This window comes from Ranitomeya imitator, chromosome 1 (genome assembly GCF_032444005.1).
Source record: "Ranitomeya imitator isolate aRanImi1 chromosome 1, aRanImi1.pri, whole genome shotgun sequence".
Classification (NCBI taxonomy): domain Eukaryota; kingdom Metazoa; phylum Chordata; class Amphibia; order Anura; family Dendrobatidae; genus Ranitomeya; species Ranitomeya imitator.
Window position 1 is genome coordinate 547424320 of NC_091282.1, and position 72089 is coordinate 547496408.

Here is a 72089-nt window from a genome sequence, read left to right on the forward strand (position 1 = left end):
ATTGGACGAGCCAGGAAGAAAAAGGCTTCTACTTAGGTGAGTATAATGTGCTCTATGCGTCCCTCCATCCCTCCCTAGTCCATCCCTCACTCTCTCGTCCATCCCTCCCTCCTCTATCTCATCCCTCCCTCCTCTATCTCATTCATCTGTCCCTCCCTCCCTCATCTATCTCATTCATCTGTCCCTCCCTCCCTCTCATCCGTCCGTCCCTCCATCTCTCGTTCGTCCATCCGTCCCTCCCTCGTCCGTCCTTCCCTCTCTCATCCATCCATCCTACTCGTACATCCTCCCTCTCATCCATCCCTCCCTCTCATCTGTCTCTCCCTCTCTTGTCCGTCTCCCCCTCCCTCTCTTGTCCGTCTCTCCTGTCCATCCCTCCCTCTCGTCCGTCCCTCCCTCTCTCGTTTCTCCGTCCCTCCCTCTCGTTTGTCCATCCCTCCCTCTCTCATCTGTCCCTCCCTTTCTCGTCAGTCCCTCCTTCTCTCATCCAAATCTCCCTCTTGTTTGTTCATCCCTCTCTCTCGTCTGTCCCTCCCTCTCTCGTCTGTCCCTCTCTTGTTCGTCCTCTCTTGTCCATTCCTCCCTCTCTCGTCTGTCCCTCCCTCTTGTTTATCCATCCCTCCCTCTCTCATCTGTCCCTCCCTCTTGTCTCTTTCCCTCTCGTCTGTCTCTCCCTCCCTCCCTCTCGTCCATCCCTCCCTCCCTCTCGTCCATCCCTCCCTCTCGTCCATCCCTCCCTCTCGTCCCTCCCTCCCTCTCGTCCCTCCCTCCCTCTCGTCCATCTCTCCCTCTCTCTCATCCGTTTCCTCTTTTCCGTCTCTCCCTCGTTCCCTCTCGTCCATCTCTCCCTCTCTCGTCTGTGTCTCCCTCTTTCCCTCTCGTCCGTCTCTTTCCCTCTTTCGTCTCTGTCCCTCCCTCTCTTGTCAAAATCTTTCACTCTCGTCCGTCTCTCCCTCCCTCTCTCGTCCGTCCATCCCTCGTCCGTCTGTAACGCCCTCATCCATATGTCCCTTTCTTGGTGCCAGCTCTGGCTGTGAGGTTAGATAATAAAGCACAAGTGGCTGTCAAGTTTGGTAGAGCCGCAGGTAAACAAAGTGTGTGTAGGGAATTAAATTAAATTCAGGAGGAGCGAAACACAAAACTAAATGTATAGGGGTGTTGTATATCACAATACAGCAAGAGATTAGCTTAAAAAAATTGGATTTCGGGGTCAGACAACCTGTTTACGTTTTAAGAAATATGCTGCATTAAGGGAAAATCTTTCACTAAGTGCTGATAATTTTGACGAGTATTGATTCTGGAGTCAGACAAAATGAAGAGATCCTGAAAGAGTAAAGAAGACCAATTAGACATGCATAGGTATACACTTTCCAGCGGAGATCCCGTCTTTTATACCTTGTGAGCCATAGTAACAATTGGATGATGCTCTGGAGCCACAGTCAAATTAAAAAAATGTTTATCACACAAAATGCTCCCATTTTAATTTTCTAGTTAACATTGAACTTTGATATTTAACACACTGCTATTATAACATTAGTATTGGGGATAGGGTGTCATTAAGTAAGTACATATTGAGTGAGCTATCACGGAGGGGATAATTGCAGTTGCATGTGACTTTTATTTCCAAAAATTTTTATTAGGATTTTAACTCTTAACTGGGAAGGATAGGATAGGAGGGGACGGAGGGAAGGGGGTGGGGTATGGAGGTAAGGAAAATAAGCCCCTATAGCAATAGGGGAAACAGGCGATTACATAGTAAGTTAATGTATACATAATGAAGATAAAATAACTCAGTAGGTTGTTAAGTGACATAGGTGATACTTTGTACAGGTTCGCTACAAGAATATCTAAAGCTATATTGGTTAATCAGTATATAATAAAATGCAAAGGCCTATTTTGAACCTAAGCTTACAGTAAGTTATAAGGTAGCTTACTATGTCCGGGAGCACCTTCGGGTGACCCTGCGACAATGTGGGCAGCAAAATATCTGGCTCATTGTCAAAGCTAATCTTTGGGAAGAGGTATATCTATAGCTCCTAATAGTAGAAAAAGGTGTCGCTATGTGTAAAGCAGAACTATAAATCAGGTAGGACTATTGTGGGTTCTGTAGGATTTCAGACCATGCTGCCGCAGGAAGGACATGCCCTCTAAAGGGGTTGTGATGTGTACAGTTCCGGACAAGAGTTTTATTAAAAGAGTAGAGGATGGCGACCATGAATAGGCGAAATGAGACCTCCGGAGCTCCCGCGTAACTGGTGAAAAATCCCGTCGCTTTTTTAAAGTGTCTTTGGACAAGTCTCTATAGAATGTTAGGTGACCATATGGGGAAAGCAGAAAATTTTTTTCGGAGGAGAGTTCAAACAGTTTACCTCTAACCCAAGCTGGGAAAAAGGAGACAATGATGTCTCTTGGCACGTCAGGCGGGAGCGACACAGGTCTCTTAATTCGGTAGGCATTTTCGATAATGTTAGGTTCGTTGTTGTTAGGAATAAATTTGGATATCATTTTTTGAATATAGCTTTTTAGATGGGGGGGTTTAACAGACTCCGGAACTCCCCTGATTTTTACATTGTTTCTCCGCTTATGGTCCTCTAGACTCGTCAGGTTACGCTTTAGTGAGGCAATTTCTTTTTGTAGATTTTCTAGCAGAACTGCGGAAACAGGGGAAGTTGGCGAACTTTCCGAAAAGGGGAGATCCATACCCTCAGGTGAGTATTCTTCCATGCTACTGATTGAGGAATATACAGAGGAAGCGTACGAGTCACATGTAGGTGAAGAGTAGCTACATTGGGATGACCTTGAGGATGACTCGGATGAGGAGGAACTAAGACTTTCTGCAATGGAAGTCAGTGCGTCTCTCACATAGGACTCAGATGCCTTCTCCGTGCGTGATGATCTTGTATTTAATGTGTTGAGAGAGAGAATATATATTTATCCAATATTAGTGATCCTTCTTCCATTTTTTTATTAATGATGCCGCAGAAGTTTTTAAGCATATTGTCCATTGCTAGTTCAGTGGGGGGTCCCTCTGCATCTACCGTTCCCTCTGTACCAAGAAAAGGGCATGAAACTTCTGAGGTGGAGCTTCCCTCCCCCTTGTTGTCATAACTGCCATCTCCCTGTTGTGGGGTAGCCTGTGAGTGGCGATTTTCCTGTGGCGCTCCCTCCAGTTCAATTAGTGTCACCACAGGACCTGTGGTCTGATGTTTTCCTCTCATATGGGGTCTGCGCTGCGGTGTAAATGTGGGAGCATCAATTCTTAATGTGTGGCTTGAAGTTTGACTTGTCACAGACACATTAGTAGCTGTTATCTGGGGACCAGGGCAGGGCACAAGTTCTGGGGCACTATACTTTAGTGCTCGGCTGACAGCCTGCTTCCTTGTGTCCCTGTATGTTGAGTGTGGAGTAGTGGGTGGGGTTTCCTCCCTGCCTCTGCTCCCCCTGCCCTCCGGCATGAATGCAGCTGCTGCTATGATTTTAGATGTAGTGCCGGTCTTGGGGGCTGGGGCAGAGGGTCTAGGAGACCTTATGGAAGGTGTCGCTCGTGATGAGAGCTCACCTGAGGTTCTCCCTGCAGCTGTGGCCGTCCTCTTCTCTTTGGAAGCGTTGCCGCAGCTAGTTGTGGGCGGAGTTATGAGCGGGGCTTCGGCCCCGCCTCCTCTCCCCGTCCCTCTCAGCGCTCGTATTGCTTCAGTTCCGGGTTTGATCCCGGAAGTCGTGTCAGCTCTAGAGCGGTAATCGGAGGGTCTCGGGGGTCCCGCAGCACGAGTTGTTTGTGGCGCGGGCTCACCTGCTGTCCCCTCCATCCTCGGGCTGCAGCTCTGTCCTCGGGGAGCGGCACCGTCGCATATCGTGGGCGGAGTAATGGGCGGGTCTATGGGTGGGGTCATCTCCCCTCTCCTGCTTCTCGGCCTCGCCAGTTCAGGCGAGACCGCGGTTTTGGGCCCACAAATGTCGGCAGCTCCGGTTCTTGTGGGGATGCCCGTGGGTCCTGCGGATTTCGGTGCGGGAGTCGCTGTGGACGGGGGGTTGTCCAAGTATCCTCCTGTGGCTGGAAATGGTCCGGAACTTGAAAGCACAGATGAGTGCAGCTTCCCGCCTGCGGCAAGGCCACGGCCGCGATCCATATGTCCTTGTGCTGCTTGGGGCTTCTTCAAAGTCGTTTTCCTCATATTGTGTCCTGGCCTTGAACGCTTTAAATACAGTTTTGAGCTGTTTCCTCCCAAAATGTATGATAATTGCCGCTAATAGGGATTTAGCAGGAGCTCCTGTGACACAGGTCTGCTCCCAGTCCCTAGCAAGCCACGCCCCATCGTTGCATGTGACTTTTAGTCTGCTCTTAAGGGGGCTACAACTTACCTCTGACAAATGCTAGTTGAGGGAGATAAGGATTTGGTCTGTCTGATTTTGTAAAGCAGATCTTTTTGTTCTCTGAGATGTCACCCCCAAACATGTCTGGCAGTGGTTCTATCATAGAGAACTCCGGAGTATTCGGTAAAGTGAGCACTCCTTTGTATGTGAGAGTTGGGTAAGATAGCTGTCAACTGTGGTGTAACTTGAAACTCATGTGAAAGCTCCAACGGGGCCCCCAAATGTTTTAAATCTTTAATAGCAATAGTATTTTTCTATAGGCCAAAGGGACTTTTAGGGCCCCCTAGGCTCCAGGGCCCGGGTGTGATTGCAACCCCTGCACCTGTTGTAGTTACACCCCTGGCTGTCTACATACATATCCTCTAAAAACAATACACTAAAGCATATCTAATTAAAAAACACCACAACCCATGTGGTATGAAAACTGGACGGGAATCCAATGAGGACCACCGTAATATCAAACTACCCTATTATTTCTGATAACTATAGACATAATAATCATTATTTTTCACCTGAACTGATACTGCCTATCGCGGAGGTTGGCACCGTAATAGGTACGGAGTGGCGCCCCGCTCCTCGACTACACTCCCTTTTATGCACTGATAAAGTGAGCTAAACAGCAGAAAATGAGTGACAGCCTAAGGCCCCTTTAACACATGAGTTTCTTGCCATCAATCGCAATCCATTGAATTTTGAAAAAAATGGATCCAGCTACTGATGCCGCCAGATCCGTTTTTTTCTCATAGACTTGTATTAGCGACAGATGGCCTCACGTTTTATTCGTCGTTCGCTGGATCCGTCGAAAATTGTCAGGCAGCCAGAGACAACGGACAAAGTAACTTTATTTTGTGTCCGTCTTTTGCTAGAATGGAAGCCTATGGCAACGGATTCCGTTTTTTTAACTGAGAATCCAGATCCGCTAGTCAGATCCGTCCAAGAAAGCATCCGTCGCATCGGTTTTTCACAATCTGCGACGGATTCGTCGAGCCAACGGATTGTGACTGACGGCACAAAACTGATGTGTGAAAGGAGGCTAATCTAGTACATACTGTAGATATTCCTGACAGATAAATATGTAACTAAATATAAAGATTAAAAAAATCATTAATTGCAGAAACTGCCTTGACACGTTTCCCCGTCCATTAGGTTCATCAAGAGGCTCAGTTGATGGAAAATGCTCATGGCTGTAAATTCATGATGAGAGGATCAGAGGCTGAAATATTTAGTTACATGAACAAATAAAAGTGACTATGTAAGACAGCTGTCTTTAATGCAGGTAACGAGTTGATTAGGAGCGTCTAACTGGTCTGTAGGAGCAAAAACTCTTGGTTGGTAAGGGGATGAGATACTTATTTCTCACAGCAAAATGCAAATAAATTTATATCATTTATACAAAGTGATTTTTGGATATAATTTTTGATATTCTGTCTCTCAATGTTAAAATTAACCTACCTTTAAAATTATAGACTGTTCTGTCCTCACTAAATGAGGCAGGCTCATATGTAGCTATACAGGCAGCTAAACCGCTATACCGGAGTCCAATAAGGAGACTGTGGTTGAGTCTGTGCTTTTATTGAACGTAGTAGTATATTGACGCGGTGAAACTGTAAACAATCATATACATACAATCAGTGCATGGTATAGCAGAAATACATACTACACATGTTGTACATTATGCATGAACATTTACAAAGCTAGTAACTGAACTAGGAGTACAACTGACTAAGCTAGGCTAATATTAGAGCAGAAATTACCTACAGAAAGCATAAAGACATACCGGCAATGCAATCGCAAGGGGGATTAAATGAAAACGTCTTTCCTTGAAAGCAGAATGAAGGAAATGAAAGAAAATGGAGGGAGATGGAGGCTGAGCTACCATAATACATTGCAAAGGAGGAGGAGAATAAGACATGGAAAATAGAAAAAAACAGAAAATAGAACTGTGAACATGACTCTGACGACTAGAGGGAGCTAAACCACTACAGACAAATAAAGATATGAATAAATCAGTTCCTGTACACTCATACTACTGAGAAAACGGCAAATTATGCAAAAAGATAATCAGAGGTAACAAATTAGATGGCAGAGACAGAACACGACTGTTCATGTCTTCGTCAGTAGGCAAGCATACACTATATACTGTGTATATATATATATATATATATATATATATATCACTGGGAATGGTCTTCCAACAATCTTGAAGGAGTTCCCAGAGATACTTAGCACTTGTTGGCACTTTTGCCTTCACTCTGCAGTCCAGCTCACCCCAAACCATCTCGATTGGGTTCAGGTCTGGTGACTGTGGAGGCCAGGTCATCTGGCGTAGCACCCCGTCACTCACCTTCTTGGTCAAATAGCCCTTACACAGTCTGGAGGTGTGTTTGGGGCCATTGTCCTGTTAAAAAATAAATGATGGTTTAACTAAACGCAAACCGGATGGAATAGCATGCCGCTGCAAGATGCTGTGGTAGCCATGCTGGTTCAGTATGACTTCAATTTTGAATAAATCCCCAACAGTGTCACCAGCAAAACACCCACACTATCACACCTCCTCCTCCATGCTTCACGGTGAGAACCAGGCATGTAGAGTCCATCCGTTCACCTTTTTTGCGTCGCACAAAGACACGGTGGTTGGAGCCAAAGATCACAAATTTGGTCATCAGACCAAAGCACAGATTTCCACTGATCTAATGTCCATTCCTTGTGTTCTTTAGCCCAAACAAGTCTCTTCTGCTTGTTGCCTGTCCTTAGCAGTGGTTTCCTAGCAGCTATGATACCATGAAGACCTTCTGCACAAAGTCTCCTCTTAACAGTTGTCGAGATGTGTCTGCTGCTAGAACTCTGTGTGGCATTGACCTGGTCTCTAAACTGAGCTGCTGTTTACCTGCGATTTCTGAGGCTGGTGACTCGGATAAACATCCTCAGAAGCAGAGGTGACTCTTGGTCTTCCTTCCCTGGGGCGGTCCTCATGTGAGCCAGTTTCTTTGTAGCGCTTGATGGTTTTTGCCACTTGGGGACACTTTCAAAGTTTTCCCATTTTTTGGACTGACTGACCTCCATTTCTTAAAGTAATGGATGGCCACTCATTTTTCTTTACTTAGCTGAATTTTTCTTGCCATAATACAAATTCTAACAGTCTATTCAGTAGGACTATCAGCTGTGTATCCACCAGACTTCTGCACAACACAACTGATGGTCCCAACCCCATTTATAAGGCAAGAAATCCCACTTATTAAACCTGACAGGGCACACCTGTGAGGTGAAAACCATTCCCGGTGACTACCTCTTGAAGCTCATCGAGAGAATTCCAAGAGTGTGCAAAGCAGTCATCAAAGCAAAAGGTGGCTACTTTGAAGAACCTAGAATATAAGACATAATTTCAGTTGTTTCACACTTTTTTGTTAAGTATATAATTCCACATGTGTTAATTCATAGTTTTGATGGCTTCAGTGTGAATGTACAATTTTCATAGTCATGAAAATACTTAAAAATCTTTAAATGAGAAGGTGTGTCCAAACTTTTGGTCTGTACTGTATATATACACACTACCGTTCAAAAGTTTAGAGTCACTTAGAAATTTACTTGTTTTTGAGTGAAAAGCACAGTTTTATCCAATGAAGCTAACATTAAATGATTCAGAAATACACGCTATACATTGTTAATGTGGTAAATGACTATTCTAGCTGCAAACGCCTGGTTTGTAATGCAACATCTTCATAGGTGTATAGAGTTCAATTCCAACAACCTTCACTCCAGTGTTCTTACGGTACTTTGTGGTTGCTGTGTAAGAAGGCTAATGGATTGTTAGAATACCCTTGAAAACCCTTGCGCAAGTATGTTGGCACAGCTGAAAACAGTTTGGCTGATTAGAAAACCTATAAACCGAACCTTTCTTTGAGCTAGTTGAGAATCTGGAGCATTAAATTTGTTGGTTCCATTAAAGGGAGTCAGTCACCCCCAAAATCGTATATGAGCTGCGGCCACCGGCATCAGGGGCTTATCTACAGCATTCTGTAATGCTGTAGATAAGCCCCCGATGTAACCTGAAAGTTGAGAAATAAAGGTTATATTATACTCACCCAGGGGCGGTCCCGCTGTGGTCCAGTACGATGGGCGTCGCGGTCCAGTCCAGCGCCTCCTATCTTCATCAGATGACATCCTCTTGTCATCTTGCCACGGCTGTGGCGCAGGCGCACTTTGTCTGCCCTGTTGAGGGCAGAGCAAAGTACTGCAGCGCGCAGGCACCGGGCCTCTCTGACCTTTCCAGGAACATGCACACTGCTGTACTTTGCTCTGCCCTCAAGTACGCCTGCGCCAGAGCCGCGGCAAGAAGACAACGTCATCATATGAAGATAGGAGATGCTGGACCGGACCGCGACGCGCATCGGACCCAGACCGCAGCGGGACCACCCCTGGGTGAGTATAATATAACCTTTATTTCTTATCTTTCAGGTTACATCGGGGGCTTATCTACATTAAAGGGAACCTGTCACCCCGTTTTTTGAGATTGAGCTATAAATACTGTTAAATAGGGCCTGCGCTGTGTGTTCCTATAGTGTATGTAGTGTACCCCGATTCCCCATGTATGCTGAGAAATAACTTACCAAAGTCGCCGTTTTCGCCTGTCAATCAGGCTGGTCAGGTCGGGAGGGCGTGGTGACATCGGTGGTTCTTCCTCAGCTTTACGTTGGTGGCGTAGTGGCGTAGTGGTGAACAAGCAGCGCGCGATCTGCGCTGTAATCCCTTGCATCGGTGGGGGCGGCCATCTTCCTGGGGCCGCGCGTGCGCAGATCGAGTGCTCTGCTGCACGGGGCTTCAGGAAAATGGCCGCGGGATGCCGCGCGTGCGCATTAGAGATCGCGGCGGCCATTTTCCCAAAGCCGAGTTTGCATCTCGGCTTTGGGAAAATGGCCGCCGCGATCTCTAATGCGCACGCGCGGCATCCCGCGGCCATTTTCCTGAAGCCCCGAGCAGCAGAGCACTCGATCTGCGCACGCGCGGCCCCAGGAAGATGGCCGCCCCCACCGATGCAAGGGATTACAGCGCAGATCGCGCGCTGCTTGTTCACCACTACGCCACTACGCCACCAACGTAAAGCTGAGGAAGAACCACCGATGTCACCACGCCCTCCCGACCTGACCAGCCTGATTGACAGGCGAAAACGGCGACTTTGGTAAGTTATTTCTCAGCATACATAGGGAATCGGGGTACACTACATACACTATAGGAACACACAGCGCAGGCCCTATTTAACAGTATTTATAGCTCAATCTCAAAAAACGGGGTGACAGGTTCCCTTTAAAGAATGCTGTAGATAAGCCCCTGATGCCGGTGGCCGCACCTCACATACAATTTTGGGAGTGACAGACTCCCTTTAAACTCTCAAAATGGCCAGAAAAAAATAACTCATGTGAAACTTGACACTCTAGTCTTGTTCTTAGAAATGAAGGCTATTCCATGCGAGAAATTGACAAGAAACTGAAGATTTCCTACAACAGTGTGTACTACTCCCTTCAGAGGAGAGCACAAACAAGCTCTAACCAGAGTAGAAAGAAGTGTGAGGCCCCAATGCACAACTGAGCAACAAGCCAAGTACATTAGTCTGTAGTTTGAGAAATCGACGCCTCACAGATCCTTGACTGGCAGCTTTTTTAAATAGTACACGCAAAATGCCAGTGTCAACATCTACAGTGAAGAGGTGATTCCGGGATGCTGGCCTTCAGGGCAGTGGCAAAGAAAAATCCATATCTGAGACTGGCTAATAAAAGGAAAAGATTAATATGGACAAAAGAACACAGACTTTGAACAGAGGAAGTTTAGAAAAAAGTGTTATGGACAGACAAATCCAAGTTTCAGGTGTTTGGATCACACAGAAGAACATTTGTGAGACGCAGAACAACTGAAAAGATGATGGAAGAGTGCCTGATGCCATCTGTCAAGCATGGTGGAGGTAATGTGATGGTCTGGGGTTGCTTTGGTGCTGGTAAAGTTGGGAGATTTGTACAAGGTAAAAGGGATATTGAGTAAGGAAGGCTATCACTCCATTTTGCAGTGCCATGCCATACACTGTGGACAGCGCTTGATTGGAGCCAATTTCATCCTACAACAGGACAATGACCCAAAGCACACCTCCAAATTATGCAAGAACTATTTAGGGAAGAAGCAGGCAGCTGGTGTTCTATCTGTAATGGAGTGGCCAGTGCAGTCACCAGATCTCAACCCCATTGAGCTGTTGTGGGAGCAGCTTGATCGTATGGTACGCAAAAAGTGCCCATCAAGTCAAACCAACTTGTGGGAGGAGCTTCTGGAAGCATGGGGTGACATTTCTCCAGATTACCTCAGCAAATTAACTGCTAGAATGCCAAAGGTCTGAAATGCTGGAATTGCTGCTCTGAAATGCTGGAATTGCTGCAAAGGGAGCATTCTTTGACAAAAGCAAAGTTTGAAGGAGAAAAGTATTATTTCAAATAAAAATCTTTTTTTCGAACCTCGTCAATGTCTGAACTAGATGTTCAATTCATATGGCAACTTATTTGATTATTAAAAGTATGAGTTTTCATGGAAAACACAAAATTGTCTGGGTGACCCTAAACTTTGGAACGGTAGTGTACACACAATATTCACCTCTCCTCCTCGTTCCCCCGCTGATTCCGGCTCTGCTCTGCTCTCAGCCGCTGCACCGCCGACTGCCTGGCACACAGCATCGTACATGATGAAGTGATGTCACTGCGCACACGTGTCAGAGGGGAATGATGGGGAAGCGTCACCTGTCGATACAGTTGAATGTGGCAAGGGAGGAGGCGGCGTTGGCACTATATTAACCCCTTCCCGACTGGTGACACAGCGTATGCATCATGAAAGCCGCGTTCCTGCAGATCGGGTGAAAGGGTTAACTCAAACTTCACCCAACCTGCAGGGACAAGGGGAGTGGTACTTCAGCCCGGGGGTGGCTTTACCCCCACGTGGCTACGATCGCTCTGATTGGCTGTTAAAAGTGAAACAGCCAATCAGAGAAATTTGTAATATTTCACCTATGAAACTTGGTGAAATATTACAATCCAGCCATGGCCAATGCTGCAGTAGCATCGGTCACGGCTGGAGACCCCGATCTGCCCCCGCCACTGACTGACAGCGGCGATCAGTCGCCGCTGTCAATGTTTTCTACCCCTCTGTCCTGTCCTTCGCGCCCGTCCTCTCCCCTCCGCCCGATCCCACCCCCGCCCCCCCCCATACTTACTGAGTCCAGGTGTCCCTCCGTCTTCTCCTATGGGTGCCGCCATCTTCCAAAATGGTGGGCGCATGCCGGCCGGCAGATTCATTCCAGGTACATTTTGATCACTGTGATAGGTACTATCACAGTGATCAAAATAATAAAAATAGTAAATAAACCCCCCTTTATTACCCTCATAGGTAGAGAACATAATAAAATAAAAAATATATTTATTTTATTTTTCCACTAGGGTTAGGGTTGCAATTAGGGTTAGGGTTGCAATTAGGGTTAGGGTTAGAATTAGGGGTAGGATTAGAATTAGGGTTGCAATTAGAGTTAGGGTTGCAATTAGGGTTAGAATTAGGATTAGAATTAGGGCTAGAATTAGGCTATGTGCACACGGTGCGGATTCGCAGCATGTCAATTCTTTGTGCAGATTCCGCAGCATTCTACACCTGTTCCTGTATAGGAAATCCTGGAAATCCGCAGGTAAAAATCCGCAACATAGACTCATAGCCTTAGTGTTAGGATTGGAATTAGAGTTAGGGTTCGACTTAGGGTTAAGATTAGGGTTAGGGGTGTGTTGGGGTTAGGGTTAGGCTTGTGGTTAGGGTTGGGATTAGGGGTGTTTTGGGGTTAGAGTTGGGATTAGGGTTAGGGGTGTGTTGGAGTTAGAATTGAGGGGTTTCCACTGTTTAGGCACATCAGGGGGTCTCCAAACGCGACATGGGGCCACCATTGATTTTTGCCAATCTTGCGTTCAAAAAGTCAAATGGTTCTCCCTCCCTTCCGAGCCCCGACGTGTGCCCAAACAGTGGTTTACTCCCACATATGGGGTACCAGCATACTCAGGACAAACTGGACAACAACGTTTGGGGTCCAATTGCTCCTGTTACTCTTGTGAAAATAAAAAATTGTGGGCTAAATCATCATTTTTGAGGAAAGAAAAATTATTCTTTATTTTCACGGCTCTGTGTTATAAACTTCTATGAAGCACTTGGGGGTTCAAAGTGCTCACCACACATCTAGGGGTCACTTGTGGGTGGTTTCTACTGTTTAGGCACATCAGGAGCTCTGCAAAGGCAATGTGACACCCGCAGAGCATTCCATCAAAGTCTGCATTTCAAAACGTCACTACTTCCCTTCCGAGCCCCGACGTGTGCCCAAAACAGTGGTTTACCCCCACATGTAGGGTATCAGCGTACTCAGGACAAAATGGACAATAACTTTTGGGGTCCAATTTCTCCTGTTACCCTTGGGAAAATAAAATGATTTTTTATTTTCACGGTTCTGCGTTATAAACTTCTGTGAAGCACTTGGGGGTTCAAAGTGGTCCCTGCACATCTAGATTAGTTCCTTGGGAGGTCTAGTTTACAAAATGGGATCACTTGTGGGGGAGTTCCACTGTTTAGGCACATCAGGGGCCCTCCAAGCGTGACATAGTGTCCGCTAACGATTGGATCTAGTTTTCCATTCAAAAAGTCAAATGGCGCGCCTTCCCTTCCAAGCTCTGCCGTGTGCCCAAACAGTGGTTTACCCCCACATATGAGGTATCAGTGTACTCAGGAGAAATTGCCCAATTTTTAGAATCCATTTTATCCTGCTGCCTACGTGAAAATGAAAATATTGAGGCTAAAAGAAAATTTTTGTGAAAAAAAAGTACTTTTTCATATTTATGGATCAATTTGTGAAGCAACTGAGGGTTTAAAGTGCTCACTAGGCATCTAGATAAGTTCCTTGGGGGGTCTAGTTTCCAAAATGGGGTCACTTGTGGGGGAGCTCCAATGCTTAGGCACACGGGGGCTCTCCAAACGCGACATGGTGTCCGCTAAAGATTGGAGATAATTTTTCATCACCCCCCCTCCCCACATATGAGGTATCAGTGTACTCAGGACAAATTGGACAACAACTTTCGTGGTTCAGTTTCTCCTTTTACCATTGGGAAAATAAATAAAATTGTTGCTAAAAGATAATTTTTGTGACTAAAAAGTTAAATGTTCATTTTTTCCTTCCATGTTGCTTCTGCTGCTGTGAAGCACCTGAAGGGTTAATAAACTTCTTGAATGTGGTTTTGAGCACCTTGAGGGGTGCAGTTTTTAGAATGGTGTCACTTTTGGGTATTTTCAGCCATATAGACCCCTCAAACTGACTTCAAATGTGAGGTGGTCCCTAAAAAAATGGTTTTGTAAATTTAGTTGTAAAAATGAGAAATCGCTGGTCAAATTTTAACCCTTATAACTTCCTAGCAAAAAAAATTTTGTTTCCAAAATTGTGCTGATGTAAAGTAGACATGTGGGAAATGTTATTTATTAACTATTTTGTGTCACATAACTCTCTGGTTTAACAGAATAAAAATTCAAAATTTGAAAATTGCAAAATTTTCGCCAAATTTCGTTTTTTTTCACAAATAAACACAAAAATTATCAACCTAAATTTACCACTAACATGAAGCCCAATATGTCACGAAAAAACAATCTCAGAACCGCTAGGATCCGTTGAAGCGTTCCTGAGTTATTACCTCATAAAGTGACAGGGCAGTACGGTGGCGCAGTGGATAGCACAGCAGCACAGCAGTTCAAACCCCACCAAGGACAACATCTGCAAAGAGTTTGTATGTTCTCTCCGTGTTTGCGTGGGTTTCCTCCGGGCACTCTGGTTTCCTCCCACATTCCAAAGACATACTGATAGGGAATTTTGATTGTGAGCCCCAACGGGGACAGAGATGATGATGTGTGCAAACTGTAAAGCGCTGCGGAATATGTTAGCGCTATATAAAAATAAAGATTATTATTATTAAGGGACACTGGTCAGAATAGGCTGTCATGAAGGGGTTAAACTTGATGGGCCCCATAGCGGCACACCATTGGATGGGGGCCCAAAAGGGCGCAGGGACCTTAGGCAGCTGCCTATTCTGCCTGCCCCTAACCTCGACTGAGTGCATAAGTAAATATTAAATGACCACTGTAATAATATTAAATGACCACTGCTTATTATTTTTTCACATACACTCATGTGAGACCGCATTCGCCATTTACATGATGTATTATTTGTGCCCATTTCCCCTGTAACTGTCATGTCAGCCCAGTTGCAGGCCTGTTCAGTCTCAGGTCCGCTCCCTGCGATCATGCGCGCTGGGACAGGAGGAAGCAATGCTCGGCTTCCTATAGTAATTAGCCGTCCGTGCCGTCACATCCCTACCACGCTATATACTGCAGTCCGCCCTCATCTGGCCGCGCCGACACACAGGCTGATGACTGGCGGACCGCACCGCACACTATAGAAAGGCGTCGCGGACACCACTGCTTACAAAACTTCATTTCCCATGATGACTTGCGCTAGACTGCGAGCCAATGGCAGCTTCACCCGCAAACCCACATGCCTTTTCCCGTGCATCCTACCGTGCTAGTACTGGTGACGTCACTAACTGACTAGCTGAAAAGCCAACTGAATGCTAATAACTGGATTGACAAGGGAAACAGCCAATAGATGTGCACTAGTGAAGGCATAACTGCGGCGCGGCGGCCAATGAGAGGCGTGGTTTCTAGGAGACGCTCCCGCGGCGGTTTGTGTGAGCAGGCGAGGCTGGAGCTGGCTGATGATGGTGTGTATATGTGTGCACGCAGCTGGTACATGTCTGTCTGTGGCCACAGGAGGTCCTGGGAGGGAGGGGGATAGCACAGTGCCTGCAGGGGCCGTGTTATGGGGTGGGAGGCTGTGGGCACTGCGCAGGGTGTATTCAGCCGAGAGGCCTCTGACCTGCTGCTCCCATGGGTTATACTATTCCTGCCTGTGTCAGCCATTCCGTTCTGGGGAGGTGGTCTAAGCAATATGACTGCCCTGTGGTGGCTATCCCCTGCTATAGGTGTACGGTGAAGGTTTGCCATGCAGGTGACTGGGAAAGATGGGTGACAACCTGTCATCACTACAGTTACCGCCTGATTGGTTGTCACCAGCTGATAGACACGTCTGTCAGGAGCGCCACTGTCCGCCCTCCTCGGAAGCATTACATAGGGGGTCACATTACGGAGGCTGGGACACGTCTATCAGGAGCGCCACTGTCCGCCCTCCTCGGAAGCATTACATAGGGGGCACATTACGGAGGCTGGGACACGTCTATCAGGAGCGCCACTGTCCGCCCTCCTCGGAAGCATTACATAGGGGGCACATTACGGAGGCTGGGACACGTCTATCAGGAGCGCCACTGTCCGCCCTCCTCGGAAGCATTACATAGGGGGTCACATTACGGAGGCTGGGACACGTCTATCAGGAGCGCCACTGTCCGCCCTCCTCGGAAGCATTACATAGGGGGTCACATTACTGAGGCTGGGACACGTCTATCAGGAGCGCCACTGTCCGCCCTCCTCGGAAGCATTACATAGGGGGCACATTACGGAGGCTGGGACACGTCTATCAGGAGCGCGACTGTCCGCCCTCCTCGGAAGCATTACATAGGGGGTCACATTACTGAGGCTGGGACACGTCTATCAGGAGCGCCACTGTCCGCCCTCCTCGGAAGCATTACATAGGGGGCACATTACGGAGGCTGGGACACGTCTATCAGGAGCGCCACTGTCCGCCCTCCTCGGAAGCATTACATAGGGGGTCACATTACTGAGGCTGGGACACGTCTATCAGGAGCGCCACTGTCCGCCCTCCTCGGAAGCATTACATAGGGGGTCACATTACTGAGGCTGGGACACGTCTATCAGGAGCGCCACTGTCCGCCCTCCTCGGAAGCATTACATAGGGGGCACATTACGGAGGCTGGGACACGTCTATCAGGAGCGCCACTGTCCGCCCTCCTCGGAAGCATTACATAGGGGGTCACATTACTGAGGCTGGGACACGTCTATCAGGAGCGCCACTGTCCGCCCTCGGAATTATTACATATGGGGGGGCACATTACTGAGGCTGGGACACGTCTGTCAGGAGCGCCACTGTCCACCCTCGGAATTATTACATATGGGGGGGCACATTACTGAGGCTGGGACACGTCTGTCAGGAGCGCTACTGTCCGCCCTCGGAAATATTACATATGGGGGGGCACATTACTGAGGCTGGGACACGTCTATCAGGAGCGCCACTGTCCGCCCTCCTCGGAAGCATTACATAGGGGGCACATTACTGAGGCTGGGACACGTCTGTCAGGAGCGCCACTGTCCGCCCTCAGAATTATTACATATGGGGGGGCACATTACTGAGGCTGGGACACGTCTGTCAGGAGCGCTACTGTCCGCCCTCCTCGGAATTATTACATAGGGGGCACATTACTGAGGCTGGGACACGTCTATCAGGAGCGCCACTGTCCGCCCTCCTCGGAAGCATTACATAGGGGGCACATTACTGAGGCTGGGACACGTCTGTCAGGAGCGCCACTGTCCGCCCTCAGAATTATTACATATGGGGGGGCACATTACTGAGGCTGGGACACGTCTGTCAGGAGCGCTACTGTCCGCCCTCCTCGGAATTATTACATAGGGGGGCACATTACTGAGGCTGGGACACGTCTATCAGGAGCGCTACTGTCCGCCCTCGGAATTATTACATAGGGGGGGGACACCTTACTGAGGCTGGGACACGTCTATCAGGAGCGCTACTGTCCGCCCTCGGAATTATTACATAGGGGGGCACATTACTGAGGCTGGGACACGTCTATCAGGAGCGCTACTGTCCGCCCTCGGAATTATTACATAGGGGGCACATTACTGAGGCTGGGACACGTCTATCAGGAGCGCTACTGTCCGCCCTCGGAATTATTACGTAGGGGGCACATTACTGAGGCTGGGACACGTCTATCAGGAGCGCTACTGTCCGCCCTCGGAATTATTACATAGGGGGGGAGGACACCTTACTGAGGCTAGGACACGTCTGGCAGGAGCGCCACTGTCCGCCCTCGGAATTATTACATAGGGGGGGACACACCTTGCTGAAGCTGGGACACGTCTGTCAGGAGCGCCACTGTCCGCCCTCGGAATTATTACATGGGGGGGGGGGGGGGCACATTACTGAGGCAGGGACACGTCTGTCAGGAGCGCCACTGTCCGCCCTCGGAATTATTACATGGGGGGGGCACATTACTGAGGCAGGGACACGTCTGTCAGGAGCACCACTGTCCGCCCTCGGAATTATTACATGGGGGGGGGGGACACCTTACTGAGGCTGGGACACGTCTGTCAGGAGCGCTACTGTCCGCCCTCGGAATTATTACATAGGGGGGCACATTACTGAGGCTGGGACACGTCTGTCAGGAGCGCCACTGTCCGCCCTCGGAATTATTACATAGGGGTGGGACACCTTACTGAGGCTGGGACACGTCTGTCAGGAGCGCTACTGTCCGCCCTCGGAATTATTACATAGGGGGGCACGTTACTGAGGCTGGGACACGTCTGCCAGGAGCGCTACTGTCCGCCCTCCTCGGAAGCATTACATAGGGGGGCACATTACTGAGGCTGGGACATGTCTGTCAGGAGCGCTACTGTCCGCCCTCGGAATTATTACATAGGGGGCACATTACTGAGGCTGGGACACGTCTATCAGGAGCGCTACTGTCCGCCCTCGGAATTATTACATAGGGGGGGACACACCTTACTGAGGCTGGGACACGTCTGGCAGGAGCGCCACTGTCCGCCCTCGGAATTATTACATAGGGGGCACATTACTGAGGCTGGGACACGTCTGTCAGGAGCCCTACTGTCCGCCCTCGGAATTATTACATAGGGGGCACATTACTGAGGCTGGGACACGTCTGTCAGGAGCACCACTGTCCGCCCTAGGAATTATTACATAGGGGACACCTTACTGAGGCTGGGACACGTCTGTCAGAAGCGCTACTGTCCGCCCTCCTCGGAATTATTACATAGGGGGGCACATTACTGAGGCTGGGGCACGTCTGTCAGGAGCGCTACTGTCCGCCCTCCTCGGAATTATTACATAGGGGGCACATTACTGAGGCTGGGACACGTCTGTCAGGAGCGCTACTGTCCGCCCTCCTCGGAATTATTACATAGGGGGTCACATTACTGAGGCTGGGACACGTCTATCAGGAGCGCCACTGTCCGCCCTCGGAATTATTACATATGGGGGGGCACATTACTGAGGCTGGGACACGTCTATCAGGAGCGCCACTGTCCGCCCTCGGAATTATTACATATGGGGGGGCACATTACTGAGGCTGGGACACGTCTGTCAGGAGCGCTACTGTCCGCCCTCGGAATTATTACATATGGGGGGGCACATTACTGAGGCTGGGACACGTCTATCAGGAGCGCCACTGTCCGCCCTCCTCGGAAGCATTACATAGGGGGCACATTACTGAGGCTGGGACACGTCTATCAGGAGCGCCACTGTCCGCCCTCCTCGGAAGCATTACATAGGGGGCACATTACTGAGGCTGGGACACGTCTATCAGGAGCGCCACTGTCCGCCCTCCTCGGAAGCATTACATAGGGGGCACATTACTGAGGCTGGGACACGTCTGTCAGGAGCGCCACTGTCCGCCCTCGGAATTATTACATAGGGGGGGGACACCTTACTGAGGCTGGGACACGTCTATCAGGAGCGCTACTGTCCGCCCTCGGAATTATTACATAGGGGGGCACATTACTGAGGCTGGGACACGTCTATCAGGAGCGCTACTGTCCGCCCTCGGAATTATTACATAGGGGGCACATTACTGAGGCTGGGACACGTCTATCAGGAGCGCTACTGTCCGCCCTCGGAATTATTACATAGGGGGCACATTACTGAGGCTGGGACACGTCTATCAGGAGCGCTACTGTCCGCCCTCGGAATTATTACATAGGGGGGGAGGACACCTTACTGAGGCTAGGACACGTCTGGCAGGAGCGCCACTGTCCGCCCTCGGAATTATTACATAGGGGGGGACACACCTTGCTGAAGCTGGGACACGTCTGTCAGGAGCGCCACTGTCCGCCCTCGGAATTATTACATGGGGGGGGGGGGCACATTACTGAGGCAGGGACACGTCTGTCAGGAGCGCCACTGTCCGCCCTCGGAATTATTACATGGGGGGGGCACATTACTGAGGCAGGGACACGTCTGTCAGGAGCACCACTGTCCGCCCTCGGAATTATTACATGGGGGGGGACACCTTACTGAGGCTGGGACACGTCTGTCAGGAGCGCTACTGTCCGCCCTCGGAATTATTACATAGGGGGGCACATTACTGAGGCTGGGACACGTCTGTCAGGAGCGCCACTGTCCGCCCTCGGAATTATTACATAGGGGTGGGACACCTTACTGAGGCTGGGACACGTCTGTCAGGAGCGCTACTGTCCGCCCTCGGAATTATTACATAGGGGGGCACGTTACTGAGGCTGGGACACGTCTGCCAGGAGCGCTACTGTCCGCCCTCCTCGGAAGCATTACATAGGGGGGCACATTACTGAGGCTGGGACATGTCTGTCAGGAGCGCTACTGTCCGCCCTCGGAATTATTACATAGGGGGCACATTACTGAGGCTGGGACACATCTATCAGGAGCGCTACTGTCCGCCCTCGGAATTATTACATAGGGGGGGACACACCTTACTGAGGCTGGGACACGTCTGGCAGGAGCGCCACTGTCCGCCCTCGGAATTATTACATAGGGGGCACATTACTGAGGCTGGGACACGTCTGTCAGGAGCCCTACTGTCCGCCCTCGGAATTATTACATAGGGGGCACATTACTGAGGCTGGGACACGTCTGTCAGGAGCACCACTGTCCGCCCTAGGAATTATTACATAGGGGACACCTTACTGAGGCTGGGACACGTCTGTCAGAAGCGCTACTGTCCGCCCTCCTCGGAATTATTACATAGGGGGGCACATTACTGAGGCTGGGGCACGTCTGTCAGGAGCGCTACTGTCCGCCCTCCTCGGAATTATTACATAGGGGGCACATTACTGAGGCTGGGACACGTCTGTCAGGAGCGCTACTGTCCGCCCTCCTCGGAATTATTACATAGGGGGTCACATTACTGAGGCTGGGACACGTCTATCAGGAGCGCCACTGTCCGCCCTCGGAATTATTACATATGGGGGGGCACATTACTGAGGCTGGGACACGTCTATCAGGAGCGCCACTGTCCGCCCTCGGAATTATTACATATGGGGGGGCACATTACTGAGGCTGGGACACGTCTGTCAGGAGCGCTACTGTCCGCCCTCGGAATTATTACATATGGGGGGGCACATTACTGAGGCTGGGACACGTCTATCAGGAGCGCCACTGTCCGCCCTCCTCGGAAGCATTACATAGGGGGCACATTACTGAGGCTGGGACACGTCTATCAGGAGCGCCACTGTCCGCCCTCCTCGGAAGCATTACATAGGGGGCACATTACTGAGGCTGGGACACGTCTATCAGGAGCGCCACTGTCCGCCCTCCTCGGAAGCATTACATAGGGGGCACATTACTGAGGCTGGGACACGTCTATCAGGAGCGCCACTGTCCGCCCTCCTCGGAAGCATTACATAGGGGGCACATTACTGAGGCTGGGACACGTCTGTCAGGAGCGCCACTGTCCGCCCTCAGAATTATTACATATGGGGGGGCACATTACTGAGGCTGGGACACGTCTGTCAGGAGCGCTACTGTCCGCCCTCCTCGGAATTATTACATAGGGGGGCACATTACTGAGGCTGGGACACGTCTATCAGGAGCGCTACTGTCCGCCCTCGGAATTATTACATAGGGGGGGGACACCTTACTGAGGCTGGGACACGTCTATCAGGAGCGCTACTGTCCGCCCTCGGAATTATTACATAGGGGGGCACATTACTGAGGCTGGGACACGTCTATCAGGAGCGCTACTGTCCGCCCTCGGAATTATTACATAGGGGGCACATTACTGAGGCTGGGACACGTCTATCAGGAGCGCTACTGTCCGCCCTCGGAATTATTACATAGGGGGCACATTACTGAGGCTGGGACACGTCTATCAGGAGCGCTACTGTCCGCCCTCGGAATTATTACATAGGGGGGGAGGACACCTTACTGAGGCTAGGACACGTCTGGCAGGAGCGCCACTGTCCGCCCTCGGAATTATTACATAGGGGGGGACACACCTTGCTGAAGCTGGGACACGTCTGTCAGGAGCGCCACTGTCCGCCCTCGGAATTATTACATGGGGGGGGGGGGGGCACATTACTGAGGCAGGGACACGTCTGTCAGGAGCGCCACTGTCCGCCCTCGGAATTATTACATGGGGGGGCACATTACTGAGGCAGGGACACGTCTGTCAGGAGCACCACTGTCCGCCCTCGGAATTATTACATGGGGGGGGACACCTTACTGAGGCTGGGACACGTCTGTCAGGAGCGCTACTGTCCGCCCTCGGAATTATTACATAGGGGGGCACATTACTGAGGCTGGGACACGTCTGTCAGGAGCGCCACTGTCCGCCCTCGGAATTATTACATAGGGGTGGGACACCTTACTGAGGCTGGGACACGTCTGTCAGGAGCGCTACTGTCCGCCCTCGGAATTATTACATAGGGGGGCACGTTACTGAGGCTGGGACACGTCTGCCAGGAGCGCTACTGTCCGCCCTCCTCGGAAGCATTACATAGGGGGGCACATTACTGAGGCTGGGACATGTCTGTCAGGAGCGCTACTGTCCGCCCTCGGAATTATTACATAGGGGGCACATTACTGAGGCTGGGACACGTCTATCAGGAGCGCTACTGTCCGCCCTCGGAATTATTACATAGGGGGGGACACACCTTACTGAGGCTGGGACACGTCTGGCAGGAGCGCCACTGTCCGCCCTCGGAATTATTACATAGGGGGCACATTACTGAGGCTGGGACACGTCTGTCAGGAGCCCTACTGTCCGCCCTCGGAATTATTACATAGGGGGCACATTACTGAGGCTGGGACACGTCTGTCAGGAGCACCACTGTCCGCCCTAGGAATTATTACATAGGGGACACCTTACTGAGGCTGGGACACGTCTGTCAGGAGCGCTACTTGTCCGCCCTCCTCGGAATTATTACATAGGGGGGCACATTACTGAGGCTGGGGCACGTCTGTCAGGAGCGCTACTGTCCGCCCTCCTCGGAATTATTACATAGGGGGCACATTACTGAGGCTGGGACACGTCTGTCAGGAGCGCTACTGTCCGCCCTCCTCGGAATTATTACATTACTGAGGCTGGGATACGTCTGTCAGAAGCGCCACTGTCTGCCCTCGGAATTATTACATAGGGGGGGACACACCTTACTGAGGCTGGGACACGTCTGGCAGGAGCGCCACTGTCCGCCCTCGAAATTATTACATAGGGGGGGACACACCTTACTGAGGCTGGGACACGTCTGGCAGGAGCGCCACTGTCCGCCCTCGGAATTATTACATAGGGGGCACATTACTGAGGCTGGGACACGTCTGTCAGGAGCCCTACTGTCCGCCCTCGGAATTATTACATAGGGGGCACATTACTGAGGCTGGGACACGTCTGTCAGGAGCACCACTGTCCGCCCTAGGAATTATTACATAGGGGACACATTACTGAGGCTGGGACACATCTGTCAGAAGCCCAACTGTCTGCCCTCCTTGGAATTATTACATAGGGGGCACATTACTGAGGCTGGGACACGTCTGTCAGGAGCGCTACTGTCCGCCCTCCTCGGAATTATTACATTACTGAGGCTGGGACACGTCTGTCAGGAGCGCTACTGTCCGCCCTCGGAATTATTACATTGGGGGCACATTACTGAGGCTGGGACACGTTTGTCAGGAACCCTACTGTCCGCCCTCCTTGGAATTATTACATAGGGGGGCACATTACTGAGGCTGGGACATGTCTATCAGGAGCGCTACTGTCCGCCCTCCTCGGAATTATTACATAGGGGGCACATTACTGAGGCTGGGACACGTCTGTCAGGAGCGCTACTGTCCACGCTCCTCGGAATTATTACATTACTGAGGCTGGGACACGTCTGTCAGGAGCACCACTGTCCGCCCTCAGAATTATTACATAGGGGGCACATTACTGAGGCTTGGACACGTCTGTCAGGAGCCCTACTGTCCGCCCTCGGAATTATTACATAGGGGGCACATTACTGAGGCTGGGACACGTCTGTCAGGAGCGCTACTGTCCGCCCTTCTCGGAAGCATAACATAGGGGGGGCACATTTGTCAGGAGCGCTACTGTCCACCCTCCTCGGAAGTTTTACATAGGGGACACATTACTGAGGCTGGGACACCTCTGTCAGGAGCGCTACTGTCCGCCCTCCTCGGAATTATTTCATAGGGGGGCACATTACTGAGGCTGGGACACGTCTGCCAGGAGCGCTACTGTCCGCCCTCCTCGGAATTATTACATAGGGGGCACATTACTGAGGCTGGGACACGTCTATCAGGAGCGCTACTGTCCGCCCTCGGAATTATTACATAGGGGGGCACATTACTGAGGCTGGGACACGTCTATCAGGAGCGCTACTGTCCGCCCTCGGAATTATTACATAGGGGGGGGGGGAAGGACACCTTACTGAGGCTGGGACACGTCTGGCAGGAGCGCCACTGTCCGCCCTCGGAATTATTACATAGGGGGGGACACACCTTACTGAGGCTGGGACACGTCTGTCAGGAGCGCCACTGTCCGCCCTCGGAATTATTACAATGGGGGGGCACATTACTGAGGCAGGGACACGTCTGTCAGGAGCGCTACTGTCCGCCCTCGGAATTATTACATAGGGGGGGGGGGACACCTTACTGAGGCTGGGACACGTCTGTCAGGAGCGCTACTGTGCGCCCTCGGAATTATTACATAGGGGACACATTACTGAGGCTGGGACACGTCTGTCAGGAGCGCCACTGTCCGCCCTCGGAATTATTACATAGGGGACACATTACTGAGGCTGGGACACGTCTGTCAGGAGCGCTACTGTCCGCCCTCGGAATTATTACATAGGGGGCAAATTACTGAGGCTGGGACACGTCTGTCAGGAGCGCTACTGTCCGCCCTCCTCGGAATTATTACATAGGGGGCACATTACTGAGGCTGGGACACGTCTATCAGGAGCGCCACTGTCCGCCCTCGGAATTATTACATATGGGGGGGCACATTACTGAGGCTGGGACACGTCTGTCAGGAGCGCTACTGTCCGCCCTCGGAATTATTACATATGGGGGGGCACATTACTAAGGCTGGGACACGTCTATCAGGAGCGCCACTGTCCGCCCTCCTCGGAAGCATTACATAGGGGGCACATTACTGAGGCTGGGACACGTCTATCAGGAGCGCCACTGTCCGCCCTCCTCGGAAGCATTACATAGGGGGCACATTACTGAGGCTGGGACACGTCTATCAGGAGCGCCACTGTCCGCCCTCCTCGGAAGCATTACATAGGGGGCACATTACTGAGGCTGGGACACGTCTATCAGGAGCGCCACTGTCCGCCCTCCTCGGAAGCATTACATAGGGGGCACATTACTGAGGCTGGGACACGTCTGTCAGGAGCGCCACTGTCCGCCCTCAGAATTATTACATATGGGGGGGCACATTACTGAGGCTGGGACACGTCTGTCAGGAGCGCTACTGTCCGCCCTCCTCGGAATTATTACATAGGGGGGCACATTACTGAGGCTGGGACACGTCTATCAGGAGCGCTACTGTCCGCCCTCGGAATTATTACATAGGGGGGGGACACCTTACTGAGGCTGGGACACGTCTATCAGGAGCGCTACTGTCCGCCCTCGGAATTATTACATAGGGGGGCACATTACTGAGGCTGGGACACGTCTATCAGGAGCGCTACTGTCCGCCCTCGGAATTATTACATAGGGGGCACATTACTGAGGCTGGGACACGTCTATCAGGAGCGCTACTGTCCGCCCTCGGAATTATTACATAGGGGGCACATTACTGAGGCTGGGACACGTCTATCAGGAGCGCTACTGTCCGCCCTCGGAATTATTACATAGGGGGGGAGGACACCTTACTGAGGCTAGGACACGTCTGGCAGGAGCGCCACTGTCCGCCCTCGGAATTATTACATAGGGGGGGACACACCTTGCTGAAGCTGGGACACGTCTGTCAGGAGCGCCACTGTCCGCCCTCGGAATTATTACATGGGGGGGGGGGGGGGCACATTACTGAGGCAGGGACACGTCTGTCAGGAGCGCCACTGTCCGCCCTCGGAATTATTACATGGGGGGGGCACATTACTGAGGCAGGGACACGTCTGTCAGGAGCACCACTGTCCGCCCTCGGAATTATTACATGGGGGGGGACACCTTACTGAGGCTGGGACACGTCTGTCAGGAGCGCTACTGTCCGCCCTCGGAATTATTACATAGGGGGGCACATTACTGAGGCTGGGACACGTCTGTCAGGAGCGCCACTGTCCGCCCTCGGAATTATTACATAGGGGTGGGACACCTTACTGAGGCTGGGACACGTCTGTCAGGAGCGCTACTGTCCGCCCTCGGAATTATTACATAGGGGGGCACGTTACTGAGGCTGGGACACGTCTGCCAGGAGCGCTACTGTCCGCCCTCCTCGGAAGCATTACATAGGGGGGCACATTACTGAGGCTGGGACATGTCTGTCAGGAGCGCTACTGTCCGCCCTCGGAATTATTACATAGGGGGCACATTACTGAGGCTGGGACACGTCTATCAGGAGCGCTACTGTCCGCCCTCGGAATTATTACATAGGGGGGGACACACCTTACTGAGGCTGGGACACGTCTGGCAGGAGCGCCACTGTCCGCCCTCGGAATTATTACATAGGGGGCACATTACTGAGGCTGGGACACGTCTGTCAGGAGCCCTACTGTCCGCCCTCGGAATTATTACATAGGGGGCACATTACTGAGGCTGGGACACGTCTGTCAGGAGCACCACTGTCCGCCCTAGGAATTATTACATAGGGGACACCTTACTGAGGCTGGGACACGTCTGTCAGGAGCGCTACTGTCCGCCCTCCTCGGAATTATTACATAGGGGGGCACATTACTGAGGCTGGGGCACGTCTGTCAGGAGCGCTACTGTCCGCCCTCCTCGGAATTATTACATAGGGGGCACATTACTGAGGCTGGGACACGTCTGTCAGGAGCGCTACTGTCCGCCCTCCTCGGAATTATTACATAGGGGGCACATTACTGAGGCTGGGACACGTCTGTCAGGAGCGCTACTGTCCGCCCTCCTCGGAATTATTACATTACTGAGGCTGGGATACGTCTGTCAGAAGCGCCACTGTCTGCCCTCGGAATTATTACATAGGGGGGGACACACCTTACTGAGGCTGGGACACGTCTGGCAGGAGCGCCACTGTCCGCCCTCGAAATTATTACATAGGGGGGGACACACCTTACTGAGGCTGGGACACGTCTGGCAGGAGCGCCACTGTCCGCCCTCGGAATTATTACATAGGGGGCACATTACTGAGGCTGGGACACGTCTGTCAGGAGCCCTACTGTCCGCCCTCGGAATTATTACATAGGGGGCACATTACTGAGGCTGGGACACGTCTGTCAGGAGCACCACTGTCCGCCCTAGGAATTATTACATAGGGGACACATTACTGAGGCTGGGACACATCTGTCAGAAGCCCAACTGTCTGCCCTCCTTGGAATTATTACATAGGGGGCACATTACTGAGGCTGGGACACGTCTGTCAGGAGCGCTACTGTCCGCCCTCCTCGGAATTATTACATTACTGAGGCTGGGACACGTCTGTCAGGAGCGCTACTGTCCGCCCTCGGAATTATTACATTGGGGGCACATTACTGAGGCTGGGACACGTTTGTCAGGAACCCTACTGTCCGCCCTCCTTGGAATTATTACATAGGGGGGCACATTACTGAGGCTGGGACATGTCTATCAGGAACGCTACTGTCCGCCCTCCTCGGAATTATTACATAGGGGGCACATTACTGAGGCTGGGACACGTCTGTCAGGAGCGCTACTGTCCACGCTCCTCGGAATTATTACATTACTGAGGCTGGGACACGTCTGTCAGGAGCACCACTGTCCGCCCTCAGAATTATTACATAGGGGGCACATTACTGAGGCTGGGACACGTCTGTCAGGAGCGCTACTGTCCGCCCTTCTCGGAAGTTTTACATAGGGGACACATTACTGAGGCTGGGACACCTCTGTCAGGAGCGCTACTGTCCGCCCTCCTCGGAATTATTTCATAGGGGGGCACATTACTGAGGCTGGGACACGTCTGCCAGGAGCGCTACTGTCCGCCCTCCTCGGAATTATTACATAGGGGGCACATTACTGAGGCTGGGACACGTCTATCAGGAGCGCTACTGTCCGCCCTCGGAATTATTACATAGGGGGGCACATTACTGAGGCTGGGACACGTCTATCAGGAGCGCTACTGTCCGCCCTCGGAATTATTACATAGGGGGGGGGGAAGGACACCTTACTGAGGCTGGGACACGTCTGGCAGGAGCGCCACTGTCCGCCCTCGGAATTATTACATAGGGGGGGACACACCTTACTGAGGCTGGGACACGTCTGTCAGGAGCGCCACTGTCCGCCCTCGGAATTATTACAATGGGGGGGCACATTACTGAGGCAGGGACACGTCTGTCAGGAGCGCTACTGTCCGCCCTCGGAATTATTACATGGGGGGGGGGGGACACCTTACTGAGGCTGGGACACGTCTGTCAGGAGCGCTACTGTGCGCCCTCGGAATTATTACATAGGGGACACATTACTGAGGCTGGGACACGTCTGTCAGGAGCGCCACTGTCCGCCCTCGGAATTATTACATAGGGGACACATTACTGAGGCTGGGACACGTCTGTCAGGAGCGCTACTGTCCGCCCTCGGAATTATTACATAGGGGGCAAATTACTGAGGCTGGGACACGTCTGTCAGGAGCGCTACTGTCCGCCCTCGGAATTATTACATAGGGGGCACATTACTGAGGCTGGGACACGTCTGTCAGGAGCGCTACTGTCCGCCCTCCTCGGAATTATTACATTACTGAGGCTGGGACACGTCTGTCAGAAGCGCCACTGTCCGCCCTCGGAATTATTACATAGGGGGCACATTACTGAGGCTGGGACACGTCTGTCAGGAGCGCTACTGTCTGCCCTTTTTAGAATTATTACATAGGGGGGAACACTATTGGAGATCATACCGCTGTGGGAAGGATGGGTCAGTGATTGAGAGCCGTGACCACATTTCTGTCCCATAATCTAGCGAGACCCCACCGAGTGAGCGCTACTGTCCGCCCTCCTCGGAATTATTACATAGGGGGGCACATTACTGAGGCTGGGGCACGTCTGTCAGGAGCGCCACTGTCCGCCCTCGGAATTATTACATAGGGGACACATTACTGAGGCTGGGACACGTCTGTCAGGAGCGCTACTGTCCGCCCTCGGAATTATTACATAGGGGGCAAATTACTGAGGCTGGGACACGTCTGTCAGGAGCGCTACTGTCCGCCCTCCTCGGAATTATTACATAGGGGGGCACATTACTGAGGCTGGGGCACGTCTGTCAGGAGCGCTACTGTCCGCCCTCGGAATTATTACTTAGGGGGCACATTACTGAGGCTGGGACACGTCTGTCAGGAGCGCTACTGTCCGCCCTCCTCGGAATTATTACATTACTGAGGCTGGGACACGTCTGTCAGATGCGCCACTGTCCGCCCTCGGAATTATTACATAGGGGGCACATTACTGAGGCTGGGACACGTCTGTCAGGAGCGCTACTGTCTGCCCTTTTTGGAATTATTACATAGGGGGGAACACTATTGGAGATCATACCGCTGTGGGAAGGATGGGTCAGTGATTGAGAGCCGTGACCACATTTCTGTCCCATAATCTAGCGAGACCCCACCGAGTGATCGCGTGCTGGGATCCAACCTAGTATACAGGGTCCCCGGCTTGTTTGACCAATACTTGGTACACTGTCAGGGCATGCCGATTACTGGCATATTCATCCGTCCATTAGAAATGACAAACACTGCCCTGGGATTTCAGAAAGTAATGTTGGCTGTAAAAGAAGTGTTTAGTCCCACACATGCAGCTTTACCTTAAACTATACAATAAAAAACAATAAATCCGGGTTTCTGAGGGTCCGTGTACACTATAAAGATTGTTGCCTCCCTGAATTTTTGCCCAAGTAAACATGAACATAAAATAACCATTATGTTTTATACTCCCACAATAGCACCTATGTGAAGCAAAGAGATGCAATGACCAATGGAAGGCAAAAAAAAAACCCAGTCAAATTTCTCCTCGCCTTCATGAATAATGGCATAATTTGTTTGCCAAGTGTGCTCCACACCATGACACAATGCTCTGGTCACACCTGAAGCATGGCGTCCCATGTATCCCACTGATGACCTCTTTATTATGGACCTTAGCCCTTGTTATGTGCCTTGATTTGTAAGAAACTTTTTTCTTTTCTTTCTTCTAGGCGGACTTTTTAAAAGGCCTACCCGTGTACAATGAGAGCAACTTTAGCAGGTTTCATGCAGACTCTGTGTGTAAAGCCTCAGTAAGTAACTTTCCCAAGCACCCGTGGTGCTCATAATTGTACTACTGTTTAGTTTGGCGCTGTTTTATACTGTGCTTGTCTGTATTATCTACAATATTGGGATTTCTGTAGTGTGTGTGCTTTATCTCTACTAGATTAAAGGGAACTTGATGTGAGGATTTACCCCTCTAGTAGGATAATAGTGCTGTATTGTCAAGCTTAGTCTGGACCACTTATGTGTTGTTTTTGGCATGTGGGGCCGTTACTGTTATCTGCCACTAATTGGAGATTTTGCATCACCAAAAATCCCTTTGGACCTAAAGGCCCCTTCACATTAAGCGACGCTGCAGCGATACCGACAACGATCCGGATCGCTGCAGCGTCGTTGTTTGGTCGCTGGAGAGCTGTCACACAGACAGCTCTCCAGCGACCAACGATGCCGGTAACCAGGGTAAACATCGGGTAACTAAGCGCAGGGCCGCGCTTAGTAACCCGATGTTTACCCTGGTTACCATCCTAAAAGTAAAAAAAACAAACACTACATACTTACCTAACGCTGTCTGTCCTCCAGCGCTGTGCTCTGCTCTCCTCCTGCACTGTCTGTGAGCACAGCGGCCGGAAAGCAGAGCGGTGACGTCACCGCTCTGCTTTCCGGCTGACCGACGCTCACAGCCAGTACAGGAGGAGAGCAGAGCACAGCGCTGGAGGACAGACAGCGTTAGGTAAGTATGTAGTGTTTGTTTTTTTTACTTTTAGGATGGTAACAGAGGGTAAACATCGGGTTACTAAGCGCGGTCCTGCGCTTAGTTACCACGATGTTTACCCTGGTTACCAGTGAAGACATCGCTGGATCGGTGTCACACACGCCGATCCAGCGATGTCAGCAGGAGTCCAGCGACGAAATAAAGTTCTGGACTTTATTCAGCGACCAACGATCTCCCAGCAGGGGCCTGATCGTTGGTCGCTGTCACACATAACGATTTCATTAACGATATCGTTGCTACGTCACAAAAAGCAACGATATCGTTAACAATATCGTTGTGTGAAGGTACCTTAAGTGTGGCATTTAGTTTTTAAACTTGTTCCATATAGGCATGCCACTTTTAACATATGTATAAGACTATTTAAAATATTATTGTGGGACAGATCTAAATACATTCTGTATACTTACCCAATGATTTTTTTCTTTTCCCCTGTATGATTTTTTTTTTTTTTTGTGTGTGTGTTCGCTTATTGTCCAAATAAAAATATTGTTTTTCTTTATTTTTTTGTTAATGGGAGTCCTCTTTGCAGGCTGTGATTTTGACTTTCACTCCATACTATGTGTAGGACCTTGTTTGGGTTTTCGGATCACGGGTCGGAGGGCGTCCACAGTGCCTCCATATGCCTCATTATAGGGAATCTTCTGCCAGAGATTCCGTATGAACCACGTATTTTAGAGATTTACACGGAAACCACGGTGTAAGCGCTTAGCGTAAAGTGCAGGATAAATGTGCGCGAAGCTTTACTGCTGTCTTTGAGAGGCAGAATGAACAAATCAACAGCAGGTGAAGAATTTGTCTTATTTATTTTTTACGCCGTTCCTCGTGCGGCATAATTGATTAGTATTGATGAGCGAGTATACTTGTTACTCGAGATTTCCAAAGCACGCTCAGGTGTCCTCCGACTATTTGTAAGTGCTTAGAGATTTAGTTTTCATCGCCGCAGCTGAATGATTTACAGCTACTAGCCAGCATAAGTACATGTGGGGGTTGCCTGGTTGCTAGGGAATCCCCACATGTAATCAAGCTGGCTAACAGATGTAAATCATTCAGCTGCGGCAATAAAAACTAAATCTCTGAGCCCTAAAAAATACTTGGAGGACCTCCGAGCGTGCTCGAGAAATCTCGAGTAACGTGTATTTTCGCTCATCACTAGTGATTAGGTGACTTTATTCTTCAGGTCGGTGCCCATTTTACTTTTTTGCGCATCACCATATTTTGAGAGCTCTTATTTTTCCAAATTTCGTCCGACGGTCATATATGGGTATTGTTTTTTGCAGGACCAGTTGACGTTTTTATTATACCATTTTCGGGCACATGACAATTTGTCTTTCTCAATGTGGTAGAATTGATAAGGCAGCTTTTTTTTTCATGTCAGTACAATTACAGTGATACCCCATTTATCCATTTATATTGTTTGTTTCCTTGCACTCTTACACAATAAAAACGATTTTATAGAAAAGTTAGTGTTGGGAGTGGTGCGGGCATATATATTATCCACACATACATATATATGCATGTGTGTATATGTATGTATGTATGTATGTATATGTATATATATATATATATATATATATATATATATATATATATATATATATATATATATATATATATATATATATTCAAAAGTCCTGCATAGGCATGAAGAAAACTGTTTCATACTTCTGCATCTCTACAGTGAAACTGGTGGGACATGTGTTTTTGTAATCCCTCATTGTATGCCATACTCATTTTTGAATGTCCCAAGTGTATAAATTGTTATGGTATGCGCATTTTTGATATTTTTTTTTTACAGCATAAGGCCGGGATCACACATGCGAGAAACACGTCTGTGTCTCGCATGTGAAATCCAAGCTCTGGCGCCGGCACTTCGGAGCGGAGCGTGCAGCTCCATGTGTTGCTATGCAGCCGCACGCTCCGCTCCACAGTGCCGGCGCCAGAGCTTGGATTTCACATGCGAGACTCGGACGTGTTTCTCGCATGTGTGATCCCGGCCTAACCATACCTACACCAGTACAGTGTGTAGAATGGTGAACAGGTTTGTAAGTTCACTAACTTCCAATGCAAGTTCACACAGACTTAAATTTTACTTTTTAAGATTTATTATTTTTTATTTAATTCAGAGTGTTGAGCAGAAGGCAGCATTTTCTTATTAAGGATGTCTATGTATTTTTTTGCATTAACCATACCCTCCATAATATGAAGCCTTCCAACACCATTGGCTGCCATACAGCCCCAGACCATTACTTTTCATAGAATGTTTCACAGAGGAGCTCAAACACTCTGGCTTGTACTCTTCATGTGGGAACCTTCTCACATAAGACTTGCCATCATTTCCTAAAATGCAAAAACTGCTTTCATCACTAAATAGCACTTTTTCCCACTCCTCCTTCCTCCATTTCAATGCCCACAGTTTTCGCCTTTGTCTTTGTATGGCTGTCATCAATGGCTTCTTTCGGGCCTTGCACCCTCTCAATCCTGCTTCCAAACATCTCTTCCTAACAGTTGATGTTGCTACCTCAATATTGCACTTTTCTTGCCATTCTCGCAGAAGCTGAGGAGAGGTGAGTTTTCAATTGGCAAGGGATGTTCTTATCAGTACTCTATCCTCCTTTTAGTTGACTTTCTGGGCCGACCAGATCTGGGCCTGTCCTGGGTGATTCCAAGCTGCTTATGTTTCTGCAAAATTCTTACGACTGTACTCTGATTACAGCCGACCTTCCTTGCGATCTGCGGGCCAGTATAACCCTCTTCATGTAGCACCACAACTCGCACACGATCCTCCGCTGTCAAAAATCTGAAGGCTCCCATCATAAAACTCTACAGTATGATTCACTAGATAGACCAACAGATAAAACAAACAAACAAACAAAGCAGCAGATGTAATGCAATGTGATTGGCTGCCATATCCAGGTTATGATTGATCACAAGAACCTCATTTGTGATTGGCTAATTTTGGATCTGAAGCTGTACAATATTTAGTTTTGCTTTCAATTCCCATATTGTTGCAATAATTTCAGGCAAAACTGCTTCAAAAGCTAAAAATATTACAGGGAGAGAATGCAAAATTGTATTCTGAACCAGACCATATATAATGTCATATTCACATCGAAGATATTTGACAGAAAACGTTTAAAACTTGAAAAATCAATCAATTTATCCTATGCAGGACTTTTGAACACCACTGTATTATATCGCAAATGTCGTGATTGGGTGCTGGTGTCAGCTCTGTGTGAGAGCTTACACCCTGCAGCACCCTGCAGCAACATCCACGATCGCGGACATTTAACTCCTCTGATGCCGTTGTCAATAGTGACCGCGACATCGAGGAGCATCGCATAGGGAGGGAGCTCCAGGTGTGCTCCAATCCGCGCTGGTCTCCTGGTGACCCTCGACCACAAGATGGCCGCTGGGTCCTTCAAGGTCCAGCAGGGAAGGTGGCTTGTGAGCGCCTGCTAAGAGCAGGAGCTGAAACGCCTCCTCTCCAGCCGGTCAGATGCTGATCTGATGCTCTGCAGTGCTATCTTTCACTATACAGTGATGTACCATCCTGGGACAATGTAAAAAAAAATCTCCAAATACAGAACAAAAAAAAGAAAATATCAATCCAATAAATACATTTATGTAAAAAAAAAATGAATAAATAAAAGTACACCTTTGGTATCGCCACATCCGGAGCGACCCGCCCTATAAAACTGTCCCACTAGTTAACCCCTTCAGTAAACACCGTAAAACATAAATAAAAAACGCAAAAAGCAATGTTTTATCATACCGTCCAACAAAAAGTGCAATAAAACACGATCAAAAAGACAAATGTAAATAAATATTGCATCTCTGAAAACATATTGTCATGCAAAAAACAAGCCACCATACATCTCCATCAACAGAAAAATAATGTTTAGCTCTCAGAATAAAGCTATGAAAATATTTTTTTCTACAAAAGATTGTAAAAGCACCAAAATATAAAAAGAAAACTATACAAATGTGGTAACGCTGTTGGGGTGAAATATGTGTACACTGTGTTCCCAATTATTATGCAAATTATATTTTTCTCGGATTTTCATAAATGGTCGGTGCAAATGAGTCAGTCTAATAAGTCATCACCCGTTAGATTATACATCAAATTTTATTGAAGAAGTCTCCCAATGATAGCAGTATAATCTCCAAAATAAATAAAAACTCCAAATGCACTGTTCCAAATTATCAGGCACAGTAGAATTTCTATACATTTGATATGTTTTAAAGTACTGAAAATGCTCATTTGTGGAATTTGCAGCATTAAGAGGTCACATTCACTGAACAAAAAAGCTATTTAACTCCAAAACCTCCTAACAGGCCAAGTTACATGTTAACATAGGACCCCTTCTTTGATATCACCTTCACAATTCTTGCATCCATCGAACTTGTGGGTTTTTGGAGAGTTTCTGCTTGTATTTCTTTGCATGAAGTCAGAATAGCTTCCCAGAGCTGCTGTTTTGATGTGAACTGCCTCCCACCCTCAAAGATCTTTTGCTTGATGATACTCCAAAGGTTCTCTCTACGGTTGAGGTCAGGTGAAGATGGTGGCCACACCATGAGTTACTCCTTTTAAGCCCATAGCAGCCAATGACTCAGAGGTATTCTTTGCAGCATGAGATGGTGCATTGTCAAGCATGAAGATGATTTTGCTCCTGAATGTGCGTTTCTGCTTTTTATACCATGGAAGAAAGTTGTCAGTCAGAAACTCTAAATACTTTGCAGAAGTCATTTTCACACCTTCAGGAACCTTAAAGCGTCCGACCAGCTGTTTCCCCGTGATTCCGGCCCAAAATGTGACTCCTCCACCTCCTTGCTGATGTCGCAGCCTTGTTGGGACATGATGGCAATCCACCAACCATCCACTACTCCATCCATCTGGACCATCCAGGGTTGCTTGGCACTCATCAGTAAGCAAGACTATTTGGAAATTAGTGTTCATTTATGTCTGGGCCCACTTTAACCATTTCTGCTTGTGAACACTGTTTAAGGGTGGCTGACTATTAGGTTTATGCACCACAGCAATCCTTTGAAGGATCCTACACCTTGAGGTTCGAGGGACTCCAGAGGCACCAGCAGCTTCAAAAAACTGTTTGCTGCTTTGTAATGGTATTTTGGCAGCTGCTCTCTTAATCCCATGAATTTGTCTGGCAGAAACCTTCCTCATTATGCCTTTATCTGCATGAACTGTCTGTGCTCTGTTTGTCACAAATCTCTTCACAGTATGATGACCACTCTTTTCGTGGAATATCTAATGTTTTCATACCTTGTCCAAGGCATTGCTCTATTTAATGCTTTTCAACAGCAGAGAGATCCTTTTTAGTTCCCATATTACTTGAAACCTGTGGCCTTTTTCAGCAGCAGAGAAATCCTTTTTAGTTCCCATATTACTTGAAACGTGTGGCCTGCTTAATAATGTGGAACATAATCTTTAAGTAGTTTTCTTTTAATTAGAATCACCTGGAAAACTAATCACATGTGTTTAAGATTGATTTCAGTGATCCATTGAGCCCTGAGACACAATACCATCCATGAGTTTATTTGAAAAACAAAACAATTAAATCTTTGACACTTAAATCCAATTTGCATAACAATTTGGAACAGAGTGTGTGTGTATGTGTGTGTATATATATATATATATATATATATATATATATATATATATATATATATATATATATATATATATATATATATAATGTGTGTAGTGACATATGTCTAGGGTTATATGTCTGACTAGTGATAATGAAACATCTGTCCTGAAGGCAAGTCGCACCTAGGTGTTAATAGGTACTTCCTTGGGACTAGTAGAAATTGTCTCCATAACTCACCAGGAGGTATGGCTAAGGCCAAGAAGAAAGGAACACTTGACACCCCCTAGTGCTTGGAGGGGAGATGCTAATTGCGGCCTGAGGTAGCTATTCCTGGGAACGATCTCACAAGTGTCTCCAGAGGAAAATAATATATATTCATTAGTAGAGTGGCCGTGCCTAATCAAACAGACCGCAATTATGAAATTAACATGGGGGGCCCGTCTAGAAACCTGACCTCAGACCAAAGTTATAAATTTATGCTGCAGACAGAGAATTGTGTTCACATGATGGGGGTAGCCTGAGAAGCTGGTGTGATCCAATCTACATTCTTCCTACCCTCAGGGAGCAGAAAGCAACTACCAGTTAGATAATTTCTGTAAGTTTCTCCTGTTTATTTTGACACTGCTTTGCATAAGTTGTATGTCTTTTTATTATCATATTTTTATACCTTTTTCTTGTAAGCATTGAACCTTTTGTTATTAAAGTATAAAACTTTAACTAGTTGAACCTTGAATGTTCTGAAAGAATCCATAGCCTAAGGTGTGTGAGCCTTATGAGTGATAGGCATATTTTTATTAGTATTGTTAGTTCCGGGACTCATCGCCCGTGTATTCGATGAGTGGTGGCAGCGTGTATGAGCGGGTGTGTGGCCTGGGTCGGTGTGTGATTTATGCTCCCATTACAGCAAAGGATAGAGGTTGAATGCTGGACTGAGAGAGGGAAGATAGATAACCCTTGCAGGCACACCCCTAAGTCACATGTGAGAGCAGGCACGTGACGAATAAGTGACACCACGGAGAAGGGATCCGTGAGAGCTGTAATCGTACTGACCCGAAGAATAAAGTTGCCTTATCAATTTTACCACCCGGAGAATTGCATAAAATGTCTTGACTGAAAATTCCACTCACGGAACAATATTAAAAAAAGAAAAAAAAACTCTTGAATTGCTGGTTTTTGTTAATTCTACCTCTCAAAAAATCGGAATAGAAAGTGAACAGAAAATGTCATCAGCAAACATATATTTCTTGAATGGTTCCCCCTTAGCTCTGAAGTTTATTATAGTTGGCATTAAAGATGGATGATTGCTGGATACCTATGTCATAGCTAACACCTCTTCCTCAGCACTTAGGTTTTGACCCTGATATTGGATATTGACAATATTTGCCAAAAAATGAGCTGGAGTCAGTGCTTGTCCCATTCGTTTGTTTGCTGCTTGTAATTTAATTCTGTCCATGTGTAGTTCTGTTTTTAAGTGTTCACTCAGTTCCTTCCAAATTTCAACAGCATCTGCAATAAAACAGCTATTTTTCTGTATTTTGTTTAAAGCTTGAGAGATGGGTTTCAGGAAGCTCAGCATATGTTCAACATTTCTCTTAAAGGGAACCTATCACCCCGTTTTTTCAGATTGAGATATAAATACTGTTAAATAGGGCCTGCGCTGTGCGTTACTATAGTGTATGTAGTGTACCCTGATTCCCCACCTATGCTGAGAAATACATTACCAAAGTCGCCGTTTTCGCCTGTCAATCAGGCTGGTCAGGTCGGATGGGCGTGGTGACATCGCTCTTTTCTTCCCCAGCTTTCCGTTGGTGGCGTAGTGGTGTGCGCATGTCCAAGTTCCGAATTCCCTGCGCGCACATGAAGAAACAGCGCGCGATCTGCGCTGTTATCCCTTTCATCGGTGGGGGCGGCCATCTTCCTGGGGCCGCGCGTGCGCAGATGGAGTGCTCTGCGGCACGGGGCTTCAGGAAAATGGCCCCGGGATGCCACGCGTGCGCAGAGGAGATCGCGGCGGCCATTTTCCCAAAGCCAAGATGCAAACTCGGCTTTGGGAAAATGGCCGCCGCGATCTCTTGTGCGCACGCGCTGCATCCCGCGGCCATTTTCCTGAAGCCCCGTGCAGCAGAGCACTCCATCTGCGCACGCGCGGCCCCAGGAAGATGACCGCCCCCACCGATGACAGGGGGTGATAGCGCAGATCGCGCGCTGCTTGTTCACGTGCCCACAGTGGATTAGTCACTTCAACATGCGCACACCACTACGCCACCAACGTAAAGCTGAGGAAGAAACAGCGCTGTGAACACGCCCACCCGACCTGACCAGCCTGATTGACAGGCGAAAACGGCGACTTTGGTAATGTATTTTGCAGCATAGGTGGGGAATCGGGGTACACTATATACACTATTGTAACGCACAGCGCAGGCCCTATTTAACAGTATTTATATCTCAATCTGAAAAAACGGGGTGACAGGTTCCCTTTAAGCACAATGTTGAGTATTTTCGCCGTGACAGTGCCATCTATTTTATCTCGATTTTCTTCACAAAGTGTCATCAGAATAGGCCAGTTTTTGATATACTGCTCAAAACAGTCCACCACAATGTTCCATCTAACATCTTGTGGGAGCGTTAGCTTGGTTCCACCCATCCTTTTCAGAGCTGCTGCAGCAAAATGATTATTACGGAAGTATTTAGCAATTTCAACAACATTAGCCTTTATTTCTGGAACACTTAAGTCTTTGGCTAAGAGGTGCAGCAAATGAGCACTGCAACCATGTTATTAGCAGCTTTGTATTCCCTCCCTGCTCTTCTAAATCTCTTCTCATCTTGGATACGTTTGCAGCATTGTCAGTGACCAAACTGCGTACTAGACATTTGAATTTTTGTTAACATGTCGTTATAGCTTTTACTGCCACTTCTTGTAAGTATTCTGCTGTGTGTGCATTTCCTGACGTATTAGTTGTTTGTGCAAGGAAGACTTTACCTTCTTCTGTTGTTATACAAGCACATACAATAGGATCGTTGTGGACATTACTCCACCCATCATTTCTCTGTCATACACTTGATCCAGCAGTTTCCCTGCAACATCAGCTCTGCTGGGTGGACTGTATCCTGGTCTGTGACTGAACCATATTAATGAAATGTGGGTTCTCAGTCAGACGGAAAGAAGAGTTCGTTGCATAAATAAACTGGGCAATTTTTTCATCAATCAACTCTTTTTCTAATCTGCTAGTTCTTATCACAAACCTATCTATGGTGGTTCCAGGAGGTAAAGGTTTTTTCTTCCTTTTGGGTGATGGTTATATGTGGTTGTGGGTGCCTGATGATGATGCTGCTGCTAATGAAGCACTATCCTGGATGGATAACTCTGAAACTGTAGAACAGGATGATGGTGATCTTGGAGGTGGATAGTTTCCAGAATCCATGAATTCCCCTAAACAAAAAAAGTCAATGCTGTTATTTTATTGTTTATACAATTTCTGCTTATTGTACACAACACATCACTGCCCCTGCCCCAAAAGGAATATTTGTTTTTCTTCATAACTGTACCAAATGACAGTAACATGCAGAAATAATAAGAAATATAATTTTTCTCACACATGACAGTTCAGTCTTTAGAAATAGGATTCAATAAAAATGTTTACCAACCTGATGATCCTGCCTGTTCAGAAGTGTTTCTTTGGTCATCTTCATCACCGCACTTCTCATGATGTTGCCTCATTCGCGCCACCAGGCCTTGCATCTCTTTGTTGCATCGTTTGCATTTTGCACGCATGCCTGCCTTACCGATAGGCGAAGGAGCTTCATTAAAATATTCCCAAACTGGGTCTCTTTTACGGCCTGCTGCCATTATAAAGAAAGGATGTAATAAACCTCAGATCGTACACACAAAAGGTACCGTCACACTAAGCGACGCTGCAGCGATACCGACAACGATGTCGATCGCTGCAGCGTCGCTGGAGAGCTGTCACACACAGCTCTCCAGCGACCAACGATCCCGAGGTCCCCGGTAACCAGGGTAAACATCGGGTTACTAAGCGCAGGGCCGCGCTTAGTAACCCAATGTTTACCCTGGTTACCAGCGTAAACGTTAAAAAAACAAACACTACATACTTACATTCCGTGTCTGTCCTCCGGCGCTGTGCTTTCCTCTGCACGGTCAGCCGTAAAGCAGAGCGGTGACATCACCGCTGTGCTTTCCGGCTGGCTGGCGCTGACACAGGATGCAGGAGGAGTGCAGAGAAGCACAGTGCCGGGAACAGACAGCTGAAGGTAAGTATGTAGTGTTTGTTTTTTTAACGTTTACGCTGGTAACCAGGGTAAACATCGGGTTACTAAGCACGGCCCTGTGCTTAGTAACCCGATGTTTACCCTGGTTACTAATGAAGACATCGCTGGATCGGTGTCACACACGCCGATCCAGCGATGTCAGCGGGAAGTCCAGCGACGAAATAAAGTTCTGGACTTTCCTCAGCGACCAACGATCTCCCAGCAGGGGCCTGATCGTTGGTCGCTGTCACACATAACGATTTTCTTAACGATATCGTTGCTACGTCACAAAAAGCAACGTTATCGTTAACGATATCGTTATGTGTGACGGTACCTAAACAGATCCAGACTTGTCTGTCTGTGGCTATGCTGCAGTATTGTGCTCAAAGTTTCACTTTCATTTTCTTGTCTGCTTGCCCTTCCTCCTCTTCACACTTAGATTCACATTCTTCTTGTGTTGTGCAGATCTATTCCACTCCAAACAATCAGAAACATATTGTCTAACTTCTTGGACTTGGCACTGAAGGGGTTGATTCTGTATTCATAGGTTTGTAGAACAATAGGATTAAGGTCTTTTTCTCAACTCTGTTCATGTTGTAACATTTTTGCCGTGAAGAAGAGGCTGGGACCTCTGCGGAGTCAAATTCAGTTTTGAGAACTGCGTAAGTAAAGCGAGCGTCTGTGATAATATAGGAGAGAAACTGCCCACTAATCCTACAGAAACCTCTGGAAGAGCATGGCATTGTGAATGTTACAAATATACAGCCTTTATTCTACTGAGTTAAACAACCCAGCTTTATCTCATGATGGAAGAACCTTTGGATGGTAAAATATTTTCCTCAAAAAGCAGTTTATTGAAAAAAATCCGATTTAAATAAAAAAAATCCGATTTTTTTTTTTTTTTTTTTTTTTTTTTTTAAACATTGATTTTTATCCACCCTGGTCATGTGCCTGAAAATGGTACCAATAAAAATGTCAGCTTGTCCGCAAAAAACAAGCCCTCACATGACTGTCAGTCAAAAAATGGAAAAATTATAGCTGTCTAAACATTGGGATGCTAAAAATTAGTTTTCTGCCTTTCATGGATCGCAGTAAAGCTCACATTTATCCTGCACTGAGCACTTACGCTGGGGTTTCCGTGTAAATCTCTGAAAAATGTGATTCAGACCCCCGTTGGAAGACTGTCTAGAATGAGGCAGATGGAGACACTGTGGACGCCGTCTGGCCACCTATGATCCGGCAGTGTCCATATTTTAAGGATTGCATAAAAGTGCTGTCAGCCACAGTTTTGTGCATGTCTGAAAATGGCATCGCTGAACAGAGGCCAGACGGAGTCCAGAGTAACTCTGCTGCCTCATTTTAGTGAATGGATTCCTTGAGGGGGTTTCATCTGTCACGTCACTCAGATATTTAAATGGAAACCCCGATGTAAGTGCTCAACGTAGAGTGCCGGAGAAGTGTGATCCTAAATGTTATGTAAAATGTTCCCACTAAAAGCTTCAACTCAATCCACAAAAAAGCAAGTCCCCACTCAGATCTGTCATCTGTTAACGGAAATATAGGGCTCTTCCACATTACTGGTAGCACAAAGGCTCTGGAAAAGCAAAATGGCTCCTCACACCTCAAAAGAAATCCAGCAAATTCTACACTCCCAAATCGAAATGCCTCCTTCCATCTGAGTTTGTGTATCTAAGCCACATTTAGCACCCACGTTTGGAATTTCTGTAGGAATAAGAGCTCTTCTAATTTACGGGTGCCTATCTCCAGAAGCACGGGCTGGGCATAATGTACTGGACACTACAGCATACTGGTCACTACAGCAGAAGTTTGTTTTTTAACTCAGCAATACCCACTACTGCTTGTTTCTGGAAAACACCCATGGAGTAAAAATCGTCACCACGCCTGTAGATAAATTCCCAAAGGGGGTATAGTTTCCAAAATGGGGTCACTTGAGGGGGGATTCTGCTTTTCTAGCACTTAGAGGCTCTGTATATGGTGTTCGCAAACTATTGTAGGAAAATCTGCGCTCCAGGAGGCAAATAGTGCTCCCTCCCGAGTCTCTCAGTATGCCTAAGTAGTACTGTACAGCCACATATGGGGGTATTGCTGCATTCAGTAGAAATTGTGGACAAATTTTGGTGCCCATTTCCCAGTATGAAAATGTAACTTTTGGAGATAACACAAAATCTTGGTAAAAACGTATTTTTTTTTTCTTCCCTGCCCGAGGGTATGAAATTCTGTCACACCTGTGGTGTCAGTGATCACTGCACTCCTAGATGAATTAAATGAGAGAATTAGTTTGTAAAATGGGGTCAGTTATTGGGGGGGGGGGTTCTACTGTTTTGGCTCCCCAGGGGCACTGCGAATGTCACATGGCACCCTAAAACCAGTGCAGAAAAAATCTGCACTGTAATAAGGTGCTACTTCCCTTCTGAGCTTTGCATTGTGCCTCAAAAGTAGTTTTCAACCACATATGGGTTATCGGTGAACTCAGGAAAAATTGCACAACACATTTCGGGGTCCATTTTGTCCTGTTACCCTTGTGAAAATATAAAATTTGGGGCTAAAAAAAACATTTTTGTGGGGAAAATGTGATTATTTTTTATATATATATATATATATATATATATATATATATATATATATATATATATATATATATATATATATAAATTTTCACAGCTCAACATTATACATTTCTGTGAACCACCTGGGGGTTCAAGGTGCTCACCACACATATAGATAAGTTCCCTGAGAGGGGTATAGTTGTCAAGATGGTGTTACTTGGGGGAAGGGGGGGGTTTCAACTATTTAGGCACATCAGGGGCTCTCCAAACGCAAATTATTCCAGCAAATTTTGCATTGAAAAAGTCAAATGGCACACCTTTCCTTCCGAGCTCTGCCATGCACCCAAACAGTAGTCTTCTCCCTCATATGGTGTATCGGGAGAAATTGCACAAAAATTAGAAAAGTTTGCAATTTTCCAAATTTGAATTTTTATGCCCTTAAATCACAGAGATATGTCACACAAAATACTTAATAAGTAACATTTCCCACATGTCTACTTTACATCAGCACAATTTTGGAACCAAAATTTTTTTTGTTACGGAGTTATAAGGGTTAAAAGTTGACCAGCAATCTCTCATTTTTACAAAACCATTTATTTTTTAGGGACCACGTCACATTTGAAGTCATTTTGAGGGGTCTATATGATAGAAAATACTTGTGTGACACCATTCTAAAAACTGCACCCCTCAAGGTGCTCAAAACCACGTTCAAGAAGTTTATTAACCCTTCAGGTGTTTCACATAAATTTTTGGAATGTTTAAAAAAAAAAAACGAACATTTAATTTTTTTTCACAAAAAAATTACTTTAGCTCCAATTTGTTTTATTTTAGCAAGGGTAACAGAAGAAAATGGACCCCAAAAGTTGTTGAACAATTTGTCCTGAGTACCCGGATACCCCATATGTGGGGGTAAACCACTGTTTGGGTGCATGGCAGAGCTCGGAAGGGAAGGAGCGCCGTTTGACTTTTCAAAGCAAAATTGGCTGGAATTGAGATGGGACGCCATGTTGCGTTTGGAGAGCCCCTGATGTGCCTAAACATTGAAACCCCCCACAAGTGACGCCATTTTCGAAAGTAGACCCCCTAAGGATCTTATCTGTCACGCACGCGCCCAGACTGGTTGGCGCGGGCATACGGGGGTGTGGCCCCACTGGACCACAGACCAAACTTCCCTGGAAGGGGCGTAATTAAGTAGCTTCCTAGGTGTTCGCTGGAGCCTCTGATGGTGAGGTCAGACTTGTGCAATAGGAAGCTACCAGGTGCCACTCCAGGGTGATGTCTGGCTGTGGCTGCTGATCCCACTAAGGAACGGAGCGGGCACGGCTGGCACTCTGGCTGACAGGTGGGCACGGCTGGGACACAGGCAGGCAGACGGGTACAGCAGAGACACTGGCGGACACGGCTGGCTCTCTGGTAGGCAGGCGGTTACGGCTGGAACATAGGAAGAACCGGTAGGGACCGGTCTGCAGGCAGGTATGTGAAACAGGTTGGAACCTGTTCAGACAGGAGGACTAAGTAACAAGTAGAGAAAGACCGCAAGAGCGGATGCAGAGTGAAGGCACAAGAGCTAGAACCAAGAACAGAAATGCAGGAGGCTGAGTACGAGTAGAAGGTGGAGCGAAGAGGAGAAGGCGGAGCCGCTGGAGGCGGAGCCTAGGGCGGAGCCGCTGGAGGCGGAGCCTAGGGTGGATACACTGGAGGCGGAGCCAAGGGCGGAGACGAAGCCAAGTGCAGAAACACAGGAGGCGGAGCCAGATGGAACCGCAAAGAGCAGAGCCACAGAGCAAAGCCAGAGAGTGCGAAGCAAGGACTGAGTGCAGAGCCGCAAGAGTGCGGAGTGTAAGCAGACTGAGAACACAAGGAAAGACAAAGCAGGGAAGGAAGCCACAGACAAGGAGACCGAGAAAAGACAAAGTACAGACAAGGCAATGGAACAAGACACAGGGACAAAAACACAGGGACCAGGATATTCTGCCTCCTGGAGGGCGGACTACAAGAACAAGGCAATAGCACAGAGAAAAGCCTCCAGAGAGGGAGTAACTCAGAGCAAGGCCAGGCAAACTCAGCAGCTAAACACTAACTGAGCTAACACATTGCACAGGCCCAGACCACAGGGTGGAGCTGCACTATATACAGGAGGCCTTTTGATAATTGGTCAGGAACTGATTAGACAGATGCACCTGATTCCTATAAGAACCAGAGAGTTCAGGCGCCGGCCCCCTATACACATAGCCATGAAGCATGCACAGAGCAGAGACACAGAACATGGAGCTGGCATGAAACAGAAACCACATCATGGCCTGGAGCAGTGGGTAAGATTGTGTGAGAGATGTGAGGCCATGCTGTGATGCCAGCAGAGTTGTTACATTATCTAGATGTGTTGTGAGAGCTTTGAACCCCAAGTGTTTCACTACAGTTTATAACGCAGAGCCATGAAAATAAAATAAAAAATTTCACACACAAATTATTTTTTAGCCCCCAGTTTTGTATTTTCCCAAGGGTAATAGGAGAAATTGGACCCCAAAACTTGTTGTGCAATTTGTCCTGAGTATGCTGATACCCCATATGTGGGGGGTAACCACCGTTTGGGTGCATGGCAAAGCTCGGAAGGGAAGGAGCGCCATTTGGAATGCAGACTTAGATGGATTGGTTTGCAGGCATCACGTTGCATTTGCAGAGCCCCTGATGTAACTAAATCTCCCACAATACATTTTTTTTAATTTTATTAGTTTTCCCTAACTAAGGGGGTGATGAAAGGGGGGTTTGATTTACTTTTATAGCGGGTTTTTTAGCAGATTTTTATGATTGGCAGCTGTCACACACTAAAAGACGCTTTTTATTGCAAAAAATATTTTTTTGTTACCACATTTTGAGAGCTATAATTTTTCCATATTTTGGTCCACAGTCATGTGAGGTCTTGTTTTTTTGCAGGACGAGTTGACGTTTTTATTGGTAACATTTTCGGGCATGTGAAATTTTTTTGATCGCTTTTTATTACGATTTTTGTGAGGCAGTATGACCAAAAACCAGCTATTCATGAATTTTTTTTTTTTTATTTTTCTTTGGGGGGAGAGAGGGGGGGCGTTTATACCGTTCTGCGTTTGGTAAAATGGATAAAGCCGTTTTATTCTTCCGGTCAGTACGATTACAGCGATACCTCATTTATATCATTTTTTTATGTTTTGGCGCTTTTATACGATAAAAATTATTTTGTAGAAAAAAATAATTATTTTTGCATCGCTTTATTCCGAGGACTGGAACTTTTTTTATTTTTTCACTGATGACGCTGTATGGCGGCTTGTTTTTTGCGGGACAAGATGACGTTTGCAGCGGTACCATGGTTATTGATATCTGCCTTTTTGATTGCGTGCTATTCCACTTTTTGTTCGGCGGTATGATAATGCGTTGTTTTTTCCCTCTTTTTTTTTTTTTACGGTGTTTACTGAACGGGTTAACTAGTGGGACAGTTTTATAGGTGGGGTCATTACGGACGTGGCGATACTAAATGTGTGCTTTTATTATTTTTTTTTATTATTATTTAGATAAAGGAATGTATTTATTGGAACAAAATATATATTTTTTTTATTTAGGATTTTTTTTTTTTACACATGGAAATATTTTTTTTTTACTTTGCCCCGGGGGTGACCTGACAGTAAAGTGACAGATTGCTGATCTGACGCTTTGCTGTGCACTGTGTCAGATCAGCGATCTGACGTGCACTACTGCAGGCTTACCAGCGCTTGCTCTGAGCAGGCGCTGGTAAGCCACCTCCCTGCAGGACCCGGATGCAGCCCCGCGGCCTGCAGGGAGAAGAAGGTAGGAGACCCTCGGAGCAACGCGATCACATCGCTTTGCTCCGAGGGTCTCAGGGAAGCACGCAGGGAGCCACCTCCCTGCGCAATTCTTCCCTATACCGCCGGAACACTGCAATCATGTTTGATCGCACTGTGCTGGGGGTTAATGTGCTGGGGGCGGTCCGTGACCGCTCCTGGCACATAGTGCCTGATGTCAGCTGCAATAGTCAGCTGACACCCGGCCGCGCTCCCCCCCCCCCCCCCCCCCCCCGTGAGCGTGGCCGATCGCTATGACATACTATCCCGTCGGTGGGCATACGGGCCCACCCCACCTCGACGGGATGGTCTGTCTAATGTCAGAAAGGGGTTAAAGTATATTTTCAGGAAATGCTACACCTGACTCCAGTTCATGCAGCTTGCGGCTTTGGGGGCACGAAATTCCTGACACGTTCCCTTAAAGTTTGGGAAAATGTTTTAGTTTCTGTAGTGTGTAACGCAAATACCTGATGTACAAGCATATGTTCTGGTGCTTCTATTCATGGAGTCTTTGTGTAGAGGCACCTTGGGGTTCACCTTGTAGGTGAGACACATTGGAGTGACTTTTTCACATAGGTATGTGTATATATATGTATATATATATATATATATATATATATATATATATATATATATATATATATATATATATATATATATATATATATATATATATATATATATATATATATATATATATATATATCTATATCTCTATCTCTATCTCATGATCGTTATATTGATGTAAAGTGTTCTTTTCCACGCTGTGTAATGTAACTTTTGAGGAATTTTCTTGCAGAATAGACGGCCTTCAGTTTACCTCCCTACAAGAGAGTACCCTTCTGACCAAAGTAAGTGTGCTTTATTCTTTTATTCTTAGGTTGGATTCTTGACACTTGTCGAGTAATGGTTCTAACTTTTTTTCTTTACCCTTCAGTCATAGTTACAGAGAAAACAAATATACTTTTGCGTTATCTACACCAGCAATGGGGCAAGAAGGTGAGATCTTTATTCTCTAAATAAGAGTTAGAATATATATTTAAATTTGGCCACTTTTTGGACATCTGAAGTGCTCTTCTCCTGTTAGGTGACTATTTTTACTTCCTTTTAAAAGAGCCATTTTCCTTTGAAACAAGAGTAAAACGTTCCTCAGTTAAAAATGTCAGCCTTATTGTGGCCATCAGTAAAAGGGAAGAGTCAGACGGCCATATAACTCGGACAAAGATCGCAATGCTCTGAGTGACTGTAGACTCTGAATAGAGCCAGTCGTTTGCCGATAGATGCTACTATGCCGCCACCATTTTGCTGGAGTTACTTTTTTTTTTTTTTTTTTTTTAAAGGCCACAATCTTTAACTCTGTAAGCGCAGTATTAAAAATAGGAGGCAGGTCACTTGAGGGTTCAGTGACCTGTCATTTAAGCCACGATGAAGATGGAGGCAAGAACACAAAAAAGAGCCACCCACAGTCCCACCTGGAGCATGAGCATCTCATTAACTCAAAACTTCCTACACAGATTAACAATAACCACAAGACTGATTTCTTCAATCTAAGTTTCATTTTAATTAGTTTAACACTGACAATGCCTGTAGTTTCCTTGGCAAAGTCCTGATAGGGTCGCGTTAACCCCTTCGTGATATTAGACGTAATAATCCATCCATGTGCCCGGGGCCTATTTGACCAGGGACGGATTATATCATTGCGATCGCCTGCGCACCACTTGCTGACAGCCAACACCCGGCAGTAAATTCCAGGAGAGATCACAGCATTCCGGGAGCAGACAGAGGGCAGACAGCCCCTCTGCCTTTGGATCAGAGACCCCCGCGGGGTCCTGATTGTTGCCATGGTGACCCAATGTCATGTCGACATCCGGGTCACCAGAGCTAGGAAACTTGCTGATCATGCACAGTACTACATGATCAGCAAGTTTCTCTGTCAGTGCAGAGCTGACAGTTTCTACAGTATAGGGATGCTGCTTCATCCCCTTAAAAAAAAAATTATTAAAAAAATCAAGATATTGTATCTATAAATAAATATTTGTATGAAAAAATATTAACAATAAAAGTACACACATGGTGTCGCCGCGTCCACAACGTCCTGCCCTATAAAACTCTCCCACCCCTTTGGTGTACACCATAAAAAAATAATAAAAAAAAAGCATTGTTTATTTCCTTTTTTATTTCATACCGCCAAACAAAAATAATTATTTTTTTCTATAAAATAGTTTTTATTGTGTAAAAGTGCCAAAACATAAAAAACAATATAATTGAGGTATCGCTGTATTCGTACTGACCCCCAAAGAATAAAACTGCCTTATCAATTTTACCACACACACAACGGCATAACCCCCAGCTCCCACCTAAAAAAATAAATAAAAAATAAACCCTGAATTTGTTGGTTTTTGTTTATTCTGCCCCAAGAAAAATCGGAATGGAAAGTGATCAACAAATGTCATGTGCCCTAAAATAGTACCAGTAAAAAATGTCAACTGCCCTGTGGGCATTATGACATAATTTGCATGAGCCGACCTCATTGCCGCTCATGCAATTCTAGCACATTTGCACTGCTTATTTTGGCATCGTCACTGCGTCTCTGAAGCCGGGTGTATGCTTCCTGGCTTCAGCATTGGGCACTGCGCATGTTTGGAAGTTCAGAAGCTGTTATGCTCAATGCGTACACCTGGTTCCAGAGACACATTGATGCTACCGAAATCAGCGCCACGCCTGCTCTAGATTTGCATGAGTGGTGATGACTAGTGATGAGCGAGTATACTCGTTGCTCGGGTGGTTTCCGAGTATTTGTAACTGCTCAGAGATTATTTTTAACGCAGCTTCATGATTTACAGCTGTTAGCCAGCCTGAGTACATGTGGGGGTTGTCTGGTTGCTAGGGAATCCTCACTGGTATTCAAGCTGTCTAGCAGATGTAAATCATGCAGCTGCGGCGATGAAAACTAAATCTTTGAGCACTTACAAATACTTGGAGATCACCCGAGCATGCTCGGAAAAACCAGATCAACGAGTATACTCGCTCATCATTAGTGATTACGCTACTCATGGAGATTATCACTCCCACAGGGCCCTGCTATCTGCAACAAAAATGCTCATCTGCTATGAGCGCCCTTATTGCAGTTCAGCAATGACAACAATAGGGGTCTCCTGCAGACCCCGAGTTGTCAAGCCAACCCATTGGCGACCCGCTGTTGGGAGGAGCTAATGACACACATTTGGTTTGCGCAAGTTAAATGACACACTCAGATTGATATCTGCATTTAACTAGTTAATAGCCACTGATGGATTGTGATTCCACCTATGACTGTTAGGGGCACATGACAGCTGATCAGAAAAGGTGCGAGCTCCGGCAAAGAGGGGGAGGCGACCTGTGACGGACATAGTCTGTCATAGGTCGTTAAGTGTATTACAACTACTTGAATGCAGCGTTACATTGACCTGGCATGAAATGTTAGCAGTGTTGGCAGTATGTCCCAGTAGCTGTATTTATGTGTTTGCGGATTGATGTGTTGGAAGACACTTCTGATTTACGGTAGCTTAACAGCAGCTCTAGGCTTTTTAAAACGAGTGCAGTGACTTCCATTTTCTGTCTACAGAATGCTGCAAAGAAAAGAGACCAAGACCAATTAGAAATAGGTGAAACTTCTGCACCTCCACGAAAGATTGCCCGGACCGACAGCCAGGAAATGAATGAAGACACATAAGCACCACTGATAAACTTCTTAACTGACCTTACACCCCACTCCTCCATTTTGTTTCCTCCCTCACAGCACAGGTTTAGCTTGCCATGTGGGTGGAGGTATCACCGCCTTCCTTATGGATACAATCTCTCTTCTGATCTCACAGGAGCCAAATTTGTATTTATTTCTTGAAGATTTTATTTATGCTGTGCTGAAACTCATCTGGGAAAAGATGGATGTGAAAGAATTCAAATCCTGTTCGCCTTTTCCTTTTTAACCCAGCTCCCCCCTTTTTTTCCCTTTGCAGTTCCCCTACACTGTGTGTATATGTTTTTTAAAGTTGCCCAGGTTTTGGCGGACTCTGCTTAAGACTTACTGGAATACTGTGATCCAGTGCGGCAAAGGTCCTGATGGATAAAGTTTTGAGCTTAAGATTATTATTATTTTCTTTTTTTTACTTTTTTTTTTTTTTTTTTTTATGCATGCTTTTTATTTTGTGCATCCCAAGCCTCTGGGAGGACACCCACTCCCTGGAAACATATCAGTTCAGTGTTGGATTGTTCTGTTCTGGGCGTCTTGTAGTTACACTACTTGGTGAAACTCTGCGCCAGTGACTGGTGTGCCATAATAAATATAACTAGTCCGTACTAGAGGTACCTGCATGAATAACATACGTTTGGTGAGGCTTTGGACGTGTGTGACTGTCGTACCTCCCAGCACTACATCCACAAAGCCCTTGTGTTTGCACACTGGTGTCCGTAGCCGATCACATTTTAGATGTCATCTAGACTGTTAAGCAATTGTATGGTCACCAGAACCTGGCTTGTCCACATCTCAACAGGAGCTGCAAATTAAACCAGCTCTAATTAACCTCTTCTCAGCTCATCTGTCGTTTTTTTTTTTTTTTTTTTGTACGTTTTATGCCATTTTGTTTTCTGATCTTTCAGAAGGAGCAGCTGAAGGTGTCCTCGGTAACATGACGTGGCCATTTACTGTTTTTACTTAATCTGGAGCCGTTAACTCTGTTGCCTATAAAGCTCAACTAGTGCTTCCTGATTAGAAATGTTACCTAGAAACTTGTTGCACAGTAGATAGCCCAGTTATGTCCTGTAGTAAGGAATAATCCTGTGGCCTTCCAATAAAGTCTGAGATCGCCTATATTGTCAGTCCATATTGTGCGCATGCCTTCTCATTAATGTGTGTGTGGATACAGCTGCATAAGATAGATATATATATATATATATATATATACACACACACAATCTAGGAATGGCTAAACAGTTAGGTATTTTTCTAATAAAGGGATGTGGTCACTGATATATATATATATATATATATATATATATATCAGTGACCACATCCCTTTATTAGAAAAATACCTAACTGTTTAGCCATTCCTAGATTGTGTGTGTGTATATATATATATATATGTATGTATGTATGTATATATATATATATATATATATATATATATATATATATATATATATATATATATATATATATATATATATATATATATATATATATATATATATATATATATATATATATATATATATATATTTCTGTTCAAAAGGTCCAATCATGCTAATGGCACTTCCTATACAATAGACAAAGTTGGGCTGCATGGCCCTCCTCTATAGGTGGGTGCATGAATAGGATTCCACTCCACGAATAATGCAAAAACAAATTCTCCAACATAGATGCAAAGAACGTAATGGTATTTTATTAATACAGCTTCATCCACTATATAAGCAATAGTTTCGGCCAGCTAAACGTGGCCTTCATCAGAACAGGGGAACCTTCTCAGTCTACAGTGGCTCTGCCTGGCTGGAGAGATGACACCCATATTATTAAAATACCTTTACGTTCTTTGCAACTATCTTGGAGGTCCGAGTTTAGTTTGTGTACAGTATACACAACACATTCAGGCTAGTGGTAAATAGCCCAAGGAAACAAAGAGAACCAGAATTTAAAACCTTGATTAATCTTAATTTTATATTCTCTAAAGGTACCTTCACACTAAACGACGCTGCAGCGATCCAGACAACGATCCGGATCGCTGCAGCGTCGCTGTTTGGTCGCTGGAGAGCTGTCACACAGACCGCTCTCCAGCGACCAACGATGCCGGTAACCAGGGTAAACATCGGGTTACTAAGCGCAGGGCCGCGCTTAGTAACCCGATGTTTACCCTGGTTACCATCCTAAAAGTAAAAAAAACAAACACTACATACTTACCTTCCGCTGTCTGTCCCCAGCGCTGTGCTTCTCTGTACTGGCTGTGAGCACAGCGGGCGGAAAGAAGAGCGGTGACGTCACCGCTCTGCTTTCCGGCCGCTGTGCTCACAGTGAGTGCAGGAAAGCACAGCGCCGAGGACAGACAGCGGAAGGTAAGTATGAAGTGTTTGTTTTTTTTACTTTTACGCTGGTAACCAGGGTAAACATCGGGTTACTAAGCGCGGCCCTGCGCTTAGTAACCCGATGTTTACCCTGGTTACCAGCGAAGACATCGCTGAATCGGTGTCACACACGCCGATTCAGCGATGTCAGCGGGAGAGCCAGCGACCAAATAAAGTTCTGGCCTTCTAGCCCCGACCAGCGACATCACAGCAGGATTCTGATCGCTGCTGCGTGTCAAACTGAACGATATCGCTAGCGAGGACGCTGCAACGTCGCGGATCGCTAGCGATATCGTTTAGTGTGAAGGTACCTTAACTCTGATAAATAAATAAAAAAAAAAAACCACAAGGTACCTCGTATGATGGACGACACACTGTACCTGGCCCAATTACAAGCATTAATAGCAAATGTGGAGGTTATGGGTCCATAAGGTATGGTGACTCATGATATTGGTAAAATACCTACTATTCTAGTGCACAATGACCAATCAAGGGAATAGAATTTAAGCAGTATAACTGAACCTCAGCTGATTAAGGTGTAAGCAACCACGCCAGCCTATATAAAAAAAAAAAAGACCTATAGCAAAGGGTTAAGGAACATGTACTGTCTGTAGCTATGGCAATAGCCATATATTACCTAGTTATTCCAGATGCGGGCGTAGTTTTATATTTATTAGAGGAACAGTGACAAAAGACCACATCAGATAATATAAGCCCCAAAAATACCTTGCTAATAAGGAATGATAGATGACAGGACACATCAGGGTCTCCGACTCGCATTCCACCTCCTGCCTATTCCTGTGGCTTGTATTATCCTTACATTACTAATATCATGAGTCACCTTACCTTATGGACCCATAACCTCTGCATTTGGTATTACTGCTTGTAATAATTGGGTCAGGTACAGTGGCGTCCCTCATATGAGGCACCTTGTGGTTTTTATTAATTTTAAATTCTAATAAAGATAAATCAATGTTTTAAACTGTATAATTCTCTTCGTTTCCTTGGGCTATTTACCACTAGCCTGAATGTGCTATTTGTTTACCTAAAAGTGTGTGTGTATGTGTGTGTATATATATACATACTAGATGGCAGCCCGATTCTAAAGAATCGGGAGTCTAGAATCCATATATACTTTATTTATTCAAATGTAAGAATAATACAATTAATAAATAATAGTAAGAAAGAACAAAAATAATAGGCAGTATATGGAGAAAACACCAAACAAAAGTTCAAAATTGTTGTGAAAATGTCACTGAACCACTTCACAACTAAATATATATAGTTTTGGTAAATGGTATTATCATTTTTTTGACGAAATTCGGCAGGAGCTTGAAGAGCAACGTCACTGGGCCCGCCTCCACGCAGTAGAAACTTGCTGTGAGGTAAAAATTCAAAAATCACACCAAAATGGCGGGCGGAGTGTGTCACAGTACGGCACGTTTCTGATTGGTCGCTCGCAGCAGGCGGCAACCAATCAGACACTGGACACTGTTGACGTCACTTAGCTCCGGACATTAGCTCCGGACAAAGCCACGGAAGTTGGCACAAATTGCAGGAAGTAGTATTCTAGGCAATTATATATTAGATAGATAGATAGATAGAGATATCTAATATATAATTGCCTAGAATACTACTTCCTGCAATTTGTGCCAACTTCCTGTCCGGAGCTAATGTCCGGAGCTAATGTCCGGAGATAAGTGACGTCAACAGTGTCCAGTGTCTGATTGGTCGCTCGCAGCAGGCGGCAACCAATCAGAAACGTGCCGTACTGTGACACACTCCGCCCACCATTTTGGTGTGATTTTTTTCAATTTTTACCTCACAGCAAGTTTCTACTGCGTGGAGGCGGGCCCAGTGACGTTGCTCTTCAAGCTCCTGCCGAATTTCGTCAAAAAAATAATACCATTTACCAAAACTATATATATTTAGTTGTGAAGTGGTTCAGTGACATTTTCACACCAATTTTGAACTTTTGTTTGGTGTTTTCTCCATATACTGCCTATTATTCACTGACTGTTATGCTGAGAGACTGCCGTTTATTAACCTCTTCTTTGCCACATTGGGTATATTGCTCTATTATTTGCCACATAAGGACATTGTCCATTATTGCCCAGCAATTTCTTAAATAACAAGAATTGTCAAGAGCTGGTTAGTGCAGCCATTTTTTGTTCTTTCTTACTATTATTTATTAATTGTATTATTCTTACATTTGAATAAATAAAGTATATATGGATTCTAGACTCCCGATTCTTTAGAATCGGGCTGCCATCTAGTGTGTGTGTGTGTGTGTGTTCGTGTTCACACCTTTTAAGAGTCTGATGGAAAAGAAATGTCAGAACTGTGGTATTTGTAGTACTCTACCCAACATAAAAGGTGTACCTGATAGATCCAGATAGGTTAACTGGGTGGGAGCAAGAGGCCCTCATGGGCTACGGTTTTACAATACGCATTTGGTGAGTTTTTGGTGTTGCATGCAGATTTTCTGCACCTTTTGTGTAAACTATGTTGCGTGCGGTTTTCACTGCATTTTTTTTTTACCCATTCTACTTTGCTAGAAATGTAGAAAGCGGTGTTTCTGCCGCAATGAAAATACACAGCCTCAAAAAACTCATGGTTCCATAGCCCCATGAATCCTGTAAATTCAAAAGCAAGTCAGCAAAAGAAAAACTATTTGGAGTAGTTCTTGAGCTATTACAGTATGTGCTGGCATGGCAGTGTCTTGTGTAATTATTCACCCCCTTGGCTTTTTACCTATTTTGTCACATTACGACCTATGTTTAATCTGATTTGTGTGTGATGCATCAGCACTAAATTGTAATTTGGTGAAGTGAAAAAAAAGGCAAATTTAATTTATGGGGCAAATACATATGCACATTTGATCCCTTTTTGCGATGAAGCTCTTAAAAATTTCTGATGTTCACATGTTTAGTGAAAGAAAGTGTAATTGAAATGTCACATGGTTTGTTAGTATATACACAACATTACAGAAAGGCCACAGAAGCTGCAAAACCACTAACCAAACAAGATGAAGACCAAGGAGATCTCCAAACAAGTCAGGGACAAAGTTGTTGAGAAGTACAAGTCAGGGTTAGGTTATATAAAAAAAAAATCCAAAACTCTGATGATCTCCCAGAACGCCATCAAATCAGTTATCAAATGGAAAGAACATGGTACTGCAACAAACCTAACAAGAGAGGGACACCCACCAAAGTCTCAGCTTAGAAAAAGAGGGTATTAATCAGGTAGGCAGCACAGAAACCATAGATAAAGGAGCTGGTGTGTTCCCAAGCAGAGACTGGAGTATCTGTCCATACGACCATAGTAAGCTTTGAACTCCATGGAGGTGGCCTTTATGGAAGAGTGGGCAGATAAAAAAAAAAAACCTTTACTTTCAATTTTTGTGTGTCATTTTGAGTTTGTTAAAAGATGTATTGCAGCTGTTATTGCTACAAAAGCAGGCAAATTGTTGGCTTTAAGGTGGTGAATATTGATGAGCGAGTGTCCTCGTTACTTGAGATTTCCGAGCATGCTCCGGTGATCTCAGAGTATCTTGGGCGAGCTCGTAGATTGTGTCGTCCCCGCAGCTGTATGATTTGCGGCTGTTAGACAATTGGAACACATGCAGGGATTGCCTGTTTGTTAGAGAATCCCCACATGTATTCAGGCTGTCAAAAACATAATCTACGAGCACACCCAAGATCCTGGGAGGTCACCTGAGCATGCTCGGGAAAACTCAAGTAACGAGCACAGTTGCTCAACACTAGTCGTGAATAGTTATGCACACGGAAGTCTTCAGTTATTTTGCTTGCTTGTTTCAATAAAAAAAGGGAATTGGACCTACCAGTAATTCTGTTTCTAGGTATTCCCTTAGGACAGCACCATGTAGTCGTTCCTTGACCCATAGCGGGACAGGATCACAGAGAGGTTAAAAGGCCCCTCCCACCTCCACTGTTTTTTCAAAGTACCACAGAAGGATGGAAGGAAATGGTCTAAACGCGCCCTTACAAACGCCTATGTAATAAACCATCTAACAGCTTCATCTTAATCTCGAGCCTTGGTGACCCAATGGATGAACGATCTGCTGGAAAATTGATCACGTGCAAGCCTAAAGACAAACATAAGGGAGGGGAATAAGTGTGCTGTCCTGAGGGACTAACTGGAAACAGAATTACCGGTAGGTCTAATTCCCTTTTTCCATTACGTCCCTCCGGACAGCACCATGGAGAATACCAAAGAAAAAGTCCCAGAGTAGGTACGGAAGCCCAAGGCAAGAACCAGGCTAGATATTATTATTTATATAGCACCATTAATTCCATGGTGCTGTACATGAGAAAGAAGTTACATACAGGGTTATAGATATCGTTTACAGTAAACAACTTTACAGTGACAGACTGGTACAGAGGGGGGAGGACCCTGTCCTTGTGGACTTACATTCTATGGGATAGTGGGGAAGAGGCAGAAGGTAGGGGTGAGGCAGCGGCGATGGCAAGGCTGCGGCTCTGGCGAGATACAGAAATCCGAAAGATCAGAAGAAATATAGCGATCTAAAGAAATCCGCAAAGATAATCACCTTAGTGTCTGATATATGTCTATAATGGCCAATTTCAGTATGAATGTGGTAAACAAAGTATGCAGCAGAAACAGAGAGTGAAACACACCAATTGTGCCCCAATACCAATAATGAACCGTAGTGAGTTATTACAGTTATTGTGATAGATCCTTCTAAACACCGCAGCCCCAGAATAGGTTTAAAAAAACCTTATTGCCCAGCAAAAGTATGGTGATAACCACAGCCACCACATAATGAGGACTGTACCGACCAATAAACAGCTGCATGTGTTTAACAACACAGGACTGTTCATTCATCGGTCCTTCTGGGCTCAGGTTATATGTTGGTTACAGACCAGCTTACCGTACTACAAGGAGACCTGCAGGACAGAGACCCTGGACTGCGGGAAGATCAAACCAATAATAGTACATGAATAATGGCAGAGCATTGGGATGCATGTACATTACTCATCCAGGAGATCACGCCTTTTCCGAATCCTGAGGGTATGTTTCCACGTTCAGGAAACGCTGCGTTTTTTAAGCTGCGTTGAGCCACAGCGTCAAGATTGCCTTGCCCAGGCGTGTACTATGAAGGACAGCGAATGAATTTCAATCCAATATTGCAGCCAGCGGGTAAGGAAAGGGTGAATCAAACACCCAAAAACCCCGCCTCCATGGCTGAAGATTGTTCCCTCCAAATTCAGGTGACAGTGTCCCTTTAACATGAAATTATTTGAAACTGCCTCTGAGTCATTATCCCAGACAGTTATACAAGGAGAAAAGGGAGTAAATCGGGTTTAAAAAGATATTTTATTTAAGTACACAAAACATTAATTAATAGTATAAATAAGTACAAGAATTCAAGAAATTCAAGGTGCATAAGGATGATTTAAAAAGGCAGGTATCCCCAGGTGTGCAAAGCCCTATCAATAAGCCGGACTGAGAATGATAAACTGCTGGTGAGAAATGGCTGCTAGTGGCAGCTGCTGCGAAAAATCAGCAGTCCTAAATAGGGTATTGTAAAATATTAAAGGGAACCTGTCACCCCGTTTTTTCAAGAAGAGCTAAAAATAGCGTTAAATAGGGGCAGAGCTGGGCTTTACAGATGGAGATCGCGGCGGCCATTTTCCTGCAGCCGAGATGCGAACTCGGCTTCAGCAAAATGGCCGTCGTGATCGCCATCTGCGCAGCAGTGCTTACCACTAGAAAGACGGGCAGAGAAACACACTGGACTGGAACCGTGGCGAGAAGAGACCCCCGACATTATACACTGCTCAAAAAAATAAAGGGAACACTAAAATACCACTTCCTAGATATCTCTGAATTAAATATTGCAGTTGCAAAGTTTTATTCATTCCATAGTGGAATGTGTTCACAACAATAAAACATAACAATTATCAATGTAAATAAAAATGAATATCACATGGAGGTCTGGATTTGGAATGATACTCAAAATCAAAGTAGAAAATCAAATTACAGGCTGATCCAACTTCAGTGGAAATGCCTCATGATAAGGAAAAGATGCTCAGTAGTGTGTGTGGCCTCCACATGCCTGTATGACCTCCCTACTGTACAACGCCTGGGCATGTTCCTGATGAGGCGGCAGATGGTCTCCTGAGGGATCTTCTCCCAGACCAGGACTAAAGCATCCTCCAACTCCTGGACAGTCTGTGGTGCAACGTGACGTTGGTGGATGTAGACATGATGTCCCAGATGTGCTCAATCGGATTCAGGTCTAGGGAATGGGCGGGCCAGTCCATAGCTTCAATGCCTTCATCTTGCAGGAACTGCTGACACACTCCAGTCACATGAGGTCTGGCATGGTCTTGCATTAGAAGGAACCCAGGACTAACCGCACTAGCATATGGTCTCACAAGGGATCTGAGGATCTCATCTCGGTACCTAATGGCTGTCAGGCTACCTCTGGTGAGCACATGGAGGGCTGTTCGGCCCTCCAAAGAAATGCCACCCTACACCATTAGTGACCCACTGCCAAACCAGTCATGCTGAAGGATGCTGCAGGCAGCAGATCACTCTCTATGGCATCTCCAGACTTTGTCACGTGCTCAGTGTGAACCTGCTTTTATCTGTGAGGAGCACAGGGCACCAGTGACGAATTTGCCAATCCTGTGGTTTTGTGGCAAATGCCGAGCATCCTGCACGGTCTTGGGCTGTGAGCACAACCCACATCTGTCGATGTCGAGCACTCATACCATCCTCATGGAGTCGGTTACTAACCGTTTGTGCAGACACATGCACACTTGTAGCCTGCTGGAGGTAATTTTGCAGGGCTCTGGCAGTGCTCCTGTTCCTCCTTGCACAAAGGCAAATAGCGGTCCTGCTGCTGGGTTGTTGCCCTCCTATGGCCCCCTCCACGTCTCATGGTGCACTGGCCTGTCTCGTGGTAGCGCCTCCAGCCTCTGGACACTACGCTGACAGACACAGCAAACTTTCTTGCCACAGCTCACATTGATGTGCCATCCTGGATGAGAGTTTGTCTCATGCTACATGAGTGTGAAAGCACAACCAACATTCAAAAATGACCAAAACATCAGCCAAAAAGCATTGGTACTGAGATGTGGTCTGTTGTCCCCACCTGCAGAACCACTCCTTTATTGAGTGTGTCTTGATAATTGCCAATAATTTCCATCCGTCGTCTATTCTATTTGCACAACAGCATGTGAAATTGATTGTCAAACAGTGTTGCTTCCTAAGTGGACAGTTTGATTTCACAGAAGTTTGATTTACTTGAAGTTATATTCTGTTGTTTAAGTGTTCCCATTATTTTTTTGAGCAATGTGTATATGTATATACAGTGTGTATGGTGTGTGCAGACTGTATGTTTGTAATGTGAGTATATATGTGTATATACAGTGTGAATGGTGTGTGTGAAAGCTGTGTTGTAATCTATCTATATATATAATTGTCTAAGGGTTTTTCCGTCTGTCTGTCTGTCTGTCCTGGAAATCCTGGCGGCCTCGACCAATCAGAGACCGGCACAGCATCGACGTAGAAATCCCGCGTCTCTGATTGGTCGAGGCTGCCAGGCCTCGACCAATCAGCGACAGGCACAGCGACGATGATGTCATAAAGGACGTAGACATCCCACGTCTCTGATTGGTCGAGGCCGCCAGGCCTCGACCAATCAGCAACGGGCACAACGACGATGATGTCATAATGGTTGCCATGGCGACGATGATGTCATAAAGGTCGCCTCGACCAATCAGCCGCCAGGCCTTGACCAATCAGCAACGGGCACAACGACGATGATGTCATAATGGTTGCCATGGCGACGATGATGTCATAAAGGTCGCCTCGACCAATCAGCCGCCAGGCCTCGACCAATCAGCAACGGGCACAACGACGATGATGTCATAATGGTTGCCATGGCGACGATGATGTCATAAAGGTTGCCTCGACCAATAAGCGACGGGCACAGCGACGATGATGTCATAAAGGACATAGAAATCCCGCGTCTGATTGGTCGAGGCCGCCAGGCCTCGACCAATCAGCAACGGCACAGCGACAATGATGTCATAAAGGACGTAGACATCTCACGTTTCTGATTCAGCGACGGGCACAGTATCGACGTAGATGTCATAATGGTTGCCATGGCGACGATGATGTCATAAAGGTTGCCTCGACCAATCAGCGACGAGCACAGTGTGCCACGAATTCTGGAATCATCATTGTCCATATACTAAGGGGACATAAAGGATGATGTCATAAAGGACGTAGACATCCTGCGTCTCTGATTGGTCGAGGCCGCCAGGCCTCGACCAATCAGCAACGGGCACAGCGACGATGATGTCATAATGGTTGCCATGGCGACGATGATGTCATAAAGGTTGCCTCGACCAATCAGCCGCCAGGCCTCGACCAATCAGCAACGGGCACAACGACGATGATGTCATAATGGTTGCCTCGACCAATCAGCAACGGGCACAGTCTGCCGCGAATTCTGGAATCATCATTGTCCATATACTACGGGGACATGCATATTCTAGAATACCCGATGCGTTAGAATAGGGCTACAATCTAGTATATATATAATTGTCTGAGGGGTACTTCCGTCTGTCTGTCCAGGAAATCCCGCGTCGCTGATTGGTCTCACCAGCTGCCTGTCCTGGCTGCCGCGACCAATCAGCGATGGGCACAGTCCGGACAAGAATTAGTCCCTCCCTACTCCCGTCCAGTCAGTGCCCGGCGGCCGTTCCATACTCCCCTCCACTCAGCGCTCACACAGGGTTCATGACAGCGTTAACGGACCGTGTTATGCCGCTGGTAACGCACTCCGTTAACCCTGTGTGACCAACTTTTTACTATTGATGCTGCCCATGCAGCATCAATAGTAAAAAGATCTAATGTTAAAAATGATTAAAAAGGCAAAAAACCTGCTATTCTCACCTTCCGTCGTCCGCTGAGACGCGCGCGGCTGCTGCCAGCTTCCGTTCCCAGAGATGCATTGCGAAATTAATTTTGCAATGCATCGCTGGGAACGGAAGCTGGCGGCAGCCGCGCGCGCATCGACACAGCTTTGCTGGATGCCGGCAGGTGAGTATAGAACTTTTTTTTTTTTTTTTTTAACGGATATGGTGCCCACACTGCTATATACTATGTGGGCTGTGTTATATACTGCGTGGCTGCTATATACTACGTGGCCAGTGTTAGATACTGCATGGGCTGTGTTATATACTGCGTGCGCTGTGAGATATATATATATATATATATATATATATATATATATATTTTACCTGGGCAGTGTTATATACTGCTTGGCCTGTATTATATACTGCGTGGGCTGTGCTATATACTACGTGGGCAGTGTTATATACTGTGTGTGGGCTGTGCTGTATACTACGTGGGCTGTGCTACAGTCATGGCCAAAAGTATTCACACCCCTGCAATTCTGTCAGATAATACTCAGTTTCTTCCTGAAAATGATTGCAAACACAAATTATTTGGTATTATTATCTTCATTTAATTTGTCTTAAATGAAAAGCACAAAAAGAATTGTCCTAAAGCCAAATTGGATATAATATCAGACCAAACATAAAAAGGGGGTGGACAAAGGTATTGGGACCCTTTGAAAAATCATGTGATGCTTCTCTAATTTGTGTAATTAAAGGGAACCTGTCACCCCTATTTTTCAGATTGAGATAAAAATACTGTTAAATAGGGCCTGCGCTGTGCGTTACAATAGTGTATGTAGTGTACCCTGATTCCCCACCTATGCTGCGAAATACATTACCAAAGTCGCCGTTTTCGCCTGTCAATCAGGCTGGTCAGGTTGGGTGGGCGTGGTGACATCGCTGTTTCTTTCCGTTGGTGGCGTAGTGGTGTGCGCATGTCCAAGTGCCGAATCCACTGTGCGCAGGTGAAGAAAAAGCGCGCGATCTGCGCTATTACCCTCGTCATCGGTGGGGGGGCCATCTTCCTGAGGCCGCGCGTGCGCAGATGGAGTGCTCTGCTGCACGGGGCTTCAGAAAAATGGCCGCGGGATGCCGCGCGTGCGCAGATAGAGATCGCGGTGGCCATTTTCCCAAAGCCGAGTCATGAACCCGTCGAAGTGCTGATCGCACGAAACGGCCGTCGTCCACCTTCACTCCCGGCACCCTCGTAATCACCTGCAATGTGTCTGTACAATCTGTATTATGGACTGAGGATACATTAAAGACACAATTTTCAGCAAACTGGTGAGTGCCGCTACTTTTTTATCTTTTTGAGTATGAAAAATTATCTTTTAGCAACAATTTTTTTATTTTCCCAATGGTAAAAGGAGAAACTGAACCACGAAAGTTGTTGTCCAATTTGTCCTGAGTACGCTGATCCCTCATATGTGGGGGTAAACCACTGTTTGGGCGCACGGCAGGGCTTGGAAGGGAAGGAGCGCCATTTGGCTTTTTGAATGAAAAATTGGCTGCACTCTTTAGCGGACACCATGTCGCGTTTGGAGAGCCCCCGTGTGCCTAAAAATTGGGGCTCCCCCACAAGTGACCCCATTTTGGAAACTAGACCCCCCAAGGAACTTATCAAGATGCATAGTGAGCACTTTAAACCCCCAGGTGCTTCACAAATTGATCCGTAAAAATGAAAAAGTACTTTTTTTTTCACAAAAAAATTTTTTTTTTCGCCTCAATTTTTTCATTTTCACATGGGCAGTAGGATGAAATGGATCCTAAGATTTGTTGGGCAATTTCTCCCGAGTACGCCGATACCTCACATGTGGGGGTAAACCACTGTTTGGGCACACGGCAGGGCTCGGAAGGGAAGGCGCGCCTTTTGACTTTTTGAATGGAAAATTAGCTCCAATTGTTAGCGGACACCATGTCGCGTTTGGAGAGCCCCTGTGTGCATAAACATTGGAGATCCCCCACAAATGACCCCATTTTGGAAACTAGACCCCCAAAGGAACTTATCTAGATGCATACTGAGCACTTTAAACCCCCAGGTGCTTCACAGAAGTTTATAACGCAGAGCAATGAAAATAAAAAATAATTTTTCTTTCCTAAAAAATGATTTTTTAGCCTGGAATTTCCTATTTTGCCAAGGGTAATAGGAGAAATTGGACCGCAAATGTTGTTGTCCAGTTTGTCCTGAGTACGCTGATACCCCATATGTGGGGGTAAACCACTGTTTGGGCGCACGGCAGGGCTCGGAAGGGAAGGCACGCCATTTGGCTTTTTAACTGGAAAATTAGCTCCAATCATTAGCGGACACCATGTCGCGTTTGGAGAGCCCCTGTGTGCATAAACATTGGAGATCCCCCACAAATGACCCCATTTTGGAAACTAGACCCCCAAAGGAACTAATCTAGATGTGTGGTGAGCACTTTGAACCCTCAAGTGCTTCACAGAAGTTTATAACGCAGAGCCATGAAAATAAAAAATAAATATTCTTTTCTCAAAAATGATTTTTTAGCCCGCAATTTTTTATTTTCCCAAGGGTAACAGGAGAAATTTGACCCCAAAAGTTGTTGTCCAGTTTCTCCCGAGTACGCTGATACCCCATATGTGGGGGTAAACCACTGTTTGGGCACATGCCGGGGCTCGGAAGTAAAGTAGTGACGTTTTGAAATGCAGACTTTGATGGAATGGTCTGCGGGCATCACGTTGCGTTTGCAGAGCCCCTGATGTGGCTAAACAGTAGAAACCCCCCACAAGTGACCCCATTTTGAAAACTAGACCCCGAAAGGAACTTATCTAGATATGTGGTGAGCACGTTCAACCCACAAGTGCTTCACAGAAGTTTATAACGCAGAGCCATGAAAATAATAAATGTTTTCTTTCCTCAAAAATAATTTTTTAGCCCAGAATTTTTTATTTTTCCAAGGGTTGCAGGAAAAATTTGACCCCAATATTTGTTGTCCAGTTTCTCTTAAGTACGGTGATACCCCATATGTGGGGGTAAACTACTGTTTGGGCAAATGCCGGGGCTCGGAAGTAAAGTAGTGACGTTTTGAAATGCAGACTTTGATGGAATGCTCTACTGGCGTCACGTTGCGTTTGCAGAGCCCCTGATGTGGCTAATCAGTAGAAACCCCCCACAAGTGACCCCATTTTGGAAACTAGACCCCGAAAGGAACTTATCTAGATATGTGGTGAGCACTTTCAACCCCCAAATGCTTCACAGAAGTTTATAACGCAGAGCCGTGAAAATAATAAATATGTTTTCTTTCCTCAAAAATAATTTTTTAGCCCACAATTTTTTATTTTCCCAAGGGTTACAGGAGAAATTGGACCCCAAAAGTTGTTGTCCTGTTTCTCCTGAGTACGCTGATACCCCATGTGTGGGGGTAAACCACTGTTTGGGCACACGTCGGGGCTCAGAAGGGAAGTAGTGACTTTTGAAATGCAGACTTTGATGGAATGGTCTGCGGACATCACGTTGCGTTTGCAGAGCCCCTGATGTGCCTAAACAGTAGAAACCCCCCATAAGTGACCCCATTTTGTAAACTAGATCCCCCAAGGAACTTATCTAGATATATGGTGAGCACTTTGAACCCCCAAGTGCTTCACAGACGTTTACAACGGAGAGCCGTGAAAATAAAAAATAATTTTTCTTTCCTCAAAAATGATGTTTTAGGAAGCAATTTTTTATTTTCTCAAGCTTAACAGGAGAAATTGGACCCCAATAATTGTTGTGCAGTTTGTCCTGAGTATGCTGGTACCCCATATGTGGGGGTAAACCACTGTTTGGGCACACGTCGGGGCTCGGAAGTGAGGGATCACCATTTGACTTTTTGAATACAAGATTGGCTGGAATCACACACACCAACACACCCTTAACCACAACCCTAACCTCAACACACCCCTAACAACAACCCTAATTCCAACCCTAACCCTAAGGCTATGTGCCCACGTTGCGGATTCGTGTGAGATTTTTCAGCACCATTTTTGAAAAATCCGCGGGTAAAAGGCACTGCGTTTTACCTGCAGATTTACTGCAGATAGCCAGTGTTTTTTGTGTGGATTTCACCTGCGGATTCCTATTGAGGAACAGGTGTAAAACGCTGCGGAATCCGCACAAAGAATTGACATGCTGCGAAATATACAACGCAGCGTTTCCGCACGGTATTTTCCGCACCATGGGCACAACGGATTTGGTTTTCCATATGTTTACATGGTACTGTAAACCTGATGGAACACTGCTGCGAATACGCAGCCAAATCCGCACCGTGTGCACATAGCCTAATTCTAAAGGTATGTGCACACGCTGCGGAAAACGCTGCGGATCCGCAGCAGTTTCCCATGAGTTTACAGTTCAATGTAAACCTATGGGAAACAAAAATCGCTGTACACATGCTGCAGAAAAACTGCACGGAAACGCAGCGGTTTACATTCCACAGCATGTCACTTCTTTCTGCGGATTCCGCAGCGGTTTTACAACTGCTCCAATAGAAAATCGCAGTTGTAAAACCGCAGTGAAATGCGCACAAAAACCGCGGTAAATCCGCGATAAATCCACAGCAGTTTAGCACTGCGGATTTATCAAAATCCACTGCGGAAAAATCCGCAGAGGACCCTAACCCTAGTTCTAACTCCAACCTTAGTGGGGGAAAAAAAAATTCTTTATTTTATTATTGTCCCTACCTATGGGGGTGACAAAGGGGGGGTCATTTACTGTTTTTTTTATTTTGATCACTGTGAGGTTTTATCACAGTGATCAAAATTCACATTGGAACGATTCTGCCGGCCGGCAGATTCGGCGGGCGCACTGCGCATGCGCCCGCCATTTTGTAAGATGGCGGCGCCCAGGAAAGAAGACGGACGGACCCCGGGAGGCTCGGTAAGTATGATGGCGTGGGGGGTGGAGCACAGGGGGGTGGATCGGAGCATAGGGGGTGGATCAGAACACGGGGGGGTGGATCGGAACACGGGGGGGTGGATCGGAGCACGGGGGGGTGGATTGGAGCACGGGGGGGTGGATCGCAGTGCGGGGGGGTGGATCGCAGTGCAGGGGGGTGGATCGGAGTGCAGGGGGGTTGGATTGGAGCACGGGGGGTGGGATTGGAGCATGGGGGAGCGGACAGGAGGACAGGGGAGCGGAGCACAGGACGGAGGGGAGCGGACCACAGATCGGGGGGCTGGGGGGGTGATCGGGGGGGGGGGGGCACATCAGTGTTTCCAGCCATGGCCGATGATATTGCAGCATTGGCCATGGCTGGATTGTAATATTTCACCAGTTTTTTAGGTGAAATATTACAAATCGCTCTGATTGGCAGTTTCACTTTCAACAGCCAATCAGAGCGATCGTAGCCACGGGGGGGTGAAGCCACGTCCCCCTGGGCTAAAGTACAACTCCTCCTGTCCCTGCAGGCTGGGTGAAATTACAGTTAACCCTTTCACCCGGCCTGCAGGAGCCCAATCCGGCCATGATGCATATGCTGCGTCACAGGTCGGAATGGCACAGGTTTTCATGACGCATACGGTGAGTCAAAGGTCGGGAAGGGGTTAAAGCCCATGGCACTGTGGCTAACCTCCCTAGATGTGGACGGAAAAGGAAAATTGACAAGAGATTTCAACGCAAGATTGTGCGGATGTTGGATAAAGAACCTCGACTAACATCCAAACAAGTTCAAGCTGCCCTGCAGTCCGAGGGTACAACAGTGTCAACCCGTACTATCCTTCGGCATCTGAATGAAAAGGGACTGTATGGTAGGAGACCCAGGAAGACCCCACTTCTTACCCCGAGACATAAAAAAGCCAGGCTGGAGTTTGCCAAAACTTACCTGAAAATGCCTAAAACGTTTTGGAAGAATGTTCTCTGGTCAGATGTGACAAAAGTAGAGCTTTTTGGGCAAAGGCATCAACATAGAATTTACAGGAGAAAAAAAGAGGCATTCAAAGAAAAGAACACGGTCCCTACAGTCAAACATGGCAGAGGTTCCCTGATGTTTTGGGGTTGCTTTGCTGCCTCTGGCACTGGACTGCTTGACCGTGTGTATGGCATTATGAAGTCTGAAGACTACCAACAAATGTTTCAGCATAATGCAGGGCCCAGTGTGAGAAAGCTGGGTCTCCCTCAGAGGTCATGGGTCTTCCAGCAGGACAATGACCCAAAACACACTTCAAAAAGCACTAGAAAATGGTTTGAGAGAAAGCACTGGAGACTTCTAAGGTGGCCAGCAATGAGTCCAGACCTGAATCCCATAGAACACCTGTGGAGAGATCTAAAAATGGCAGTTTGGAGAAGGCACCCTTCAAATATCAGGGACCTGGAGCAGTTTGCCAAAGAAGAATGGTTTAAAATTCCAGCAGAGCATTGTAAGAAACTCATTGATGGTTACCGGAAGCGGTTGGTCGCAGTTATGTTGGCTAAAGGTTGTGCAACCAAGTATTAGGTTGAGGGTGCCAATACTTTTGTCTGGCCCATTTTTGGAGTTTTGTGTGAAATGATCAATGTTTTGCTTTTTGCTTCATTCTCTTTTGTGCTTTTTCATTTAAGACAAATTAAATGAAGATAATAATACCAAAGAGTTTGCGATTGCAATCATTTTCAGGAAGAAACTGAGTATTATCCGACAGAATTGCAGAGGTGTGAATACTTTTGGCCATGACTGTATATACTACGTGGCTGCTATATACTACATAGCCAATACTACGTGAGCAATGTTATATACTGTGGGGGCTGTGTTATATACTGCTTGGTACGTGGCCTGTGCTATATACTATGTGGCTGCTATATACATACATACGTATTCTAGAATACCCGATTCGTTAGAATAGGGCCACCATCTATTGTGAGTATATATGTGTATATACAGTGTGAATGGTGTGTGTGAAGGTTGTGTGTTGTAATATGAGTATATACAGTTAGGGCCAGAAATATTTGGACAGTGACACAATTTTCGCGAGTTGGGCTCTGCATGCCACCACATTGGATTTGAAATGAAACCTCTACAACAGAATTCAAGTGCAGATTGTAACGTTTAATTTGAAGGGTTGAACAAAAATATCTGATAGAAAATGTAGGAATTGTACACATTTCTTTACAAACACTCCACATTTTAGGAGGTCAAAAGTAATTGGACAAATAAACATAACCCAAACAAAATATTTTTATTTTCAATATTTTGTTGCAAATCCTTTGGAGGCAATCACTGCCCTAAGTCTGGAACCCATGGACATCACCAAACGCTGGGTTTCCTCCTTCTTAATGCTTTGCCAGGCCTTTACAGCCGCAGCCTTCAGGTCTTGCTTGTTTGTGGGTCTTTCCGTCTTAAGTCTGGATTTGAGCAAGTGAAATGCATGCTCAATTGGGTTTAGATCTGGAGATTGACTTGGCCATTGCAGAATGTTCCACTTTTTGGCACTCATGAACTCCTGGGTAGCTTTGGCTGTATGCTTGGGGTCATTGTCCATCTGTACTATGAAGCGCCGTCCAATCAACTTTGCAGCATTTGGCTGAATCTGGGCTGAAAGTATATCCCGGTACACTTCAGAATTCATCTGGCTACTCTTGTCTGCTCTTATGTCATCAATAAACACAAGTGACCCAGTGCCATTGAAAGCCATGCATGCCCATGCCATCACGTTGCCTCCACCATGTTTTACAGAGGATGTGGTGTGCCTTGGATCATGTGCCGTTCCCTTTCTTCTCCAAACTTTTTTCTTCCCATCATTCTGGTACAGGTTGATCTTTGTCTCATCTGTCCATAGAATACTTTTCCAGATCTGAGCTGGCTTCTTGAGGTGTTTTTCTGCAAATTTAACTCTGGCCTGTCTATTTTTGGTATTGATGAATGGTTTGCATCTAGATGTGAACCCTTTGTATTTACTGTCATGGAGTCTTCTCTTTACTGTTGACTTAGAGACAGATACACCTACTTCACTGAGAGTGTTCTGGACTTCAGTTGATGTTGTGAACGGGTTCTTCTTCACCAAATTAAGTATGCGGCGATCATCCACCACTGTTGTCATCCGTGGACGCCCAGGCCTTTTTGAGTTCCCAAGCTTACCAGTCAATTCCTTTTTTCTCAGAATGTACCCAACTGTTGATTTTGCTACTCCAAGCATGTCTGCTATCTCTCTGATGGATTTTTTCTTTTTTTTTCAGCCTCAGGATGTTCTGCTTCACCTCAATTGAGAGTTCCTTTGACCGCATGTTGTCTGCTCACAGCAACAGCTTCCAAATGCAAAACCACACACCTGGAATCCACCCCTGACCTTTTAACTACTTCATTGCTTACAGGTTAACGAGGGAGACGCCTTCAGAGTTAATTGCAGCCCTTAGAGTCCATTGTCCAATTACTTTTGGTCCCTTGAAAAAGAGGACGCTATGCATTACAGAGCTATGATTCCTAAACCCTTTCTCCGATTTGGATGTGGAAACTATCATATTGCAGCTGGGAGTGTGCACTTTCAGCCCATATTATATATATAATTGTATTTCTGAACATGTTTTTGTAAACAGCTAAAATAACAAAACTTATGTCACTGTCCAAATATTTCTGGCCCTAACTGTATGTGCAGGGCCGCCGTCAGGACATTATTGATGTATGGGACCCCCCTCTCTTCTGCTCACCGGGCTCCAGCGGCAGGATTCTGTCGGTGCAGTAACTGAACCTGCGTTCGAGGAGGATTATGGGGCACGATGGAGACAGATGGGGCATGATGGAGACACATGATGCAGGATCATGGGGCACGATGGAAACAGTTGGGGCAGAATGGAGACACATGGTGCAGGATCATGGGGCATGATGGAGACAGATTGGGCAGAATGGAGACACATGGCGCAGGATCATGGGGCAGCATGGAGACACATGGGGCAGGATGGAGACACAATGCAGGATCATGGGGCAGAATGGAGACACATTTTGCAGGATCATGGGGCATGATAGAGACAGATTGGGCATGATGGAGACACATGATGCAGGATCATGGGGCATGATGGAGACAGATGGGGCAGAATGGAAACACATTTTACAGGATCATGGGGCATGATGGAGACAGATTGGGCAGAATGGAGACAGATGGGGCAGAATGGGACATCACATGGGGGCAAAATGGAAATTCATGATTGCAGGATGGGAGAGCATATGGCTGGAGCCAGGAATGAGACACAAGGGGGCTAGGATGGGGATATTATTACTGCAGTGATGTATTTTAGATTTTAAGGATTCCGTTTTCAATGGGGTGGTCTTGTCACTGTGCAGAGTGACACTGTCACCTTTTTTTCTTCATCTGGTGTAATGTAGAAGTTGGGAAAAGATTATTGTGCTCTGCAAGCCGCGCTCTAGATAACGACGGCGATCTGTGCTGGATGAAGATGAAAAGCGAACTTGAAGGACTTCACCTAGAGACGTCCCTGGTGAGTCAGTGTGATCACATGTACACGCACACTATACACTGTATATTATATACAGAGCTCCTGTGTATAATGTCACTGGTGATCACTGTATTACCTGTACACTGAGACTGTATACAGAGCTCCTGTGTATAATGTCACTGATGATCACTGTATTACCTGTGCACTATATACAGCGCTCGTGTGTATAATGTCACTGGTGATCCCTGTATTACCTGTACACTGACAATATATACAGAGCTCTTATGTATAATATCACTGGTAATCACTGTACTACCTGTACACTGACACTATATACAGAGCTTCTGTGTACAGTATCACCAGTAATCACTGTATTACCTGTACACTGACACTATATCACCAGTGTTCACTGTTTACAGAGCTCCTGTGTTTGTCACTGGTGATCACTGTATTACCTGTACACTATATACAGCGCTCTTGTGTATAATGTCACCGGTGATCACTGTATTACCTGTACAGTGACACTGTATACTAAGTGCAGATCTCCAGTGTATAATTTCACGGTGATATTAGTATTGTGTTTTTCTATTAACCCCTTCATG

General features: G+C 46.5%; 1 protein-coding gene across 1 annotated transcript; it reads left to right on the top strand.

The window, feature by feature from the left end:
• Positions 1 to 15102: 15102 nt before the first annotated feature.
• DDA1 (DET1 and DDB1 associated 1) lies at positions 15103 to 51922 on the top strand. The gene is made up of 5 exons (XM_069767685.1): positions 15103 to 15185; positions 29981 to 30061; positions 47876 to 47927; positions 48014 to 48075; positions 50681 to 51922. Exons 1-5 carry the CDS (start codon positions 15180 to 15182, stop codon positions 50786 to 50788), a joined length of 309 nt encoding a protein of 102 aa, XP_069623786.1. The 5' UTR covers positions 15103 to 15179; the 3' UTR covers positions 50789 to 51922.
• The last annotated feature ends 20167 nt before the right edge of the window (positions 51923 to 72089 follow it).

Bases quoted from the DNA above. Each gene is read 5' to 3' on its own strand.
- DDA1 (XM_069767685.1), top strand. The intron at 47,928-48,013 runs GTAAGTGTGCTT...TTTACCCTTCAG, and splicing joins AGAGTACCCTTCTGACCAAA to TCATAGTTACAGAGAAAACA. The intron at 48,076-50,680 runs GTGAGATCTTTA...TTCTGTCTACAG, and splicing joins ACCAGCAATGGGGCAAGAAG to AATGCTGCAAAGAAAAGAGA.